The sequence below is a fragment of the Mus caroli genome, unplaced genomic scaffold (genome assembly GCF_978045245.1).
Source record: "Mus caroli unplaced genomic scaffold, Mus_caroli_1 scaffold_15, whole genome shotgun sequence".
Lineage (NCBI taxonomy): Eukaryota > Metazoa > Chordata > Mammalia > Rodentia > Muridae > Mus > Mus caroli.
In genome coordinates this window covers 7,919,576-7,991,664 of record NW_028227270.1, presented here as the reverse complement: position 1 = coordinate 7,991,664, position 72,089 = coordinate 7,919,576, and the positions used below count along the sequence as shown (strand labels likewise).

At 42.5% G+C, this 72,089-nt stretch overlaps 1 pseudogene; it reads right to left on the bottom strand.

Annotated features, from left to right (window-relative positions):
- Positions 1-65,001: 65,001 nt before the first annotated feature.
- Positions 65,002-68,787, bottom strand: LOC110307748 (non-histone chromosomal protein HMG-17 pseudogene; annotated as a pseudogene).
- Positions 68,788-72,089: the final 3,302 nt, after the last annotated feature.

The following is a 72,089-nucleotide window of genomic DNA, read 5'->3' as shown; positions in this document are numbered from 1 at the left end:
CTGCCTGGGACCCTTAGCAGGAAGACTGGCTCAGTGGTGTGCAAAAAGATGTAAGGGAAGAGAGCAACACTCCACTGCTTGCCCTTTTGTGATGCTCCACTGCAAAGGGAAGCTGGAAGAATTCACTGTGCAAACCTGCCTGGGTCTAGGCCTCTTACAACATCATCTAGCATGAAGTGATCTGAGGATGGCCCGGGGCACAGTATAGCATGTGGCATCACTCAGTGTGGGCAGGATGGAGGGGAGCTTCTGTGTGTTGGAAGTAAATGAAGCTTCCGTGAAAGGATATTCTTTGATACTAATTTTATTTATTATCCTATTAACTCAAATATTCATGCATATGCTGTATAATGGATTGTATGTATACATATATATATGTATATATATATATGTATGATTATATTTGTATGTTTATATATGTGCATATATGTATATATACATCCCTTTCCCCATTTTAATGAAGTATAGTAACATCATTTATTGACACCTTTTATTAAACTAACATCATAAGACTCCATGGATTCTTTGACACAATCTCTTTTTCAATCAGATTGGGTTAAAACACATTTTCTGATCTGTTCAAAGGCAATGTGGACACAGTGGTTAATGCCATTAAGTAAGCAGTTTCATTATTGGCTTCTCTACAACTCTCATCAGGACCTTCACTTACCCTATAGAATCACTGGAAATACGTATTGAACCACTGAGAAAAAACAGCCATCTTGGTCTCTCCTGATCTCAGCTCTTCAAGCTATAGTGCTGAAGGTCCCTCCAGATGTCCACAAGTCCTCAGCCTGTGGTGCTACTGGGTGGAACCTTTACTAGGCAGGGCCTAATAGAAGGAAGTCGGGTCACTGAGTGTGAGTTCTTGAAGGAGATACTAGAACCCCATTTCTGTCCCCAGCATATACAAGCTTAGTCCCCAGCTTGTAAAGCTATTTTGGGGAGGTCATGTAGCCATTAGGAGGTAGAACCCAGCTGGCAATGTAGTTCACTAGAGGTAGATTTATTTGAGGGTATAGCCTAGGCCTTGTTTGTATCTAGCTCTCTCTGTCTTCTGATCAGTCACCATGTTAACATGATGCTACTTCATGCTCCCACCACCAAAGATGAGCCTACCCACCCCATGACAGACTGTTGTAGGTGTATACTTTTTAAAACCTACTTTAATAAGGGTTCCTAACCTCCCTTCTAGCCCACCACCCACCAGAGGTAGTTGAAAAGAAAGATTGGTAAGAAACGGGTGAAGTAAACCTGTTTAGAAATAGTTCTTTGGGGGCTATTCTAGTCTTTGTTGTTAGCAGTCCAGTCCTCTAGCAAAATACCAACACAAGTCAGCAGCTGCAGTCCAGCCCACTTGGCAACCACCAGTCATGAATCAGCAAAGGCAGTTGGATCCAGAAGAAACCACAAGGCTCCACCAACCATCCTGAGTCCTTCGATGTGGCAAGAAGCTGCCAGAATATTCTGAGATGGTCTTTGGCGAGTTACTTTCGATGAGGTCATGATGAGAGAAACCAGCAATGCAATGCAAGCTGAGCCAATGCCAGAATCTCCTCCCACTGTCTGTGGGGTCATATTTATATTCTTTCTAAACATCACGTGTCCTCTCACATGTTTACTTCAGCAAAACAACTTTTTACCTGTCTGCTCCAGCAAAACATCCTATGACATATCTGAGGTTCCAAAGAAACCAGAAATTTCCACTTCAGACTATGCTGTGAAACCATGAGCCAAAATTAATCTTTCCTCAGGTTTGGGGCACAGTGATGCACAAGTGACCTATACAGACCACAGTGATATCTACAACGTCACAAGGTCTTCTACAGCATGCCCTTCCCCCTCCCTTATGAAGAAATGGTGACTAACTGTTCTTCCTTTGAACCTAGGTAAGGTTGTGGTATATTGTGAGAACAGAGTAGAACACTGGGGCCCTTCTCATAGAAGTCTGAAAGGGGGTGTGATCGTGTCTTGTCACAGGAGCAAGTGTGTGCTTGAAGACCTGAGTTGCCATGTCTAAGAAATAGGAAATGTCCCTTCAAAGCCATCAGCCATGCAGAATGATGTCATTCTAGCATGGCTGCTTCGGGGGTTGGGGACCTACACTCCTGCCAGTAACCTGTCTCCCACACTCTGTAAATTGTTGTCTCCTTAGTGGAAACAGGTGGAACTGAACTTTGTTTTATTACTGAGACCTTAGAAGCTGGTAGTTGCTGCCTCGACTCCTCTCAACGCAGGGAGAAAGCCCTCACAGCGTTTCTGTACAAACACTTTATTCCCTATTGCAGTAATTGCTCCTTACTAAAATCTGTCTTTGACACCTTAATCAAACAGTGGCTAGCTTTGTGTATCTTTGGCAGTGGCCCAGTCTTTAACTAAGTGAGAAACAGCCAACCCTTCTCGCTGACTGATTTTCGCACTGCATAGTCACTTGCTGTGAAATCTGGTTCCCTTCCACTGGAAGGCCCAACATTCTTAGGCCATTCACAAAGTCCCCTGGACTTCCTGGGCCTTGACACAATTTACTGCACTTCTGTGCTGAACACAATCTGCTGACTCACTGAAAACAGCGCTCGTTTATAAACAGGAAGCGGAGCATGTGGCTGCAGACATTGAGCAACAGATGGGGATTGCTGAATGTGGAGGAAAAAATAAATACAAGTTTGAATTAAAAAAAAAGAAAGAAAAAGAAAAAACTGTGCCCCTAAATAAGAACTCTGTAACTCATGGAAATACAATCCATCTATTGATCCTTTATTAACTATTTACATAAGAGGAATTTTAAATTGGTCAAGCCAAGTTGGTGAGTTGGGCAGGCTGTACGTATTTACTGTGTCCCTAGATAATGTGGCTTTTGCTTTTATTTTTTCTTTCTTCTCCAACCAGCACTTTCAAGGCCTTCACAGAAGAGATGTGGGGTTTTTTTTGGTTTTTTGTGGTTTTTGTTTTTTTGTTTTTTTCTTTATGCTCTGATACACTGCCTGCCCAGGCTGGAGCTCTAGACTTGAATATGGGTGATTACAGTCTCCACTAGGGAGATACCAGACCATGGCAGGCAGCCATACTGACCTGGTAAGCATCGATAAGAGGGAGACTAGCTTGAATCGGGCATGTGGGAACACAACAGAACAAGTTCCCATGGTGTTTCTCTGCTGGGACGGGTTTCTAGCAAACTGACTCAAGAAAGTAGAGTCAGTAGCCAATGAAAGACCCGGGTAATTATCTTAGGAAAGATTATATTGGGGGACTTGGCACCAGCCATGTATTGGAGCAGAGGCAGCTGAGTGATGTTTGGAGTCTTTCCCCTGTTCTTCCACCCCATCAGCCAATGGACAAGGGTAGCCTTGTGCCTGGGATAGTAGGTTCTTAGTAAGCAGTGGCCAATGCTTTGCATTGCACACAAACACTGTTTACCTTAGGAGGTAAATAGCGGCAACTCCATTGAGTAAACCAATACTCAGGTCTTTGTCAAACCGAATAAAGCAGAGCTGGAATTGCAGCTCACAGGTGCCTCACTGCACAGCACAGATGTGCCCGATTTATTGCTGAACTTCTAGAGTAAGATATGTCTCTTCACACGGACACTCTTGACAGTGGTGCTTCATAGTCGAATGCTATCTACAAGTTAGAAAACCTTATTTGACTTTCCTTTAGCTTCTTAAAGAGCAGAGGGCATTTGTTCTTCTATTATGTGCAAAGGAATGTGGTTATAGAAATGATAAACACCAATGATGTCCTATTGCACGCATGTAAACTGATTTTGCACAACCTTTATTGTATATTTCATAGTACAGAAATACTGAGAAGTCTAAATAGATCCAAAGCAACCCTTTTCTGTAGTATTTGGTGAGTGTTTCTGTGTGACAGATGCATGTGCACATGTGAGGGAATATAACCAAGCAGGCTTATAATATCCAGGGCTCTGAGTTGGCCCATCTACCTCATCTATGAACTGCTGGAGAGCATGAAGAGGCTGGTCCTGCAGAACCAAAGCTGCAGGATCTCCAAGACACAGAGAAACAACAGGACATCCAAGAGGAGTCTGATCCAGTATTGACGATGGAGCAGAGGCCAGAGGACTTGAACCAGACTCATGACCATGAATATTTACAAGTAAATTCTCAATACTTTATTTCCAACCTCTAGGTTCTAGTAGCCTGAGGAAGATCCTCAATGACAGTTATAACTTTGAACCTTGGGTAGAAAACCAGAGAAGCCGGAGGACCATCCAAAGCCCAGACAGGATTGGTCTTGATGGTTCATGTGGGGTGGAGCATCCCTGACAGGTGCTGCATTGAATTTCTCCCTATCAGGGCTCAGTTCTGCTGAGTCACAGGCAGCTTCATCCTGACCAACACAGAAATGTGTCTTCCCCTGAAAATAAACCCTAAAGCAAAGCTGTCAGAGACAGGATGGTGCTCCACAGTTGGGGATAGCCAACATGGAGCCTACTGAAGGCAGTTATCATCTGTCTACTTTTGTACAGCTGTTCAACTAAGAACTGCACACCATTTCTAAGGAGTTGAAAAGAAATCGGTGAAAACTGGCTCAGTTGTAGGGTGCTTTGCCTAGCATGTTCAAAGCCCCGGAAACAATTCCTATGACAGCAAAAAAGTAAAATAACGTAGTAAGGTGAAAGCAGTATAATTGGGGGATAGATGTAGGCTGATTATTAGAAATCCACATTTCAGGGTTGAGCTGTGGCTGAGCTGGGAGAGTGTTCATGGAGCATGCTTAAAGCCGTGGGTCCACTCCTCAGCATAGCATACCCTGGACATGGAAGCCCATACACGGGACACCCAAGAAGCAGAGGCTGAAGGATTTAGAAGAAGTCCAAGGTCATTCTTACCTACCTAGCAAATTTGAAGCCAACCTGAGACACATGACACATGGAACTCTGTCTCAAAGGAAATTCCTATTTTTCTATCTAGAACAGTGGGCCACAAATTGAAACATATTAGAACTCACCAATTCCTTATGGCTGTTATCACTCTAAATGACAGAATCGATTAGTTATGGCAAAGACCTGTAAGTCTACAAAATAGAAATCTGTTCTTATATAGTCCTTTGTCAAAAACAAACAAAAACAAGAACAAAAACAAAAAAACCCAGAACAACAACAACAACAAAATGGTTTCCCGCTCCTGTTCTTTAGTATTATGGAAGCTTTTACTTTCTCCTCTACCATCCTCAGGGTGGGTTTTCAGTCCAGACCAAATAATTCCTTACCGTCTTGCCAGGTCTCCATTCAAGTCCTGGCTAAAGAAAAGCAAAAGAGAAGAAATTGTTGTGTCCCCCCGCCCCTTAAAAATAAGTTCTGATAGGTTTCATCTGGCCAGAAGTTAGTCTCCATATCATGGCCACTATCCTTATCACACCTGAAAATCTTGATGCAAAAAATAAAAACTCAGAATTCCTCTGTTAAAGGAAGAACAGAACTGCGTGAAAGGACATTTTGGAGTCCCACCTTGTCTCCCAAGGGTATCAGGGCAAGGGCATGTGAGAAAATACTTCATAGCAGCAAAGCGCATGTGAATGCAAACTGTTCCTTTTACACTTTAAGGATCATGCTGCTCCCCTACGTCTCAGTCACTTCTTTGTTCTTTGGCACCAGCAGAGCAATTAGAAGAACACCCTACTTTCTTTCATTTTATTTGGCTCTTTAGTTCTATAAAAAGAAACAATTTGTCGAGCTGGAAGATTATCAAAGCATTATTAAGATTAGAGGAAAGGAGTGGCAACTTTCCCTGATCTAGACACTAACCTCCTGCCGACTATCTTAAATCCTCCTCATGGTCGTGGAATGGACAGTCCAGACTTCTCGTTCACATGACTGCCCATCTGCTACCACTGTGTCACTTCCTGTCCACATCCAAAGGTCAAGGCCCTTCCCTACTATGTGACTTGCCAGCACTCCTGCCTCATTGCTGGATTTCAGCTCCCAACATCTGCACATTATTCACTGTATTTCACAAACAAGACACTTCTGGGACACCTAATCCATGGGCATCTTTCATTCCTTCTGTTGAGATTCCAGGGCATACTAGGAGTGTGCTTTCTGGGTTCCTACAACCGTGGTTTTCAGTGGGGAGTATGTTTGCTCTCAGGTCACTCGACAGCACCTGGAGACACTTGTAAAGTGACATGCTTGAATCTAGTGGGTCAAGGGTAAGGATGCTGTTATACATCCTGTGAAGCTCCAGGGAGCTCCCTCAGGAATTATCTAGTCCAAAATGTCCATAGTTCTGAAGCTGGCACTGACCTGGATAAGTTCAAGAGAGTTTGTGTGATGTTTAACTAGTGTGTACTAACTGATTTAGTTGTGTGTTGAAATGACTTGAGCTTAGTCAGAAATAGAAAACAATGGATATAAATGATACATACTGTAGGTGCATGAAATAGAGAAGCAAATGTGCACAAGTTTCCAGCCCAGAACAATTCAGATTCAGAACTGTCCCTCGAAAGCAGCAGCTCCCAACCTTCCTAACACTGTGACACTTTAACACAGTTCCTCAGGCTGTGGTAACCCCAACCACACCATTATGTTGTTGCTACTTCATAACTGTAATTTTGCTACTGTTATGAATCCTAATAGAAATATCTAATATACAGGTTGAGAAGCACTGCTCTAAAGGTTCATTCATTAAAGACTCTGTGCGCTGATGATGGCCAAGTGGGAGGGAAGGCAGCAGGGAGATGGGTGATCAAATCCACCAAACTTATCGATAAATGAGCTGAGGATGTAACTCAGAGTTAGAGCACTTGCCTAGTGTGGTCCAGACCCTAACTTCAGTCCTTGACACCCAAAACAAAACCATAGTATTGGACAGAGATAATTTTTATGTCTAAGAGATCCTATAACAAAGTACCAGAAGTTGGGTGGTTTGAGTGAGGGAGACAGGCTGTCTCACAGTTCTGAGATTAAGTCAGCAGGTAGTCTCCATCTTTGGCGTGCCAAGGTGAAATTTGTTCTATGTGTTATATTAACCTTCTGATTTCTGATGGGTTGCTAGGCATAGGTACCTTCCCTTGCCAAGGCCTCATATAATTGTTTACTTCATCTCAACATGGTATTTCTCTTGCTCGTGTCTATGCTCAAATTTCATCTTTTTGTGTGTGTGAAGATGAGAGTCATGTTGAATTAATTTACCCTAGTGGCTTCATTTTAACTGGACTTCCTTGTTTCAATGCAGTACTCCATTCTGAGAAACTAGAGCTCAGGACTCAAGGTGATCTTTTTTGGAGGCATAATTCAATCCCAACATTTTTGGTTATGTTTAGTTTATATCCCATATAAAAAGTAAAGGAATGCTGATGTATTTGAAGTACATGTCAACAAGATTCCGTGATTAGGTTTTTAAAAAGTGGCTTTGGAAAAGGAGACTTACGGTAATAGTAATTAGCGGGGAGAACGGTCTATCAAAGATTCTGGCTTTCAGATCAAAATGCAAAAAGAAGTTTTATATGTGAAAACACAGCAGGATAGAGCCTACAGCTAAGGAGAAGTCAAAGTTTGAGAATGGTTTATAATGTGGCATGGTGTGTGTGTGTGTGTGTGTGTGTGTATCTTGGCTGAACCAAATGAAAAGTCCAGACCTTTCTGGTTATACAAGATTGGCTTTTCTGGGTACACACTTACTAAATATTAGTTTGCATGGAGAATATGGCCCATTGGGAGGAGGTCTGCATGTAAGGTAGCCTACAGTGCAGTATGAGAGAGGACAGTGGGACGGTGACAGTCCATGCGGTCACCACTGGCTGGTCCCCAGGCTGGTCAGTGGTGAGGAGATCTAGAATAAGACTGGCTTTAAGGGACTCTGACTTACTTACAAGATTTTTGGCATGACATCCAGGATCAGCTAATACTGAGTCCAAAGGATAGGCATTTATTTCCTTCATTTCTTCATGAAACCCAGAGCAAAGTACTCACTGCGAGGTCTGAGGGACTTGCTGCTCTCCACTGTGGACATCCACAGAAGACAGAACATGGGCAGGAAGAGGTACTTCTGCAGTGATCGTATTTCTCTGAAACAGGGAAGAGATGGGGCCTCATGTACTCCTGGGGAAGCTAACAGGCAAAGCTAAGATCTCTGTAAGAGAACTGTGTGCATTTGAGGAACTGCTGGAACTCCAGAAATAGCTGTGAGGCCGACAGGGGAACAGAAAACCTGGGGTTGTGCGGGATGATTTTAGGCAACCCAATCAGAAGATCCTTTGATCCTTTGTCTTCTATACACAAAAGGGTTGTGACCCATGGTTGAGACCCCTATTCTATGGTATAACTTCTAGAGCTTGGCCCATAATGGTGTCATTTTTCATGTGGCTTATTCACATCTTGGCTGATCAGGAAGCAGAGACCTTCAAGACTGGCCCACAGCAACCCACGTCTCCTAGCTACACTAAAGTCTTCACTGTTTCCTCTCCAAACAGTGCCATCCACTGCATAACAGGTATTTAAACACATGATGCTATAAACTATTCCACTCTTGGCTGCCATAAACTCATAGCCAGTGCACAATGGACAATGAACTCAGTCAACTTCAAGGTTCCCTATATTCTTAACGGTCATTTCAATATTATTCCTAACTCCAAAGTCTATAGTGAGGCAAATTTTTAGCTATGAGCCACTGTAAAAATAGATAAAAATAAACTATATACTTACACTATACATAGCACAAAGCAAACATCAGAAAGGGAAGAATGGAAACATAGAAAGAAAATATGAAAAGAAAAGAATACTAAAACCCTGAAGACCAAACACCAAACCTCATGGTCCTGTGTCCTGTATCCAGTGCTTGTGGTGGTGCCAGCTGATGTCCATCAGGCTTGGTTATCCCTCCCCAATCTGAAGCCAACTGGGTTTTCTCTTGAGCCAGCTTCGCTCTGGGCTTGAAGCTCTTCTCAGAAGACATCCTATAATTCTAGCATCTCTGATATCCAGTAGTCTCCTCGGCAATGTAGGCTTCCTCCTCATATCTTGGCAATTGACTCACTCAGAAGGTCCATACAGAGACTTGTCCAACCCTCCTACACATCACTGGACCTCATCAGTACTTTTCTGTAACCTTGGTGCAAGCTTCCATGATCTTTCAACTCTTGCATTCTGTGTAGATGCTGACAAGTTCTGCTGCCAGCTTTAGATGTAGCCTGGGCCCATTCTATCACAGCTTACAGTGCCCTTTGTGTGTCTGCATGGCTGAAGTTTGGAAAATATTTTTCTAGATGGCCCTGTTTGATCGGGGCATTACACTAGCAGCATGCTTTGTCCAGGTGTTCCTTTTTAATTGAAAGTCCCACAACTCTGTCTGCATTTTCATTACATGTTCAGTAAGTTGGACTGTGGCCCTCGAAGTGGTTTTCCTACAGTGGTATTAGGTGAGCTCCGTCAGGTTTGGTCATCCCTGACCTTGTCTAAAGCAAGCATGGATAGTGAAAATGTGTTCATTTTTTTTCCTTTGAATGCCCCTAATATTCCTTCCCCTTGCTTGTCTTCCAGCTCACAAGTTTAAATACATCTGAGCTTTTTTTTTCCTCAACAAGTTGCAAATGTTTTATATCTAATTCTGTTGTGCTTCCCCCCTAACCCCTGAACATTCATTCTAAAGCCAGCTAAGTACAATGAGCAATACCATACCTACCACTTGGGATGCTATTATGTTCTGCCACCTTGAAAGTTTCTTTGTCAAATAAATTATTCTATTACCTATAAATTCAGCTTCACTCAGATTTTAATAAGGTAGGTAGAACATAACATGAACAACCTCTAGTCCAGAAAAGTCTTTTCCTCACTCTGAGAACTCGTGAGCATGCTCCTTGCTGTTCACCTTTCTATGGCCATCCTGGTTATCTTAGCTTTCAGTAGAAATGGACCATTAAACTCTGCTTACAACATGCAAGAACTTCTCCAGCTTACATCCTCAAACTCTTCCACCTAATCCCTACAGACCAATTCCAAGGGCCTCAATCTACATGGCTAGGTTTATCACAGAGACTATCCAATGATGTCGTGTGTGTGAATACTTGGTTCCCAGTTGACAGTGAAGTTTTGGGAGGTGGTGGTAGCACAGGACCAAGATGGTAGAAGTGTAGGGCAATGGAGACATTGAGAATTATAGCCCAGATCTACTTCTGTCTTGTCTCTGCTTTCTGACTCATCAAAATGCAAATAAGCTGCACTACAATCTTCTGATGCCAAAGGCTGAACCATTCCTGTCACCACACCCTCCCCACCAAAAGGGATAGAATCTGAAACAATGAACCAAAATCTATCTTGAGTTGTCTCTGTCAGTGATAAGGAACAAAGTTAATAGAGAGTTATTCTGCTCTGGTCTACACAGCTTGCTCTCTGCCCTCCCCCATCTCTTCTGTCCTTTCTTCCAAGGAGTAATTAGTATGTGTACTAATCCACATAATGGGTTCTACCATCACTCTCCTGAGGAGGATGTCAAAGCAGGAGGCTGCTGCTATACCCAGCTAAGTAGGTTTCTTCCTTGGAATGCAGAAATTTCATTCCTTGGACTGGGGGTCCAAGTCCAGTCAGGATGTCAAAGCTATACTTGACATGAAGACAGTGTTCTGGGCGGTTGGAGCCTCCCATACTTGTGATGCTTAGTTTGCCCGAGACTTCACACTTATTAGAGAGTGAGAAGGAGAAAAGCAATGGTGTGCTGTGATTAACGTGGTCCTCATACTCTCTCGGGTTGTGGAGAATTCCCAGAGGGGAAGATGTACTTGGTTTTCTTAGAAATGAAGCACCTGAGGAGGCAAAGCAGCTGAAGAGCCAGGAAGACCACGAAGACCAAGGCTGCGAGGATGATGGACATTGTGGGTTTTTCCCATCATTAGCATTGTCTGCTCACTGGCAGACTCAGACTCACTCCCTTCTCCAGCTCTATTCTGATCAAGAGGAAACCCTGGAGTGCAGTTAAATTGGCCATGGCTCCAGGTCTCTGAGGCCGTCAAAGTCATACCAAGAAGAAACTTGAAACTTATCAGCTCTACTTTTTCCAATACTATGAGCCAGTGAGTTATAAATGTTCTTTGTGGTCTATGTTTCAGGATTATTCTCAATTAGTGGGAAATACATATTATAAGGGATCAGCAAGCATTTCTATTCACGTTGCAGGAGGTCTGACAGTAGTGCCATACTCAGGACAGCAGGTGATACTTACCCATCCAAATGTTCATCTACAAACTCAGCTCTGACCCTCAAGGTGTGGGCATCATAGGTGGAGAGACATGAGAAGTAACATCGAATACATCTAGGAATTGCCTGTAACTTTGGTACTGAGCTATGAAACGATTTGGGAAAAGCAAGTGGCTCCTACTGTAGACTTTTCTTGAGCTGAATTCTGGCATTTTTAGGAGGGCTGACACCTATAGGCAGCTTCATAGCCACTCCAGAGGGAGACAGGGGTGCCTGGATGGCAGCAACATAGGACACATGGCCGCGTCCCCCCCCCCCCCCCCCAGAGCACCAGCATGCCTAACTTTTGGTTTTGGTTTTGGTTTCCTTGAGATTAGGTCTCACTATGGGATGGAACTGGCTAAGTAGCTGAGGCTGGGCTTGAACTTGCGCTCCCCTTGCCCCTGCCTCTTAAGTGGTGTGGGTTACAGGTGTGTCCCACTACACCTGGCTCCAAATATTTTTCATGTTTTCAAATTCTATGATTGGGATACAATTTATTGCCTAGCTCTAAGTGAGTACAACATCAAACAGGAAAAAAAAAAAGACTGGATAAAGAAGACTGTACTGGTCAGCTTCTTATCAGATCATCTGCAGCTTTCTCTAAAACTTAGTTGTTACTTCTGTTTATGTTCTTGTCTCTGCCTTTCTTCTTTCCTTTCCTTCTTTCTTTCCTTTGTTCTTTCTCTCTCTCTCTCTCTCTCTCTCTCTCTCTCTCTCTCTCTCTCTCTCTCTCTCTCTCTCTCCCTCCCTCTCTCCCTCTCCCCCCTCTCTCTCTTTCTTTCTTTCTTTCTTTCTTTCTTTCTTTCTTTCTTTCTTTCTTTCTTTCTTTCTTTCTCTCTTTCTTCCCAAAGGGTGCTCATGTGTAGAGGTCTAAATTATTTCCCCAAAGGCTAGCTCTCTGAGTAGTGAAACAAGACTGCTCCTATATAAAGAAATATATTTTGTGAAACAAAACTAATTGGGTGTGTTTCAAAAAAATCTTCAAATGCATCCCAAACAGTGCATAGCACATAACCAATGAATACATGTCATCTAAAAGCACTTGAGGACTTTGTGAGGAAACGGGCTCACGCCATGACTATGAAAATGGAACTGTAATGGTGGGTCTGCTGTCACAACCTTCTCATGCCTGATAACAGGTGGATGCACTCTCTCCATCCAGCAAGTCCACCTCCAAGTCCCCAGTCCCAAAACAAGCTGACAACAGCCAGTTATGCAAGGAAATGTACCATCTGATTCCCAAAGCTTACAAAAATGTGTAAAACGATAGTATGTGCCACTTATCAAGACCATGATATGATATAATAAAGGGTCAAATGAACAGTCATGAAAAGAAGCTTGCTGGCTTTAGGGTAGTGAATGGCGTCTGGGATTGGGATGTGGTGTCTAGACTAACAGTGCCTGACTGTGAAAAGAAAAAATGAAGCAAATGTTGCCATGTGAGGTAGGTTGGTTCGTGAATCTCTGGTTTAGTGCTTGGCCTTGTATTCTAAACGTCATCATTGAACATTTCTTTTTTTTTTTAATTAGATGTTTTCTTTATTTACATTTCAAATGTTATCCCCTTCCCTAATTTCCCCTCCAAAGATCCCCTATCCCCTCCCCCTGCTCCCCAACCCACCCACTACCACTTCCTGGCCCTGGCATTCTCCTACACTGGGGCATAGAGCCTTCACAGGACCAAGGGCCTCTCTTCCCACTGATGTCTGACTAGGTCATCCTCTGCTGCATATGCAGCTAGAGCCATGAGTCCCACCATGTGTGCTCTTTGGTTGGTGGTTTAGTCCCTGGGAGCTCTGGGGGTACTGGTTAGTTCATACTGTTGTTCCTCTTATGGGGCTGCAAACCCCTTCTGCTCCTTGGGTACTTTCTCTAGCTCCTTCACTGGGGACCCTGTGCTCAGTCCAATGGATGGCTGTAAGCATCCACTTCTGTATTTGTCAGGCAGTGGCAGAGCCTCTCATGAGTCAGCTATATCAGGCTCCTGTCAGCAAGCACTTGTTGGCATCCACAATAGTGTCTGGGTTTGGTGATTGTATATGGGATGGATCTCCAGGTGGGGCAGTCTCTGGGTGGCCTTTCCTTCAGTCTCTGCTCCACATTTTGTCTCTGTATCTCATTCCATGGGTGTTTTGTTCCCCCTTCTAAGAAGGATTGAAGTATCCACACTTTGGTCTTCCTTCTTTGTGAGTTTCATGTGTTTTGTGAATTGTATCTTGGGTATTCTAAGTTTCTGGACTAATATCCACTTATCAGTGAGTGCATATCATGTTGTCCTTTTGTGATTGGGTTACGTCACTCAGGATGATATCCTCCAGATCCATCCATTTGCCTAAGAATTTCATGAATTCATTGTTTTTAATAGCTGAGTAGTACTCCATTGTGTAAATGTACCACATTTTCTGTATCCATTCCTCTGTTGAGGGACATCTGGGTTCTTTCCAGCTTCTGGCTATTATAAATAAGGCTGCTATGAACATAGTGGAGCATGTGTCCCTATTACAAGTTGGAGCATCTTCTGGATATATGCCCAGGAGAGGTATTGCTGGATCCTCCAGTGGTACTATGTCCAATTTTCTGAGGAACCGCCAGACTGATTTCCAGAGTGGTTGTACAAGCTTGCAATTCCACCAACAATGGAGGAGTGTTCCCCTTTCTCCACATCATTGCCAGCATCTGCTGTCACCTGAATTTTTGATCTTAGCCATTCTGACTGGTGTGAGGTGGAATCTCAGGGTTGTTTTGATTTGCATTTCCCTGATGATTAAGGATGTTGAACATTTTTAGGTGCTTCACAGCCATTCAGTATTCCTCAGTTGAGAATTTTTTGGTTAGCTCTATGTCCCATTTTTAAATAGGCCTATTTCGTTCTCTGGAGTCTAACTTCTTGAGTTCTTTGTATATATTGGATATTAGCCCTGTATCAGATGTAAGATTGGTGAAGATCTTTTCCCAATCTATTGGCTGCCTTTTTGTTTTATTGATCTATCTAAGTTGTTTTCCACGTGCAGATGCCTCATTTCAGTGGTGATTGTTTCTAAGTTACAGCTGCAGTTACTTAAAAGGCCACTGGGGGCAGTATAGGTAGGCGGCCTAGATGTTATACTGGAGACCACAGACCATAGGCTGCCAAGGAGGGCCCCTCTTCTTCCCAGTTCTTAACAAGACAGAAAGGCTGGAACAGGACCAACTACGCTTTCAGCATTCCCAAATTTGTCTCAGGCTTTGAAAGGAGTTTTCTACAAGGTTTGACTTCAGAGCAGGTTAAAAGGTGATGAGTGATATAGGTCTAGCCAGTGTGCTATAGACGAGCAGACTCCATGCCCAAATTGGTGTGTTGAAATAATCTCTGTCATTTTATAATTATGTTCTACCCCGACATCAGAACTAACAGGGCGCCTGCCAGCCAACCATATCATCCTAGCCACTTTGTTATGAGGGATGAAGTTCCCCAGTGGAAACAATCTTTGTTATCACAGGGACGAAACACAGGGCTTATTTAACCCAAGAAGTAGATCGTGGCTCTCACCGAGCCCAGAGAGTTAGAGAAACAAGCTATGCTGCCTTAAAGTCTGATCTCCACAGCCCCTGCTTGTACACTTCATTCCTGAATACCACCACACCCAGCCCCGAGTGTGGCAGCATCCTCCTCCAGACAGTTATCTGTCTCATCTGCCCAGGGTCAGGGAGGGGCCTTATATCTGGCCACCCACATAAATGTAGGTTGGAATCCTTCCCTCTCCAGCAGGAAGATGAGAATATGATTAGGGTATTTGTTGCTTCACACATATTTTTCAAACTGCTATTTATTTATGTATTTATGCATTTATTTATTTATTTATTTATTGAGAGTTATGTATGCATGAGGACAAAGCAAGATACTGGATATGGGGTGTCTTCCTCTCTCACTCTCCACTGACTGCCTCTAGACAGTGTCTCTCATGGAGCTGGAAGCTTGCTGGTTTGAGTAGACTGGCTGGCCAGCAAGCTCTCAGGATATACCGATTTCTGCCACCACACTTGCCCGCAGTGCCAGACAGGTGAAGCCACACCCAGAGTTTCTCAGCTGATTGCTGAGGGTTTGAACTCAGGTCATCATGCCTTCGGAGCTAACGCTCTGCTTCACAGGCAGCCTCCAGACCTCATGTCTCCTCCTTAGGATAACTATTACAGCTCCATGTGTGTTTCCATGTACCTTTATCTCCAGCCAGTTTACTCTGGCCAGAAGGTGTGAAGCGGAAAGATGAGCAAGCGAAATGGGTTTCCTGATCTACTGCTACTTGAAAATGTTTTAGCTTTGAAATCTCTCCCCGTCATAAGTAGGAGTGATGGGAGTGTGATCCAGATAACTCGAGAAGTGAAAAGACAGAGCATCCTGGAGACCATGCACTCTGGATGTCCAGACACTAACTGTTCTGGTTGGGTTCTGGTGTTGTGATAAACATTGTGCAGAGGAAGTATCAAGAGGAAAGGGTTTATTTCACCTTACACTTGCGTGGCTCAGTCCATCATTGAAGGATGTCAGTGCAGGAACCTGGTTATAGAACTAAAGCAGAGACCAGAGAGGGATGCTGCTTACCAGCTTGCTCTTTATAGCTTGCTTAGCTTGCTGTTTATACAACTCAGGACTGTCTGCGTAGGAATGGTGCTGCCCATAGTGGACTGCCTCGTACATGAATCATTATTCAAGAAAATGTCCACCCAGACTTGTCTAGAAGCCAGTCTTTTGGAGGCAATTCCTAAATAGAGGTTCCTCTTACCAAGTGACTCTATTTTGTAATAATAAGGAATTTCCTCATATTTCTCTGATGAGCTACATTCATAAGCTCTGTGTGCCTTTTTCATGCTTCTTCTTTATTCCAGGAAACCTTCTCTTTGAATTATAATTAATTATATTTTCTGTCAAGTTGACAAAAACTAGCTAGCACAGCATGTGATGATGGTCAAAAATGCCTCGCCATATGACAGCTACTTGAACAGCCACAGCTCAAGAGTTTAAAGCCAGCCCAACATACCATGCAGTGAGACCGCCGTGATACCCCCCCACCTTTGGTGGGTATTTGGATACAGTGACACCACTAACCATCAGACCACAGGCTGAGCATTGTAGAAAATCATCTCTGATTTTTTTTTTAAAGATGGTTAAATAAAAAAAAAAAAACCAATTGTTTACAGTGTTGATTCTTCTTTTGCTGTTTTTGATGTTTAGGATCCTTTGTAAACTGCTGTCTATATTTTCATGCCAGACAGGGAGTTTCAGACTTGCACACTTAACTCTGAGACATAATTACTAGAAATACCTGGGTAACTTCCCTAGGACCTTGGACATAACCTTATTATAATTCTTCTAATTTTTAAAAATAACTTATCTAATTTTTTCACACACATTAGTGCTTTGCTTGCATGTATGCTTGTGTGAAGGTGTCTGATCCCCTGAAACTGGCACAGTATAGCATGTTAGGCAGTATGAGCTGCCGTGTGAATATTGGGATTTGAACCAGATTCTCTGTAAGAATAGCCAGTGCCTCTTGAATCTCTCCAACCCCAACCTCTTAATTTTTCATTGGAATGGGCACATGCCTCTGGGGATGTCAGAGGACAACTAACGGAAGCACTCCTCTCTCTACTATAAGGGCTCCAGAAATCAAACTCAGGCATGGCTTGGCTGCAAGCGTTTTACCCACTGACTCATCTCACTAGCCCTATTATAACTCATATACATATATACACATATATATATATATATATACATACATACACACATATATGTATATATATACACACATATATGTATATATACATATGCACACACACACACACACACACACACATATATATATATATATATATATAAATAAAATAACTCTTATATAACTGATTTAGCTGTTTATACTTGCTTATATGTTTGTCCTATCCTTAGAGGCAGAGATTCATGTCTTTCCTGCTTAGTAATCTTTGAATGTAAAAGAGTACCGGGCCCATGGTGCTAATAAATCCTGTAATATTAGGACCATCCTAACCCTTACTCAGGTGAGGCATTTCAACCTTAGCACATCTGTAGGCTCCTACAGTTTGGATGCATTCTCTCCACTTAACAGATGAGAATGGCAGTAAGGCTAGGTAGCTGCTCAACTTTAATTCGATACCAGGTTCTGCACCTAATCATAATTTGAAGAAGGTTTGATTTTCTAAATATTAAGTTCTTTCATGAAGCAGATGGTGATTCTTAAAGATAACTTCCATTTTTAGGCATGTGAATTATGAATGTATTTCTAGGTAAGTTTCTAGAGGTGTTAATTTAGGAGTTACAGAACAAGGAGCCACGATCAGTGTATAAACTCTTAGCTCTAAAGGCAATCACTATTTCTATTTTAAATTTGTTTTCACTGTTCCAAACTTGTGAATCTCAGGTTGTTGCAAATGATATATATTTTTAAATCTCTGAGCTATTATTGAATTTACCACCTGCCGGTATCAAATAAATGATTTGATAACTATAATATCATTACCATTTCTAAAATTTTAGCCCAACATATTAGACTTGAGTATGGTAAGCAATACTCGATTTCTTTCCTCTCAATAACAATGCATACATTTTTCTTTTCAAAGATAGATTCCATTCAGAGATATTTTTCCATTTTTTTTTACACTTGATTCTTTCTATGGCATTTAAGGAGGTTGACAATGGCCCAGAATTAGGAAATCTATGTTCCTAAGTTTTTATTTGATAACTGCTTTGGAAGCAAGAGTAATACCAACATCTTTAATGAACTCCATGTTGTGGCTGCATGTTCTTTAGAATTAGTTAAACTTGCAGATAGCTGTTACCAGTCATCTCAGCTTGAACTTTATGCCTCTGATGAAGGACTTCCTTCCCAGGAAGCCCTGGTCAGGCCAGAGGGTGAGGGAGCCCAGCGGCAGGGATTGTCCGTGCGATCATCTGAACTGTGGCTTCGGAAGCCCCTTTGAGTAGGAAGGTTTGGAGTAGCTTGAGAAGATTCTTCTTCTTCCCCATCCCCCCTGACCCCCCCCCCAGTAAAAAAGAGAGTTTCTTCATCTTTCTGGTAACTGTCTGATAGTCCTGTGGCTGTGCTGTGTACAGTAGCTTTGGGCAGTTTGCTTCTTGTTTCTCAACACAGACTCTTATTGTGGGAACAAGAACAGGAGACAGGAAACAGGCTCACTTGAGAAGGAATTGCACCATCTGTCCTACCCTCTTTAGAGTCCCTTCTTACTCCCCAGCCACTTCCTATTTATCCCCTGGAACCACATGTGGATTGACCACTAATAACTCCTGGTGCTCACCCCCTTCTCATCTCAAAGTCTAAAGTCAGTTTGGACTCCCATCTCATCAGATGGTTGAGCTCTGTTATTATAACTGCCCTTTGGTCCTCGTTATAATATATAAATCAGGGATTGTAAAGTAGAAGTCAGAGAGACTCATTTGGTTTGGTAGCTAGATTATGAATAAACCAATTTATATTTTCTTTTCTGGTACCTTGGCACCCACTTTTCTGTGCTCAGGTTTTTTTGAGCACGCATGGCTTCTGTCGCAACTGTGCACTGGGATTGTTGAGGTTGCTCTCTCTACTGTATAACACTATCGTTAAGTGTTATTCTTATAATAAGTAAGCCTTCCCAAAATGTTTAAACCTTCTGCTTCAGGATCCAAAGAAGCCATGCTAATGGAATAATGGCAGGAAATTTCATATAGAGGATCTCAGGAGAGCTGTGGTGGAAGTAGGTCTGGTCAGAGAAAGCTCAAGTTTATCAATGGACTTGCACAGATGGCATCTTGGTATTGGTTCTGAGATTCGTTTAAGTTCTGTAGAATGTGGACAGAACATGAAGTAATATTTTAAATAAAATCATTACTGAACACCACTGATGATGGCTTTTCTAAGAACATTAGTATACAAAGAAAAGCAAGCAGGTAGGTGTGAGACTTGCCTGCCTAACACAGACAAAAACCAAATAAGCAAACATCCGCCAATATAGAAATAAAAGAGGTGGCCAGGGAAGGCCGGGGTCAGTGGTGGGATAATCTTTTTTTTTCTACAAAGGCTTTCCTAACATGTAAACAGGAAACACTTGCTTGTTTCTCCTTCTCTTCTCCTCCCCCTGACAGTCTGTTTCAAGCATTGGACATCTTCCATTTTAACTAGCATCACAAGCACTCTTAAAGGAAAAGAAACAGAAGCCAGGCAAATCCTTGCAGGTATCTAAATCAGTCCTGGCTTAGCAGGTCTAAAGACAGGCTCTTCATGCGACACATTCCTCATTTCCTCAGATGACTATCTCAGAAACACAAGTTCCAGCAGACAGGTGACCCAGCTGGACTTTGTGGCAAATGCCTCTGCAATGGCCAGGACTGAGGAGCACTGAACAAACAAACACTACATAATTCAGTTTTCTCAGCTTATAACGAAATTCTGATCGTTACAATCAGACAGCATGGAGTAACAGAATAGAGTAGGATATCATATTTCAGATAATGTCAATGAACCAGTTCCTATGGATGGGACTACGGAGTAGATCCTATCTTTTTGTTTGGGTTTGGGTTCTGCTTCATTAACACGGTAACAAAGAGATTAAAAAGAAAAGAAGAAATAACAACAAAAGTACAAGGGGTGACAGAAATTAGAGTTAAAATGTATATAGGAAAAGTGACGGTCTATGTCGTAAAATGTAACGGATCTGTGAGTCAGAGGACTGAACCCAAGTGGACGTTCCTACTTGCTTCCTGCCTGTGGATCTTACCAAATTGCTTAACCTTTCTAAGCCTTGGTTTCTTTAGCTGCAAAGGGAAATGATGAAGTTGAATTGCTGTAAAGATCTTACACCATTACAACTTTACAGCTTCAATTTCAGAGTCAAGCTCTTTTGCCATAGGAAGGTCAGAATGAATAGCAGACCTTGACACCTTGTATAGCTTCATTTCTCCATCTGCCTTTGAATGTCCTGTTTAGATCTCTGACCGGAGTGGTTACTTATTGTGGTGTTTTATAAAGAGGAAAAGAACCAAGAATATGCTTGATAGAAGTGTAGTATGGTGAGATGGGAGGGGGTGCCTCTGCGGCCCATGCTGAGCCATCCCTTCCCCCTGAGGATCCAGTCACACGACAGTTATAGTATAGAATAGAGTTTATTTAGGGCATGGGTAGGGGAGTTGAGAAGGGAGTAGAGATAGAGAAAGACAGAGAGAGAGGGAGAAGGAGGAGGGAAGGAAAACATGGGAAGGGGGAGGGGAGTGGGGCCAGAAGAGAAGGGGCAGGGAGAGAAGGGTCAGAGAGTAAGAGAGGAAGAGGAAGAGGAGGGGCAAACAGCCCCTTTTATAGTAAGCCAGACATACCTAGCTTTGCCAGGTAACTGTGGGTCAGAGCCTAGAAGAAATGCTAACACTTATTATGTTTTTAATAATTTTACACATTTAAATCATATTGTTCCTTCCTCCAACTCTTCTCTTACCCACCCAACTTCATATTCTTTCTCTTTCTTAAACAAAACAAAAATCCAAAAATGACATAAAGCAAAAAGAACACATACATACATACATGAGGTTTGATTTTTTGTTGTTGTTGTTGTTGTCCAACTACTCCTGAGTATAAGGCCTACCCTGGAATGGAGTTGGCAAACCCAGGGTCACTGCCATGACAAGTACAGATTCTTCCTCTTCCTGCAGTTATCAATTGTTAGCAGCTTCTAGGTTAGGGGCTAGACTTTGTACCCATTTCCCCTTCCCCATGTGGGATTTTGTCTGTCTTGATCCTGGTCAGGTCTTGTGTGTGTTGTAACAGACTCTGTGAGACAGTATGTTTATCAGTCCTGTTGTGTTTGGAAGAGGGTGTTTCCTTGTGGTCATCTGCCACCTCAGGCTCTTTCCACTTCCTCTAGACTTGAGAGGAAGGGCATGATAAAGACTTCCCATTTAGGGCTGACTGCTCCAAGGTATCTCACTCTGTACATTGTCTTCCTGTGAGTCTCTGTTAATGACCGGCTAACTCAAGAAGAAGATTCTCTGACAAGGGCTGAGCATGGAACTGGTCTATGAATGTAGCATCCTGTCATTAGGAGTCCATTTTTTTTTTTTTGCCATTTTCATTTAGCAAAAGAAGTAGGTTCTCCTCCAAGATCCCACAACCTTGGGGTTTTGGGCCACTTTAGTAGGTCTCAGATATGGGTTTCATATCATGGAGTGGGGCTTAAATCCAATTAAAAAGTAGTTAGTTACATTCACAACATAGCAACTGATTACTTGAGTGTTCATTCTGAACGTAGTTTCTTATTTGAAAGGGGAACTGTAAAGTGGGCAGTAAACATGATTTTTTTTTTTAGGCAGTCTTTGATTTAGTGAGCTCCCAGATGATTTGGGAGACTGCTGATACCAAGTCTGGTCTGTTGTGTTCTGCATTCATTTTAGAGCATCCTGCATCATCCTTGGGAAGAGGAGAGAGCCAGTTGATTTCCCTTTTAAAGAAAATTGTATCCCCAGTAGTACCAGACAACAGAGCCTTCAGTCAAGACTGCAACTGGCAAGTACCTTATGGTAGAGGACTCTCTACTTGTCTACTTTTATAAGCCAGTGGTTCAGGACAGTCAGTTCTTAAAGCAGTAGGAATGAGGTATAATTCAGGTAGAAGTTTTCTTTCTATATGCTAGTCTCTAACTGTTGAATAAGCTGATGAAGTTGTTTGATGGGAAGGAACAACCCATTTGAGAAACCTGTATGTAACTTTTAAGAAACTGATCTCTTTAAATTTCAACATCTCAGGTTTGTTGGCATCTGACTTTAAGGATAAGAGTTATTGAAAAACATTTGAAATTCATTTATGTGAAAGAAAAAAATTTGTCAAATCAGACCAAGAACCCTATTTGGAGCGACTGCTCTATGCCCAGGGATCAGCTTAGTGCAAAGACAAACTCCTGTCATGAGGGATGCATGTTCCCTGGACAGAAAGAGGCTCTGGTGAGGTGGGAGGAAAAATAAAACCCTTTTAATTGATTGACAGACAAGGGGAGACAGGGCTAAGCTAGGGAAGCTGTCATATGTGTGTGCCCTTAATTCCTTGCGTGGGCTTTAATTTCACTTCCTGCTAGAAGTCCTGTGGGCTTCTATACAATGGGCCCTGGAGTTAACAAAAGGACAGGTCATCTCAGTTCAGAGGGTGGTGGAACCCAATAGAGGATGTGGGAGGCAGTGCTGGCTCTCCTGATTCCTGTTTGATGGGAATCCTAAGGAGGACCAGCTGTCACCTTAGGGGCCCCGGTATTTAGAGTAAGATAGCTACATGGGTCAATGATGGGGGGGAACACACTGGGCGGACATGGCAGGCCCTGCAAAGCCAACAGACAAAACCATAGGGTCCTTATTGAACCGAGAACGAGTTTATTAGCAGGCAGCCCAGGACCCATGCTCGAAGGTCAAGGCCACCTGGGATCTTGAGGGAACCAGGTGCAGTTGAGACCCTATTACTCTAGACTCCATCTTGAAGAACAGAAAATGAGCATTAAGAACAATAATCCACCCCAGAGATCACCCGCAGATTCCAGCGTTAACAACAGTTTAGGGGTGTGGTGCCTTGGGGGACTCTTGTTCCATGCATCCCAGCTGCTGGGTGAGGGAGGTCTCATGCAAAGAGCCAGGTCCAAGAGACTTTCATCTCTGCACATCTGGATTATTCTATGAGTCAATGTAGGTCCATCATACAGTGTTTCCAAGGAACACCATCCACTCAACATGGGTTTGAGATAGTTCCCTGTGTCTGAGCACATACTGGAGAGTGTAGACTGAATGAAGAATGCAGTGTGGTGCAGTCATTGCCTTTAAGGCCATCAGAGTTTAGTGGGGAAGCCATCTCAGGTGACTTTTTTTCCAGGCTCCTTCTCCACCACTTGCATTGAGAGTTAGTACCTATTCATCGTCCGGGTCTCAGTTACACCAGGGGAATGCCCATCCCCAACTGTTCCATGTAATGGGCCTTCGAGTCCACAATAATTTTATATCTTGTCAAATAAGTATTTGACAAATTCTGTTCTAGACTCTAAGATATTAGGCTAAGCATGGTATGACTCTCCTCACACCTGCCTTCCTTCCTCTCTTCTCTTCCCCTCTTTCATCTCCTCCTTCCCTCTCTTTCTCTCTCTCTTTCTTCTATCTTCTTTCTCCCATCTCTCTCTCCCTCTCTTCCCCTCACTCTCCCTCTCCCCTTTTCTCCTTCTCTCCCTCTCTCTCTCTCCTTCTCTTCCTCTCTCCTTGCATCCTGGGCCCCACTATCTTGCTCACATTTTTATCTGCTGTACCTGTTCAGTAAATGCCTGCACACACACCTCTCACGGTGTCAAGGGCTGCCCCCATGGCACATGCTTCCAGCTCTGAAAGGCTGGCCATGTACATTATCTCGCTGATAAGCAAGCAGAAGGGGCCGAGAGATTCCGTCCTCAGGATGCAACCCCAGCTGCTTTAAATAGAATCTGCTGTCAGAGGACAATCGCTGAACCACCTTTGGGGGCCAAGTTTTAGTGCAGGATGTGAGCAATGGGATCTTGCGTGATGTTTCCTGTGAAGCAGGCCCATGTGGATTTTATACATCTAACACGCATGTAATGTATGTTAACACATAATGCATATATAGCACTTATGAGCTAAGGAGGAAACTGGAAAAGTACCAGTGAGGTCATACATTAGAAATTTGTCAGAGGGTCAGGAAATAATAAGCAGCTCAAGTAAGCTAATGGGGAGGGGTAATAGCCCTAAAAATGATAAAAATAAGGGCTAGGAAGAGAACAGGAAGGAACTTTTAAAAGGAAAATTGCCAAGAAAAAGTGCAAACTCCAGAATAGCAGTCATTTGGGAGGTTAAGAGAAGGAGGGGTGGGCAATGCCTTCCACAGGTCCCTTGCTCTGAACTGATTTGTGGGCGTATGTAGGCTCCTGGTGAAAACACAAAACGCATTCAGAGTATTCTCCAGCCGTATTTCATCTTGACACTTGTCATTATCATTAAGGAGGCAGGGATGTGGAAAGCCACTTAGGGAGGTAAAGACAGAGATTTTAAAGTGGAAGAGAATTAGGTCAGGCGCCCTGCCCCCTCGCCTGCCTTTTTAGGTCTCTGGAAACTGGTCTTCCACAATATTAACTCTTTCTTTACTCTTTGGTAGGGACTCTACCACTGCTTGGGAGAAAGAGAGAGGGAGATGGGGGAGGAGGGAATTTGGGGTAGCCACAAGTCTCCTGGCCACAGCCATTCATATTCTCACGAGGCTCTTCCTACACTTCCGCTCTTCCAAGCCTCAACTGACTCTCCTTCCACCACAATCGCTCTCTCATGACAAGGTGACATACTCTGAAGTCCCTTGTTGTATCAGTATTTTCTGTGTACAGTATAATCTGTGTGTGGACTGGGGCTACTGTGTGTATAACAGGTTCTAAGTATTCGAAGGCATGAACTCTCCCCTATGCAGATTTATCATGTTCATTTCTGACTCTCCAAGATGCTGTTTAGTGCTTTGTATAATATACAGCAGACTGTCGATACTTTTTATCCAAACTGTTAAGACCACATTATCTTAAACTACTTAGTGGCATATGTCTCCTGTATTTCCTTCCCTTTCAAACATGTCATAGGGATTAAAAATACTGCATAGCTCCATCCAGTATAAACTTCCAAGGATTTTATAGAACTTCAAAATGTGTGCTGTATCCAATTTATGAGCTCACCAACTTGGCATGCGTGGGGGAGATAAGGGAAAGGAAACGCACTGAAATAGAATGAAGCTTCCCCTGTCTGATTTTCATAAGAACTTTTCAAAATTCAAAATACATATAATATATGAAAATATATAAGCATATCAAAATGTGTTCACACAGTGTGTCTATGTCTTAAATTATTTATGGTAGAGCACAGTGGAGGTCAGAGGACAACTTGTAGCAGTTGGTTCTTTCACTCTACTATGTGGGTCCCAGGAATGGAGCTCAGGTTAGCAGGGTTAGCAGCAAGCCCCCTTATCCACCGATCCATCTTGCTAATGGGCATTTTATGTTTGCTTGCTCGCTTGCTTGCTTGCTTGCTTGCCTGCTTTCTTGAAGTATATTTGATTGGAAAAAAAAAATCTAAGCCCAGGGGCTGAAAAGATGGCTCAGTGGTTGAGAGCACTGGCTGCTCTTCCAGAGTTCCTGAGTTCAATCCCCAGCAACCATCTGGTGGCTCACAGCCATCTGTAATGAGATCTGGTGTCCTCTTTTGGTGCTCAAAAAAGACAGAGAGTTCACATACATAAAATAAATAAGAAGAAAGGAAAGAAAGAAAAATCATAGCCAATGGTACCCTTTAAAAACTGCTACATATCTGTGGAAGACTGATTCTTAGCAGTGTTGTTGACAATGGAGTTTGGAAAGGTATTTTCCTCCAGCTTTGGGATCTTGAAGCCATAGCTGTAAAGCTGACTGTCTGTTCTCAATGTATGTCCACCAGATAACTATTTCTTTTGATCCGACTAAGGCACACGTGTGTAATGCAGCGTCTACCTAGCCTTCTTGGATCCCTGTATCTGGGTTCAGAAAAGCATCTTAGGCATTAGACTGTCATGGATCAGTTGGAATCTCAACTCTCAGTGAGAAGACAGAGATGACTATAGTCTCTATCAAGGGTCACTTTGAAGAGCGCTTTCACTCCTCTGTCATTTAGCAAGTAAATGACTATTTACTTAGTGTACTATGTACACAGTAGTAGTGCAGCCTGTGGACATACAGTGGGAAGGCACATACCCTGGGTCTCCTTGGATGCCTAAAAGCTCAGCTCTAGAACCAGCCAGGGCTCCCTCCTTCCAGCCTCCAAAGTCATCCTGATAACAAATCCATTTTCCAGTTTTCAACCTTCTCCATTACTCCAGGATAGATGAAGTCATAATGGGAGGCAGGGTGTAGAGAATCATTTGAAAGCTTTATTAGGACGTAGGGATTTAACTCCTTGATAAAGTGCTTGTCTAGTAAGGAAAAAGCCTGGATTCACTCCCCTGGACTGAAGCAAGCAAGCAAGCAAGCAAGCAAGCAAGCAAGCAAGCAAGCAAGCAAGCAAACCAAAAACAACAACAAAACCAAGGGAGCTAATAGCTCTAGAATTATCAAAGTCAAAACAAAAGTCTCTGCTTTGACCTAGGAGCTTGCCATGATATGAGAAATTTTTAACTCTTGGAGTAAAGAAAAGAAAACCAAGGAGGCAAGATACTCTTTGTTTCCACAAAGAGAACGTCAAGATGCTGGGGCTCACCAAAGCCATTTCTTCTTCCACTTCCTGGAGTGAAAGTTTAGAAAGATTTGATAAGCTCTTCTGGCTGGACCAGCACCTGGACCAGCACCGGGGTAGCTAGAGCACAGGGTCGGCTGACACCCGCCAGCTACCCACGACCCCCGCCACAGGATTTTGAGACTGCTGGTGAGTGGAACACAGCTTCTGCTCCAGTCCAATCACACGGGACCTGAGACTGCTTTGGTTGGGGAGGCAGAAATCCGGCCTCAGTAGGGCCACAAGCCTCTCCGGTCAGAAAAGCGCCGGGGTAGCTAGGGCGCAGGGTCGGCTGACACTTGCCAGCTACCCACAACACCCACCACAGGATCTTAAGAATTCTGGTGAGTGGAACACAGCTTCTGCTCCAATCCAATTGCGCGAGCGGGACCTGAGACTGCATTAGTTAGGGAAGCAGAAAACCGGCCTGAGTAGGACCACAGGCCTCTTCCGGCCGGACCAGCACCAGGGTAGCTAGAGCACAGGGTCGGCTGACACCCGCCAGCTACCCACGACCCCCGCCACAGGATTTTGAGACTGCTGGTGAGTAGAACACAGCTTCTGCTCCAATCTTTAAACAGTGACAACGACAACAACTAACCCCAGAGATTACCAGATGGCGAAGGGTAAATGTAATAATCTTACTAACAGAAACCAAGACCACTCACCATCATCAGAACCCAGCACTCCCACTTCGCCCAGTCCAGGGCACCCCAACACACCGGAAAAGCTAGACACGGATCTAAAAGCATATCTCATGATGATGGTAGAGGACTTCAAGAAGGACTTTAATAACACACTTAAAGAAATACAAAGGAACACTGGTAAACAGGTAGAAGACAGTAAAGAGGAAGCACAAAAATCCCTTAAAGAATTGCAGGAGAACACTGCTAAAGAGTTACAAATCCTTAAAGAAAAACAGGATAACATAATCAAACAGGTAGAAGCCCTAACAGAAAAACAGGAAAACACATCCAAACAGATGATGGAATTGAACAAAACCATACTAGACCTAAAAAGGGAAGTAGACACAATAAAGAAAACCCAAAATGAGGCAACACTGGAGATAGAAACCCTAGGAAAGAAATCTGGAACCATAGATACGAGCATCAGCAACAGAATACAAGAGATGGAAGAGAGAATCTCAGGTGCAGAAGATTCCATAGAGAACATCGGCACAACAATCAAGGAAAATGTAAAATGCAAAAAGATCCTAACTCAAAACATCCAAGAAATACAGGACACAATGAGAAGACCAAACCTACGGATAATAGGAGTGGATGAGAATGAAGATTTTCAACTCAAAGGACCAGCAAACATCTTCAACAAAATTATAGAAGAAAACTTCCCAAATCTAAAGAAAGAGATGCTCATGAACATACAAGAAGCCTACAGAACTCCAAATAGACTGGACCAGAAAAGAAATACCTCCCGACACATAATAATCAGAACAACAAATGCTCTAAATAAAGACAGAATACTAAAAGCAGTAAGAGAAAAAGGCCAAGTAACATATAAAGGCAAGCCTATCAGAATTACACCAGATTTCTCACCAGAGACTATGAAAGCCAGAAGATCCTGGACGGATGTTATACAGACACTAAAAGAACACAAACTCCAGCCCAGGCTACTATACCCAGCCAAACTCTCAATTAACATAGATGGAGAAACCAAAGTATTCCACGACAAAACCAAATTCACACATTATCTCTCCACGAATCCAGCCCTTCAAAGGATAATAACAGAAAAAAACCAATACAAGGACAGGAACCACGCCCTAGAAACAACAAGAAGGTAATCCCTCAACAAACCTAAAAGAAGACAGCCACAAGAACAGAATGCCAACTTTAACAACAAAAATAACAGGAAACAACAATTACTTTTCCTTAATATCTCTTAATATCAATGGACTCAACTCCCCGATAAAAAGACATAGACTAACAAACTGGCTACACAAACAAGACCCAACATTTTGCTGCTTATAGGAAACTCATCTCAGAGAAAAAGATAGACACTACCTCAGAATGAAAGGCTGGAAAACAATTTTCCAAGCAAATGGTATGAAGAAACAAGCTGGAGTAGCCATTCTAATATCTGATAAGATTGACTTCCAACCCAAAGTCATTAAAAAAGACAGGGAGGGACACTTCATACTCATCAAAGGTAAAATCCTCCAAGAGGAACTATCAATCCTGAATATCTATGCTCCAAATACAAAGGCAGCCACATTCATTAAAGAAACTTTAGTAAATCTCAAAGCACACATTGCACCTCATACAATAATAGTGGGAGACTTCAACACACCACTTTCACCAATGGACAGATCATGGAAATAGAAACAAAACAGGGACACAGTGAAACTAAGAGAAATTATGAATCAAATGGATCTGGCAGATATCTACAGAACATTCTATCCTAAAACAAAAGGATATACCTTCTTTTCAGCACCTCATGGTACCTTCTCCAAAATTGACCACATAATTGGTCACAAAACAGGCCTCAACAGATACAAAAATATTGAAATTGTCCCATGCATCCTATCAGATCACCATGGACTAAGGCTGATCTTCAATAACAAAATAAATAATAGAAAGCCAACATTCACGTGGAAACTGAACAACACTCTTCTCAATGATACCTTGGTCAAGGAAGGAATAAAGAAAGAAATTAAGGACTTTTTAGAGTTCAATGACAATGAAGCCACAACATACCCAAACTTATGGGACGCAATGAAAGCATTTCTAAGAGGAAAACTCATAGCTCTGAGTGCCTCCAAAAGGAAACTAGAGAGAGCACACATTAGCAGCTTGACAACACACCTAAAAGCACTAGAACAAAAGGAAGCAAATTCACCCAAGAGGAGTAGACAGCAGGAAATAATCAAACTCAGGGGCGAAATCAACCAAGTGGAAACAAGAAGAACTATTCAAAGAATCAACCAATCAAGGAGCTGGTTCTTTGAGAAAATCAACAAGATAGATAAACCCTTAGCCAGACTCACTAGAGGGCACAGGGAAAGCATCCTAATTAACAAAATCAGAAATGAAAAAGGAGACATAACAACAGATCATGAAGACATCCAAAACACCATCAGATCCTTCTACCAAAGGCTATACTCAACAAAACTGGAGAACCTGGATGAAATGGAGAAGTTCCTAGACAGATACCAGGTACCAAAGTTGAATCAAGATCAGGTTAATGATCTAAACAGCCCTATATCCCCCAAAGAAATAGAAGCATTCATTAATAGTCTCCCAACCAAAAAAAGCCCAGGAACAGATGGGTTTAGTGCAGAGTTCTATCAGACCTTCAAAGAAGATCTAATCCCAGTTCTCCACAAACTATTCCACAAAATAGAAACAGAAGGTACTCTACCCAACTCATTCTATGAAGCCACAATTACTCTGATACCTAAACCACAAAAAGACCCAACAAAGATAGAAAACTTCAGACCAATATCCCTTATGAATATTGATGCAAAAATCCTCAATAAAGTTCTTGCTAACCGAATCCAAGAACACATCAAAACAATCATCCATCCTGACCAAGTAGGTTTCATCCCAGGGATGCAGGGATGGTTCAATATACGGAAATCCATCAACGTAATCCAGTATATAAACAAACTCAAAGACAAAAACCACATGGTCATCTCGTTAGATGCGGAAAAAGCATTTGACAAGATCCAACACCCATTCATGATAAAAGTCTTGGAAAGATCAGGAATTCAAGGCCCATACCTAAACATGATAAAAGCAATCTACAGCAAACCAGTAGCCAACATCAAAGTAAATGGTGAGAAGCTTGAAGCAATCCCTCTAAAATCAGGGACTAGACAAGGCTGTCCACTTTCTCCATACCTATTCAACATTGTACTTGAAGTCCTAGCCAGAGCAATTCGACAACAAAAGGAGATCAAAGGGATACAAATTGGAAAAGATGAAGTCAAAATATCACTTTTTGCAGATGATATGATAGTATATATAAGTGACCCTAAAAATTCCACCAGAGAACTCCTAAGCCTGATAAACAGCTTCGGTGAAGTAGCTGGATATAAAATTAACTCAAACAAATCAATGGCCTTTCTCTACACAAAGAATAAACAGGCTGAGAAAGAAATTAGGGAAACAACACCCTTCTCAATAGTCACAAATAATATAAAATATCTTGGCGTGACTCTAACTAAGGAAGTGAAAGATCTGTATAATAAAAACTTCAAGTCTCTGAAGAAAGAAATTATAGAAGATCTCAGAAGATGGAAAGATCTCCCATGCTCATGGATTGGCAGGATCAACATTGTAAAAATGGCTATCATGCCAAAAGCAATCTACAGATTCAATGCAATCCCCATCAAAATTCCAAATCAATTCTTCAACGAATTAGAAAGTGCAATCTGCAAATTCATCTGGAATAACAAAAAACCTAGGATAGCAAAAACTCTTCTCAAGGATAAAAGAACCTCTGGTGGAATCACCATGCCGGACCTAAAGCTCTACTACAGAGCAATTGTGATAAAAACTGCATGGTACTGGTATAGTGACAGACAAATAGACCAATGGAATAGAATTGAAGACCCAGAAATGAACCCACACACCTACGGTCACTTGATCTTCGACAAGGGAGCTAAAAACATCCAGTGGAAGAAAGACAGCATTTTCAAGAAATGGTGCTGGCACAACTGGTTGTTAACATGTAGAAGAATGCGAATCGATCCATTCCTATCTCCTTGTACTAAGGTCAAGTCTAAGTGGATCAAGGAACTTCACATAAAACCAGAGACACTGAAACTTATAGAGGAGAAAGTGGGGAAAAGCCTTGAAGATATGGGCACAGGGGAAAAATTCTTGAATAGAACAGCAATGGCTTGTGCTGTAAGATCGAGAATTGACAAGTGGGACCTCATGAAACTGCAAAGCTTCTGCAAGGCTAAAGACACCATCAATAAGACAAAAAAACCACCAACAGATTGGGAAAGGATCTTCACCTATCCTAAATCAGATAAGGGACTAATATCCAATATATATAAAGAACTCAAGAAGGTGGACTCCAGAAAGTCAAATAACCCCATTAAAAAATGGGGCTCAGAACTGAACAAAGAATTCTCACCTGAGGAATACCGAATGGCAGAGAAGCACCTGAAAAAATGTTCAACATCCTTAATCATCAGGGAAATGCAAATCAAAACAACTGTGAGATTCCACCTCACACCAGTCAGAATGGCTAAGATCAAAAATTCAGGTGACAGCAGATGCTGGCGAGGATGTGGAGAAAGAGAAACACTCCTCCATTGTTGGTGGGATTGCAAGCTTGTACAACCACTCTGGAAATCAGTCTGACGGTTCCTCAGAAAATTGGACATAGCACTACCGGAGGATCCAGCAATACCTCTCCTGGGCATATATCCAGAAGATGTCCCAACCGGTAAAAAGGACACATGCTCCACTATGTTCATAGCAGCCTTATTTATAATAGCCAGAAGCTGGAAAGAACCCAGATGTCCCTCAACAGAGGAATGGATACAGAAAATGTGGTACATTTACACAATGGAGTACTACTCAGCTATTAAAAAGAATGAATTTATGAAATTCCTAGCCAAATGGATGGACCTGGAGGGCATCATCTTGAGTGAAGTAACACAATCACAAAAGAACTCACACAATATGTATTCACTGATAAGTGGATATTAGCCCAAAACTTAGGATACCCAAGATATAAGATACAATTTACTAAACGCATGAAACTCAAGAAGAATGAAGACCAAAGTGTGGACACTATGCCCCTTCTTATAATTGGGAACAAAACACCCAGGGAAGGAGTTACAGAGACAAAGTTCGTAGCTGTGATGAAAGGATGGACCATTTAGAGACTGCCGTATCCAGGGATCCATCCCATAATCAGCTTCTAAACGCTGACACCATTGCATACACTAGCAAGATTTTGCTGAAAGGACCCAAATATAGCTGTCTCTTGTGAGACGATGCCGGGGCCTAGCAAACACAGGAGTGGATGTTCACAGTCAGCTATTGGATGTATCACAGGGCTCCCAATGGAGAAGCTAGAGAAAGTACCCAAGGAGCTAAAGGGATCTGCAACCCTATTGTTGGAACAACATGATGTACTAACCAGAACCCCGGAGCTCTTGTCTCTAGCTGCATATGTATCGAAAGATGGCCTAGTCGGCCATCATTGGAAAGAGAGGCCCATTGGACTTGCAAACTTTATATGCCCCAATATAGGGGAATGCCAGGGCCAAAAGAATGGGAATGGGTGGGTAGGGAAGTGGGGGGCGCTATGGGGGACTTTTGGGATAGCATTGGAAATGTAACTGAGGAAAATATGTAATAAAAATATTAAAAATTAAAAAAAAAGAAAGATTTGATAAGACAGAAAGAAATCAGCCACGGTGACTGGGTGTGCTACTCTGTCCTTCAACACTTGGTGTGTGGTGAACCCTCTATCCTGCCTTATGCACACAAGCCATACAGACAGCCAGTCTGTCATGGCCAGTCTGGCTGTACATCAAGCTTTTTGCCTGGATCTTGACAAAGGAAGACTTTGGACCCCAGAAAGACACTTTACCCTTCTTGGTCTTGAGGTTCACATTTGGAGAAAGGGTCTGAGCCTGGACAATGACCAACATTTTCTAGCTTTCTTTCCTGTCTGTCTCCTGGGACCTCTAAACTCAAGAGCATAAACTCTCAGGGAAAAGGAAGTCTGAGGGGCCCATAAGGAGTTCGGACACCGTTCCAGAGCCTGTAGGCGGCCAGGACTGGGATTCCTAAGGATGGAGGGTCAAGGAATGGCCTGCACTGAGGAAATGCCAAACAAGCATCTTACACCGAGGTTCTTCCTCTAGGCTGCCCTAGGAAGGAAGGGAGCCTCCTCCTGCCCCTCACCCTAGTGCATTGCTCTGACTCTCACTGTCTATCAGCCCATTGTCTTCATTTCTCTACCATCGGCCAATTCAAGCTTAGAAGGCAACTAACGGGGCAGTCTGACAGTAGATGGGAAGGGGAGGGCCACGCTAGATGCAAGTGGAGCCTAGGCTGGCTGCAGAGCTAGCTTCTCCTCTCTTGAAACCACTATTCCCAAAGGACTTCCCAACTCATCCAGTTCATGCAGAAGGTGCCCCTGAGGGCACTGGGAGATCCTGACATCTCAGTCTATATAGAATTCTTCATGCTTTTGAAAAGTGTTTTGGCCCCTTGTACATCATCAGAAAGAGACCATGATCTGCAAATCTAAAGTTCCTAAACTGTCTTGTGAAGCTTATGGACTCCTTTGCATATAATATGTAAAAATGCATATTGTACTCAAAATTCATATAATATGCAAAAATATGCATAGCAAGTGAAAAAAAAATCCAAGTAAGTGCATAGAGATAAACAGATACTGGTTACATTAAAATTTAATTTTCATTTTAATAAAGTGATGTACATTCTTTATTCTAATCTGTATTCTAATCAAAGTAGTGATACATACATAAGATACTTTGATTCTTTTTCCAACATCTTCAATGTAGAAAGGGACCTTTGATCTCTAGAGTGACAAATTCACAGTGACAGATACTGCCACTGTGTTTGTTATCTATGCCCTGACAACTTAGCGACTGATGGAATCAAGCAATGCTACAGTTTCTATGGTCTGGGACTCCAAGGTAGCTTAGCCCTGAGTCACCTATCAGATAGCAGTCCAGCTGTGGGCCAGGACCATTGTCATCGAAAGGGTAGTGGAAAGGCTTCCAAGCTATTCTTGTGCCTGTTGGCAGGACTCAGTCCCTCACTAGCTGTTGGCCAGATGTCCAAGTTCCTTGTCACCTGTTAGACACGGCCACTGGCTTCCCTATGTGAGAGATGGGAAAATAAAATAAAAGTTGGGACAGAAGCCACAGTCTCTCACATCTGAATCTCAGGAGTAATGAGCACCACTCCTTGAGCATCCTATTGGTCACATAGGACCACTGTGAAGCGAGAGTTCACAGGAGTGTGAGCCACCGGGACCCTGACTACCATGTCTGCATTCCTACTAGAAAGACACTTACATTTCAGCAAAACTTGATGAAAATGAAAATAGGATTTCTCCTCCGAGTCACAGACTCCAACTTAACAGTGCTAGATAGGAGAGCATTCATGTTCTTGGACCATTTCTAGCCTACTTCTTCTCTGATGCAAATTTTCAGCTTTATCAAAGTCTAAGCAAAAAATTCATACATTAATATGGTATATATATATTGATATTTAATATGTCCATTCATGATGAAATGACCACCACAAGCAAGATGATTAGCATATCCTCACTAGAGACCCTGAAATTGTTATTCTGAAACTTTACGCTCTTTGATCAGCATCTCACTCCCTTCTCCCTGGCCTCTGACAACCTCCATTGTATTGTCTACGACTTTGGCTATTTTAGATTATATATATGAATGAGATCATACAGCACTTTTCGATTTTTCTGTCTCTGTCTTATTTCACTTAGCACAGCTGGACTAACCCAGATCATCCTGGATAGTCTCTTATCTTGAGACCTCAAACCTCCAGGTGAGGTTGTATGTATGTCCAAGGCATTTGCACAGCAAACAGGTCTCTCTCTTCCTGCAGAAAAGGGCGGGCTTATTTGCTGCATAGTGGACTGCTCCATTCTGGAACAAAGGTCAGAAAGGCTGCCTCTCTATTATAAAAAATTAGAGTTCCCCCAAGTTTTGGGTTCCTTTCCTGTAATAACTTCCCACACAGGCACACGTCACCAGGGCCTCCTTATGTCGTGCTGTGGTATTGATGCCCAGAAAAATGACTATACATGCTTATGCTCTGACGTCTCCTGCTGCTGCTTTGAGCAACATAATTCTTTGCCTCTTCCCCTTGAGTCCTGGCTCCTGCAAGCAGCCATGCAATGGCAATGGAGCAGTCTAATTTATTAATCCTCTTTCATTCTCTGAGAAACATCTTCAGTTATTCAATCCATGAAGCAAGCAGGAGACACCATAGACGTGGGATATTACAGAAGAAATGTTAAGTTGGAGAGATTAAGATGCTGATGCACAAATGGAAAAGTCATTAAAAATGCCAGCAAATCACTGGAGAAAGCAATGAAGAAACAGTAAAATCAGAGACTCCATCTAGACGATCCAAAATCTAAGTAAAGGAAGCTCTAGAACCAGAACATTAAAAAAAGAAAAAAGAAAGAAATTAACAAGCAGAACAAGCAGATTTGAAACACTAAACTCCAAATTGAGAGGCCCACTGGGGAAAGCCTGTTGGGCAAGAGTAGGCCCCAAAGCATGGGATAGCAGCAGTACATTTCAAGCACTGGAGAGAGAGGAGACTAAATTTCACTAGCAAGCTTCCAAAGAATGTAACAGCTCCTATGTAAAGGCTCAGTTATGGGAATTGCTTTAGATCCCTAAACATCTTCAGAGGATGCTGAAACAATAGCAAATTGTCCTTGAAGTCGTGAGATATCTTTTATCCGGCTAAACTGTCAAATGAACAGGAGGCTACAATAAAAACACTTTTAAGCAATCAAGGCCAGAAAGAGAAGCATAAGAAGGACTTGGAATTATGATGAAAACAGAGTCTCGAGATGGCATTTATACACAGAGACAGCAAGCATGCAGGCTCACGCTGAAGATCAGAACACTGGACTTGAGCAAGATATCTTAAGTTGCTACTGACAGAGGACTCAATATGTTGACAATGTTAACAGAGTATTGGAGCACTGGAGGCATATTTAACTTGTGAGGGAGCCTCCAACACTTCTGAGTCCATCCATTTCCAGATCTTCAATGGACAAGGAAGGAGATGTAAGCCCCTAATGCTGTTCCATGATGTGTGTCTTCATGGTCAAGTAAACACTCGATGAAATAGTATGGGAAAGTTATGTGGAGATAATGAGGGGGTAGGAAGCTCATGTGTAAGAGAGATGATCCTATGAAAATAAGAGAGGTCTTGAGACTTTGGGTTTGGGCAACCATGAGAAAAGAAGCCAAAATTTAAATGCAGAACTCAGAAACATGAAAGTAGCAGGAGCTGACGTAGTCAAATGTAGTTGACTCCGAGAGCTGTGTATACAGACTTACTCTTGGCTTTGGAAATCAGTTAAGTCTGTGTATAAGTAATATTATGTGCAGATGCAGTTTCCATAAAACAAGTGCAAAAGTTATCAGACAAACGCAGCAGGCTGCCTTGAGATGTTTCTTCCCCTTCCTCCTGTGGCAGTGGTGGGCAGATGCTTAACTGCCTGGGGACCAAGGGAGATCAGCTGCAGGGAGTCTGGTGGGTCCAATGACAGTTTCCCTAACAGCCTCAGGCAGCATCAGTAGCCAAACAAATTCCTCTTTCCTTAGAGAAGACTCCTCAAAGAGGAGCCATGGCCATGAATACAGCTTTCAGGACATTCACCTTCCAACAAGTTCCCCAAGAAAGGACAGGGCAGAGCACAGAGACTGGCTTTGACTGGGTCAAGAACAGTTCAGTGGCGTAAGTTGCCCTGTGATTGACATCTGGGTGTCTTAGGTCCTGAGATCCTGGGAAAGAAAAGAAAAAATCATGCCTTATTGTTGTTTGCTGTTGTTTTCTCCTTTAATAATTCAAACTCAGGATATTTAAAACCAGGGCAAGGTTGTCTGGGTATAATTATCAGTGCCACAGGGAATATGGAGATGAATTATCAGAAAGCAAGTTTGCTTGTGGTTTATGCTATATAAGTGCCCCTCATAGCACACACTACAAGGCTTGACCTCAGAGGCTCATGCTAAGGTGGACGGAGAGGCCAATGAGAGGTTCCCATGGGCAAAAATGGTATGGAAGAACATTCTAGGTCGAGAGAGATCCTGAACAAAGAGAAAAGAATTTTAAACAACAAAATTCAACTAAGGGGACAGCTGTGTGCTTGTATCAACCACAGCCTCACATTTCCTGATGGCCAAGATGTCCCCTTCATAAAGTCCCCAGGGTCACAGATTACTCTATAACAGGACCAAGATTTAGACCCCATCTCAACTAAATGCAAAATCTGTGTTTTCCTTCAGTCTCTCATGCGGACATAACAAAGTCCAAGGTTACTGAGAAACTAATTTTGGCTTCCATTCCAAGCCACACAGAGCACTAGTAATTTATTTTGATGTTAATTCCTGCAAACTTTGGAAAAGGAAGGGGAAAGCAGGGAGGGGGAAATTCCTTACTGAGCAGTGTGACAATAGATAGCTGGAACTTCTGCAGGGGAATTCTGGGATCCAGTGTAGGACCTGAATCTCAGAGTTGTCCATCCCAAGCGATGAGGAAGCTGGAATATTTAACAGTTTGTGGCTGTTGATTGAAATGATATTGGCAGAGGAGAAACACATTCCTAACCCTTTAACCAAGCTGAGAAAACACCCAGGCAAAGAAATGCTAGTGATAGAAGCTGATTAGACCCTGGGTTTATGTGGGAAGGTGGAAGAAATGTGGCTGTTCAAACAGTGAAAGATCCCCAAAGGCAAAGACACTGCTCTATCTATCCCTGGTTCTCCACCATGACAGACATACTTAGTAAATGTTTAAGGATGAAATGAGCAGGAAAAGGCAGGAGTGAGGAATGGAGGGAGTCAGGGTGGGGTCACGGTACCCCATATCTCAAGGACAGGAAAGATAATGGAAGGAAGTGTCTTATTGAGTCTGCCACTGAGAGTTTTGGAAGGTTTCAAAGCTGGAAATGATGAGATAAGATCAGAAGCATAGGAAGAACATCAACTTGCTGAGGACAGAGCTAAGAGTGGAAGATTCCCATAGGTAAAGGCCATGTCTGAGTTATCTCAGTTGCTCATGACCCTTGGGTACAGCTGAGAGAGAGTTGTTTCTGCCCGGGCACACCCTCAGTGGCCAGGGGTCATCCTACACAGAACTCGGGACGTGCCTGGTAGAGGATCAGATGCTAGATTTGCCATTGTGTCTAGCCATGTGATCCATAAGAGTCACTTAACCTCTAAGCATTACTTTCCCCAGATGTAAGACAGTATAATAACGCTTGTATGAGTATAGAGCTAAATGAGATTGTGTGGTTTCTAAAACAGTACCTTGCATCAAGTGCTTGCAGCATGTCTTCATCCAGCCAGGCAAGAACAAGACCACAATTTTTGAGCCAACTTGGAAGCAAGTTTTATCAGATACTGGCCAGATACATCCATACCCAGGATGCCCAGAATCAGGGGTATAAAGGCAAACCCCACAAGTACTTCCCACCTCTGTCCAATCAGGAGCAAGCAGACATCCTGAGCTACTTCCGGCTTGTGTGCTTCCCACCTATGAGTGATCAAGTATGCTTGTGCCTGTTGCTGGGGCAACCAAGCTTTTTTTATAGAGGCGAAAACGTGGGACATGGAAGCCGAGACCTAAGAGTCTGGGTTAGTTGAGACTGCTGGTCTCCCTATGGGGTCACCCTCCTCCAGGATCTCTCAGACACTGAGCCACCAACCAGACAGCATTCACTAACTGGTTGGAGGACCCTGGCCCATATACAGCAGAGGACTGCCTGGTCTGGCCTCAGTGAGAGAACATGTGCCTAACCCTTGAGAGACTTGAGGCCCCAGGGAGTGGGGAAACCTGGCAGGGTTTGGAGTAGAGGTGGGAGCATCCTCTTGGAGACAGGGGGCAGAAGAATGGGATGAGAAACTGTGGGAGGGTGGACCAGGAAGGGGTAACAACTGGTCTGTAAAAAAATTAAAAGTAATAAAGGAGAAGAAGAAAGAGGAAGAAGAGGAGGAGGAGAAGAAAGAGGAAGAGGAGGAGGAGAAGAAGAAAGAGGAAGAGGAGGAGGAGAAGAAAGAGGAGGAGAGGGAGAGGGGGAGGGGGAGGGGGAGGGAGACGGAGAGGGAGAGGGAGAGGGAGAGGGAGAGGGAGAGGGAGAGGGAGAGGGAGAGGGAGAGGGAGAGGGAGAGGGAGAGGGAGAAGAAGAAGAAGAAGAAGAAGAAGAAGAAGAAGAAGAAGAAGAAGAAGAAGAAGAAGAAGAAGAAGAAGAAGAAGAAGAAGAAGAAGAAGAAGACATACTGAGTAAATGATTAAGGATGAAATAAACGGGGAAAGGCAGGAGAGAGAAAACCACATACTGTGGTTTTTCTCATAATTCTCAGTTTTACTTTTCTGAATACTGAACTGAGATATTTGGAAGTGGAAGATGTCTCTGTTGCTGCCCTCTGATTCCCCCATACATTTATGGGAATAAGCCCAGCACTGAGCATTTTCTCCAATATTTCATCTCACACATGAACCAAGGTTCTGCCAAAGTCCTCACCTATATTACATGTATTTAGTAATGTGCAGGTCTCTTTTCAGTTGAAAAGCAGCGATTTTCAGGAGCATGTGCCATTCCCTAGTGCTGCAGTACACTATACCTGTACTGTACTGCAGTTCATAAGCCTTGCCAGTAAATGTGTCAGTGAATGTGGCTGGAAGAGTTGCTATTGTTTGAAGTAATTCAGCTGGATCCTCCAACTTGTAGAGACTATTCCACAATTATTTGTGCAAAAATAACACATTTTAAAACTAGAATTATGTCATAAAATATCCCATTATGTTTCATCACTTCCTATCCTGCTGACCCCAATTATTTTCATGGTTCGCAACCACACCTGGATTACTTACCATCCCAGTGTTCACAAATGGAGATTTATTTGGGCAGAGAACCGTGGCTGAGCTTGTCAGATGCAGTTTTAAAGGCATATAGTTTTGCTGCTGCTGCTTTTGTTGTTGTTGTTGTTGTTGTTTAGGATTCATTTCCTGACAAAATGCCACCGGTAAGCAAAAAGGGAACTCTGTAAAGTGTTCACTTAATAGAATAAAGTATTTTCAAATAAATAGAAAAAATAAGATCCATCTCTCGCCCAAGTCAAATATAAATCATTACATCCACAAGAAGCATGTAGGCAGTGTCTAGTGTAGAAGGCTCTAATGCTGAGCGCTTTGGGGACCTCTTAAGAATGGCATGGCGTGATCTGCATCCTCCACCTCCTCTGTCCCTTTGAGGAAATAACCATGCCCAAAGAGGGCTCAGTGACACTGTCCAAAGCTGAGGGCTGGTTGAGAGGTTTGAAGAGTGACTACAGCCGACATTCCAAGCCGGAGGAGATCACTCTCAGTGCAGACAGGTGGGGAAGCTGTCAGAGTGGCATAGCTGTGGTCAGAGCTAATAATAACTCTATTATAAACCACAGCATAGCAAGGGAGACAGAGCAGTTTATAAGAATAAGATCGTGTTGGCTTAAATTGACCTCAGAGATATAAATCGGGCACTTCAATAGTTTTATATTCCAATTATGTCATGCAGGTCCATTTGTGGGTGACTAGTTCTTGAAATAGAGAGCTTGCCTCTTGCGTGGGTGGGAGTAACCTTGAATGGAGAGCTGTAAATCCAATGTCCTTTTGAAAGTTCTTCCACATTAGTTGTGTTTGACACTTTTAGAACAGGAAAATGACCCCATACTGGGCAGATTCTCTTCCATTGTTATCAGCAAGCGGCTTTTCTCGTGTAATTACTGTGTGTTGGCTCTAATTACAAGGGGGTGTGAACTGTCTCCCGCTCACTGAAAATGATCACCTCCTGCATCAAGACGCTTGGCTTTTCTGGTTTCCATGATCTCACCCTCAAAGATGGCATTAAAGCTGACCCTCTTTCTGGTAAAAATGTAAGGGCTTAAAAATGTAATGTCACTGCTGATGAAAGCATATCTACAGCTTTACAAAAAGAGAGAGAGAGAGAGAAAGAAAATGTGGGTATTATATGCTGATGGTTATACATTATTATACATTATAAATGTAACACAAAATCTTATGTCTATGTGGTTTTATATTCTAAATGGGAATTCAGATTCATCATTATTGAGAGTCTACAAGTTATTTTTAAGTTCTTAGACCCAAATGGAGTTAACATGGAGCTGACTCTATTTGACCTTGACTTACATAGAAATGGTAGCCACAGTGATGGACAATTCAGACCTCCCTTCAAGAAGGAAAGGCCCATGCCTGTAGGGAAGGCACAACTGGTTGTCTTGGAATATTGACCTTTGTAAGAATTGACTCAGCTGAAGAGAAATCCCTGACTAAGATCTTATACACTTCCTGGATGACTGGTATCCAATGGTCAGTCAATACTGATTATAAAATCCTCATTTCTTATCTTCTTGGGACAGCTCTGAAAATTACATGCTCCTACTCTTTAGGAGGCTACCTGACTGGAGGGATTATGCTCAGGAGTCCCATGAAAATGTGATAGGCTGTGACTGAGGGTTGGGCTCAGTTTCCAGGAATAGGCAGGCCAAGAGATTTGCTGCTTTATCAAGTGATTGATCCCGGTTGCTGTGCAATGAATGTGACTCAGAGGAGATATATGACATCTATGTGATTCAGTCGGGTCCCTTGTGGACCAAAGTTGTCTTTTCATGATGTTGATAAAGAATGAATGAATGGAGAAAGAAAAGAAAAAAGAAAGGGAAGGGAAGAGGAGGGGAGGGGAGGGGAGAAGAGAAGAGAAGAGAAGAGAAGAGAAGAGAAGAGAAGAGAAGAGAAGAGAAGAGAAGAGAAGAGAAGAGAAGAGAAAAAGGAAAGGAGCCGGGCGTGGTGGCGCACGCCTTTAATCCCAGCACTCGGGAGGCAGAGGCAGGCGGATTTCTGAGTTCGAGGCCAGCCTGGTCTACAAAGTGAGTGCCAAGACAGCCAGGGCTACACAGAGAAACCCTGTCTCGAAAAACCAAAAAAAAAAAAAAAAGAAAAAGGAAAGGAAAGGAAAGGAAAGGAAAGGAAAGGAAAGGAAAGGAAAGGAAAAAGAAGAGAACAGAAAAGAAGAGAAAAGAAGAGAAGAGAAGAGAAGAGAAGAGAAGAGAAGAGAAGAGAAGAGAAGAGAAGAGAAGAGAAGAGAAAAAGGAAAGGAAAGGAAAGGAAAGGAAAGGAAAGGAAAGGAAAGGAAAGGAAAGGAAAGGAAAGGAAAGGAAAGGAAAGGAAAGGAAAAAGAAGAGAACAGAAAAGAAGAGAAAAGAAGAGAAGAGAAGAGAAGAGAAGAGAAGAGAAGAGAAGAGAAGAGAAGAGAAAAAGGAAAGGAAAGGAAAGGAAAGGAAAGGAAAGGAAAGGAAAGGAAAGGAAAGGAAAGGAAAGGAAAGGAAAGGAAAAAAGAAGAGAACAGAAAAGAAGAGAAAAGAAAAGAAGAGAAAAGAAAAGAAAAGAAAAGAAAAGAAAAGAAAAGAAAAGAAGAGAAAAGAAATTACTAGTTGGGCCCTAAGGATAGCTGAACTTGTTGGGCCCTTTTCATCTCATTCACTTTCCTTTCCTATGGTTCATGTAGGGAGAGTGACCACTAGAACCCGGGAGCCATTGTCCCAAGAAACTGTTCAAAGCAATGGATCTGAAACTGCAATTAATGGACTATGATGGAGCTGGGTGTGGTCAGCCTGGATCCTCCTTTGGGGATGATACACTTATTCCCCCAACTGCTGAGATAGCCTAAGCTATCAGCCACGGTGCTCTCTGATGAGAGCGCCCATACAAGTGACTAATAAACATGAGTATAACATCTCCTATAACAGTGGTTCTCAACCTTCCTAATGCTGCAACCCTTTAATATAGTTCTTCATGTTGTGGTAATCCATAAGCATACAATTATTTTATTGCTACTTCAAAACTGTAATTCTGCTACTGTTATGGATCACATATATACATCTGATATGCAGGATATCTGCTATGCAGCTCCGAAAGGGGTTTCCATCCAGAGGATGAAAACCACTGTTCTACTCAGTTGCCTGGGTCTTTCACTGGGATATCCAGCCACACAGACAGGACAGCTTCTTACTGTGTTAGATATGTCCTCCTCCTCCTCCTCCTCCTCCTCCTCCTCCTCCTCCCCCCCTCCTCTTCCTCTCCTCCTCCTCCTCTTCCTCTCCTCCTCCTTCTCTTCCTACACCACCACCACCTCCTCCTCCTCCTCCTCCTCCTCCTCCTCCTCCTCCTCCTCTTCCTCCTCCTCCTCCTCCTTCTTTAGAATCTTATCCAAGGGGTGAGGAACTTCTTTGTTCTGTCTTCTAATCTCATCAACCTTTCAGGAGATTTCTTAAGGCTTACTTTTCAGGAAGCATCAGAAATACTTCTCAATAATCTAATTGTCTAGTTTTGCTCATGCTCAACAGGGACTTCATGTCACCCAGAGCACCAGAGACAATATACCTTAGGAGGGGAAAGTCAGTGATTCCCCTTTACTCTCACAGCTGAATACACTCAACCGATGTTCTAAATACAAACATTCATATTGAAACCCCATTCAGAACCAAGCTTGCTTCTAACGTTTCTCTTACCAAATGCAGGTGATTCTAATTACAGGAGACTCTACAACTTGTAGAATTGTAGGGCTACCTCTAAAGTAGCTATATAGGTCACAGAGTGCTGGGAGTCCTATAGAGAGTTCTGGATCTGGCAAGCCTGGATTCTATTGCTCTCATTACACAGGTGCTTGAAACTGTATTAATTTCATTTCATAACATATGATTAAGTTGCTTTAAATCAAATCACAGACTAAGACTCTGTTACTGTAGGGCTGATCATAGCAAAGTTCAATTCTCGCTCTCTGGTCCTACCAGCCCCTTCAACTGCTGAAAGTAGATTCTGATGAGATTAACCTACGTTCAAAGATAGGCACCCACCTATATCATCTTGAGGTTAATATACTCAAAAGGACACAAGCTGTGGCAGCCATTTTAATACTTGGTGCCTGTTCTCTCTAGGTCAATCTAAATGTAATATTTTTTGACATTGGGTTCTTGGTTAGTATTGAAAATATCTTTTATTTTTATAACAAACAATAAATCCTGGAACATCTATTTTTAACAAGAAAAATAGCCATGTAAAGTGAAATCTGGGTTTCTTTTCAGTTTTAGAATTCAAAGTAGAAAAGGGTTTGGAGTTTAAGAGACTAGGGTCTGTTAATAAAGGTCTGATGAAGCTACAGGGATTGTCATGTGTCAAGAAAGCACAGGGGGTTAGGGTCATGAGCAGCCTGATGGATTTTCTAGCAGTTAGATGTTTTGGATGTTCTACAGTAAGATGAGAGTAAAGGGAGAAGAGAGAACTAACCTGGGGGAGGACATTCAGGCTCCTCAGTGCTATATTAGATAAGATTCTGAAAGGCCCTTTGCACACTGGTGATTAGGAATGCAGAGTTCTATGGAAAGAGCCTTGCCCCACAGGTAGAAATAAGCACATCACTGTAATTCATATGTGTGAGGGTAGGGGTGGGAGATCAGGGAGAGTTTTGAAAGATCAAAATGCTTCTATGTGACAGACTTGAGGCAACACTAATTAATATATAAAGTTCTGGCCATGTCGGCAGAGTGTTAGTGTGTATAAGTCCTTCACTAAGAGGATTCTCTCTCTCTCCTTTCTACCAGCATAGTCTTCTCAGTGGGACCTGTTCCTTCCCTAGCAGCAGAGCTGAGAGTGCCGCCCTGCTGTGCCTGTGCCTGGTCACGCCAGCAAATACTCACATGCAGAAGGGAGGGATGTGAGGTTGAGAGCAAACCTCAGAGCTGAAGAGAAGTGCCTTTGTCTCTTTCATCTGGAAGTTGGTTTCTAGTCCTGAAGGAAAATGAGAGCAATGGAACTGGTGGGGAGACAGTAATTTCTCCAGGCCTGAAAGCCTTTGTCTGGGAGATGCTCTGACTCAGGTTTGGTGGTGCTTGTACTCACATTCACTTGGGACATAACAGACCTGAGCTGATAGATGGAACTGGTTTCTGTTTTGGCTTTGCCTTGAAAGGCCAAACACTCCTTTTTCCTTGACAAATGAAGGCCAAGAAGACTTAATGTCTGGAGACACTTACAAATTACCTGGACTCCTTAACTAGTGACATGACACAGCACTTGGTTACCTGAATCCTTTTTAGAAATAATCTAGGGACCCTGGGGGCTTAAATATTTGCTGCCCATAAGACTTCAAAGAATAAGCATAGAGCTGGCCTGCCTTGGACACGGACAGATATTTGATTTCATGTTGGAGGCAAGATTTAAAAAAAAGAACAAGAGATGCTAAATTAGCAGGACAGGAGAGAACACTGCACATGGTAGACAAAGGTGAGGGTTAGATAAGGGAGCACCTGGTGACCTGGCCTACCAAGAAGGCCGTGCAAGAGAAGTGTGAGGCAGCTAGCTCCTCCACACAAAGTTCTGGTTGTGTTAGCCCTCAGGCAGTGACAAAATGTTCAAGAAAGATGATGGACAAGGAGCAAAGGGTTATTTCTGGGTCATTTCAGGGGATTCAGCCCATAGACTCTTGGTTCTGTGGTTTGGGGGCTTGCACTAAGATGGTGTGAGAACCCTGATGGAGTTTTCCCCCATGTGTCCAGGAAGTAAGCAAAGAGATAGCCAGGGACCCTGTATTGTCTTTAGGGGGATACCCCGAGACTGCGCTTCTTTCAAATAAACCCCCCTTCTTAAAGGGCTCATCCCTTCTCACTAGCACTGCATACTAGAGAAACTTAGAAATAATAAAAGCAAATCCTTAAAGAAATGAGTTAATTTACAGATGGTGATGACTTGTCCAAGTTAAAGCAAGAGGAGATAAACATTAAAAAAAAATCAATAACCACAAGCAGGGAAAATGAAACAGTAATTAGAAGCATCCCAACAAAAATTAAATCCAAGTCCAGATGGGTTTGCTGGCGAGTTTTACTAGATCATCGAAGAAGAACTAATACCAGTGCCTCTCACATTGCTCCATGAGAAAGAAAAGAAGGGATACCTACCTTACCGCTCCTATGTGGCTAATATTACCTTGATACCAGCACAGCAAAGAAAGGAAACTACAGATCAATTTACCCAATGAACTTGTGTGCAAAAATTCTCCAAGAAATACCTGCCAACAAAATTCAAGAACACATCAAAAAGATCGTTCACCATGATCCAGTTGTCTTTGCCCCAGAGATGCAGAGGTAGTTCAATATACATAAATCAATAAATGTCATGCATTACACAAATGAACTCAAGGACAGACATCACATGGTCTCTCTCCACAGAGACAGCTTTTGACAAAATCCAATATCATTTCATGTTAAAAGTCCTGGGGAAACTTGATATAGAAAAGACCCACATATCTCAATATTATAAAGTTATTATGTGACAAACCTAGAGCCAAACATTATATTAAGTGGGAGGAAAGCTCAAAGCATCTCCACTAAAATCAGGGACAAGACAAGGATGTCTGCTTTCTCCACTCTCGTTCAGTACAGCACAGCGCAACTCAGGGAGAGCAGGAAGAGAAGGGTTACAAGCAGGAAGGAACCAAACTATCTCATCTGCAAGACGGGATGATGTAATAAGTAATAGATCCCAAGGACTCCATCAGAAAACATTCAACCCAGTTAACCACATTCAGCAAAGTGGCAGGATACAAAAATAACACAAAAGGTCACTAGCCTTCCTATACACCAGAAGTAAACAACAAACTGAGAAACAATTCCATTCACAATAGTTATATATATATGCCTTGGGATAAACCTAACCAAGAATGTCAAAGATCCCCATGATGAAAAATTTTAAATTCCCAAGACAGAAATTGAGGAAGACACTTGAAGGTGGAAAGACCTCCAGAGGTCTGGACAAAACAATATTGCAAAAAGGGCTATCTCACTGAAGGCAATTTATTTATTAAACGCAATCTCAGTGAAATTGATTTGATGTTTGTCACAGAAATAGAAAAAAAAATCTTAAGATTCACATGGAAGAACAAGAGACTCCACATAGAAGAGTAGGAGAAGGGGGGAGGGGGAAGAAAAGAAAGCCAACACATACTGGCCAGCACGTGAGGAAGGGGGATGCCTATTCACTATTGGTAGAAGTGTCATTGGTGGACCACTGTACTGCTCCTAGACATACATACAAAGACTATTCTCCTCAGAAAAACCTGCACTTCCATGTTTGTGGCTGCTCTAGTCACAATGGCTGGGAAGTAGACTCTGCCTACACTACGCCAAGAAACATCAGCATTTATAGACACTCCCCCTGTATTCCTCTAACATTTATGCCTTTCCTACTTTTGCTTAGAAGATATTTAACATAGTTTTAAAAGAACATGTCTCCCTACATGCTCAGAATGTAGAGTCAAATATCCAGGGATTAAACTCTTCTCACCAAGGAGTTACAGTAAACCATCGCTTGTGAAGCCTCCTGCTTCATCAGTGAAGCAGGCTGATGGCAATATCTAACATCTTGAAAATCCTTCCTCAGCCTCAAATGCAAAATCCCACTTATTTGATAAACTTCAGACAAAGCCTCTCAGAGAATAACTTTGCGAGAGCCATGACGTGCTATGTCAGTCAAACACATCTGTGTTTTTCTGCAATGTCAAAAATATATAAATAACAATAAATTCACAAGGTGTGATGGTTTCCTTGGAAATGATTTGTCAAGTATTCCCCTTTTCCTTCATAGCCTTGACCAAACTCTTTATTTGGGCTTAATTATCAATACTAACTTTTAAGTCATACAAACACATCACACACTAAATGTATCTCTATAACTATATCATATCTCTTTTACAGAATTGCTATAAAGGCTCCAGAAGGCTTCAAGGGATTTCTAAATGGTTTGAGGAACAGAGAAACTGAAAAGATATGGGCATCAAATCACTAACTCTGCTGAAAGTCCAACTGGAGGGTCAGAGTTGAATGTGTAAACGTAAGGTTCAGTGGAGGCTGAAGAGGCAAGGACCAGGACCAGGTCCAAGTGGATGAATGGGATGATGAATAGACAATAGATCTAGACAAACAAATGGACAGACAGATGGTGGTAATCAATCAGGCTAATCAACACTTGGGCCATGGCCAAACTGAAGCCCCTGGGAAAATCAGGAGCTCTCTCCTTGTTTGTCCCTTGACACATGCACACAGAGTAGCCGAGGGACAAGTCAATAGCATTGGACGTCCTCCTCTTTATGGGGTCCATACTTTTATTATAAGGTCTGCCGTATCCAAAAGGTTTGGGCCTGGTGTTCCTAATATGGTTTTAATATGTCCATGTGCTCCTATTATCCCAATTGGCTCTGAAAACTTCATCAATTGGCGCCCTCTCTACTTTTAGGAACAAGTGATTTACTGGCCTGAGCCTTGAGAGTACTGCAGAACAGATGTTGTTTACAGTGTCTATCCAGGTGTGGAGTCATCATCCACCCTTAAAATTCAGATGCTGCTCATAGAGTGGAGCCTCAGAGCAAGACACAGCCTGAAAACCCACTGTTTTGTACACAATGTGTAGGAACTTAGGGCCAGGCACAGCCAGATCTCAATATTTGATCTATTGTTTATATATTTCTCATGTTCACCATCTCCACATATTTGTATGCATATAATCCTGTAGATGATATATAGTATCATCCCTTGTCTTACAACGTAAGATTCTGGGATTTAAAAGCTCAAACAACTGCCAACAATCACCCAGCTAGGAACCCACACTGCCTGAAACAGATCCTCCGATCCTTGCAGACAGAAACCACGAAGCTCTGTCTAGAGTTCCCATGGAAAGCTGCCTTTGTCCTCCTCCCGCTGCCTGGGAAGATGCACAGAAATTGTTCAGCATCACCCCGCCGCTTAGATTTGCTATGCCATCCGCATCCTACTTTCAGAAGCCTTCCTCATGACATCATTTTGGGCTGTGGGCGAGTAGATTTATCTCTGCACCTGTGGGCTCCCTCCTGCATGGAAAACTCTGTCTGATGAATGGTGCCTTTGGTCCTTCCGTGCCTGGGGCCAAAGGAGCCCCTTCTGTGGATTAGACAGGAATGATGAGTTGCTTGGCTTCTTCCCCAGCTGGCAGGCACCCACAACCATTTCTTATACCTAATTGGAGCCTGGAGCAACACAGCCCAGACACTCCAAGGCCACACAGAGTCATGTTTTGCCAAGTGATGAGGGTCCCGCTAACCTGCTTCCTCATTGTTTTCAAATTAAGGGGTACTTTGGGGACAGCTGAAATTCCCCCAAGTGCGTGTGTGTAAGTGATGCTGGCAGCTTCTCCCAAAGTGCTCTGGCTCCTAGGACAACCACCTGACCTCAGACTTTCCATCCAGGAGGCCCCGTCCTTTTCTGAGCTCATGGTGTAAGTGCTGTGCCAGCCTCTTGTCTGTTAGGGGAATGCTTCCTACCCCCAGAAGAGCCGCTGCCTCTGCCCCAGGTTGACCTGTGAGGAAGGAGAAGAAGGTCAAAGGTCCTGATGTCTGATCTGAGAACCCTGCCCTGATGTCCCAGCTGGGCAACAAGCACTGGGAATGAAGCTGATCAAAGGCCTGCATGGAGGCCAGTCTGCCAGAGAGGACCTGTGCTGACCAAGAGATGCATAACATCTTTAGGGTCTTCCTCGTCTTCAAGGATCATATTCATGCACTGAAAGGACCAGTAAGGAACACACAATGTAACACCAAGCAAGGCCTATGAACCCTGGGTGGACAGCCCGGGGTTCAACAATGAATCACAGAAGAGTAGAGACTGACCCTGGCTCTGAGGTTGCCCAGGTTGTGACTCTGTCTTCCAAGGCTGACTCTATAGCAAGATCATTGTGTGTATGGATTCTGCCCTTGTCCTCATTGCAAAGCAGTGCTGGTAGACTATCGTTTGAGAAGGTCACGGGAGGCTCCTGAACCATGTGCATTTGCTGTAAAGACAGAGCTGAAGAAGGCTAATCTACTATTCTATTTCCACTTTGAAGCAACCATAGCAGGCATGAGGACATGGTGCAGTTGAGCTGCTTGCCTGGCATGCTCATGCCGGCACCACAGAAAACAGGGTATGGTGGTGCATAGCTGTGATCCCAGCACAGGGAGTTCGAACAGGAGGACTGAGAAGTCAAGATCATCCTCAACTGCACGTTGTTTGAAACAGGCAAAAATGAAATACAATAACTATAATTACCTATCATTATCCAGGTCCTTTCCCTGGGATCACAGTCAGGAGGGACTGAGTCGACCTTCTCTATTCCTTCTCAACCATCAATTTTATTATCTTTCCTTTACTGGCCAATATTTCTCTTCTTTCTTTACTTTTATGGCTCCATCCAAGTTTACTGAACTTGATCTCCTCTCCAAGCTGTAACCTTGGCTAACCCTCCTTGCCTTGACTTTTTCTCTTCCAAGCTCCCATTAATTTTATTGGTTGGGCATGTCTCGTGCGGGACTATTTTCTCCTTGAACTCGATCCTCCTTCAGCTTTAGGGTCACATACATTCTCCTCATTTGCCTCCTGCTGCTCTGACCAGCCACTTCCCTGGGAGCGCTGATTAAAATGGCAGCTCTTCTGTGATCCCCCCTCTCTTCCTCTGGTAGCTTCTCAGAGGATAATCAGCTCAGTGGTTTCTACAGCTACCTCTGCAAACCTGACCAAGTAGCTAGGCTGTGAGGGTTTCCTTGTAGGCTTTCAAGGCCTCTTTGAGTTTCCTTATTTCCTATGTGTGATAAATTATTTTCTCCTGTCCTGTGTTATAGAATCTACATTGAGCTGGTCATTATGTGCTTTGTACCGGCTCACATGGATAGGGTGATATTTTTACCATTGGGCCAAATGTAGCCAATATATTACTTTCTGTTTGTATTCACACACATCCATGAAGGTTTATCTGCTTGTCTGTCTTGTTCTGTGCCAATCTTCCTTTCCTTCTAATTCCTCGTGGATCTCGGAGGCATCATCAAGAAACCAGGACGAAGAGAGAAAAAAGGAGACCAACTATGAAACATCAAAGTCAAAACTGTCATGCCAAATCACACGGAGTTGAAATGTCCATCAAACCACAACAGTCAAAAGCTTGACAGTCTGAAGGAAGCTCTGAGTCATGTGTCACCAGTGAGCTGGGATGGGGGTCATAGGGCAAACAAAAGACGCCAGTCACTGAAGTGAAACCCCAGAGGCCAGGCCTCCATTCCCACCAGATATGTGTGTCTGAGTGACTCTGAGAGCTCCAACCCAACTAGTACCTCATTCTCACCCTCAGCCATCTTCCCCCGACCCCCCACATTCTTCAAACATCAGCCACTTCCAAGCCTTTCAAGTCAGAAATCTCGTAGGTGACCTTTGACTCCACCCACCCATTACTCATAGTGAATGCATCATTTCATTAAGTCAATGGTAAAGATGTCTCTGCTCCATCTTCAGTACTCTGCTTGATTCAAGACCGTCACGCCATTCTCACTATGCTACTGCCGCTTCTTGACCAGGAGTATGGTGATGTCCTTGTCCACATAGGACACCTGCACATTGTCACTAGAGGGGTTTCTAGCTCTTATTTTCATGAAATACTTCAAGCAGCAATGAAGTAAACAGAATAACACTATACTCACATACATGCCATATAGACTGCCTCAGAAAAAATAAGGACCTTATATGGTGCAACAAAATGCCAAGAAACAAAGAATGCACCCTTGAAGCCTCCTATGACTTGGCCAGATTACATTCTCCTCCCTACAGAGGCTCCTTTATCCTGAATTTGATGTTTATCTTTCCCAAGAAATCTGTTTGTCATGATCCCAAGGATCCTTTGACAACATTGACGTCTTCATGAGATTTATATCTAAAAATATAAAACGTATGGAGCACAATTTCTCTTGATTGTCACTGCTGTAGAAGCTCCCACAGTGGGAATATACCATGGCTTACTTCAATATTCTTCATTTAAGTCAAGCCCAATTTTTCAGTTTTAAGTGTGAGCTGTTTTACAAATCCATCCTTTGATGTGTGTGAGAATCTCCAAGGGATAAATTGGATAAAATTGACAAGTTTGAAAGTAGGCATATCTTTATATGCTGCTGAAGTTTTCTCCAACAAATGTTTTCTACAAAATTAACCAACATCATCTCCACTCCCCAGAGTAACCAATGAAAGAGTCTAAAAGTCCCAAGAATTAGAGATATGGTAACCCAGGATCTCACAGTTATTTTAATTTGCATTACTCTTTCTTATTTATTTCACATTCTTGTTTTCTTCTGAGTCTGTTTCTGGTTTACAATCCTTTGCCAATTTTCCTATATTAGCTTTGTGCCCTGTTGATTTTTAAGGGCTTTGTTAACATAACATCTCTATTTACTATTTGAGAATTTCACACAGTACCTTTTGACCATATCCACCCTCCCTCCAGCTTCTCCCAGAGCCACCTCTCATCATCCTGTCTCCTCCAGACCACACCCACCTTCAACAACAAATGAAGTCCAATGTGTACTGCCCATGTACTCATGGCTGTGGTACCATTAACCTACCAGAGACCACAGCCCTAAAGGAAACTGAGTCTGCCTCTCCCCAGGAAGCTCTCAGCAGTTAGTGAATCCTCAGTTAGGGGTGGAGGAGGCTTGTGAGTCCCTCCACAGTCCAAGCTAGAAGGTTAGCCGGCTCAATCTTGGGCAGACAACAGCAGCTTTTGTGAGTTTGTGAGTTTATCAGTTAGTCCTGCCATGGCCAGAAGATATGCGTCACTCTGCTCCTCCCCCATCTCTGCTCTTTCCATCTTTCCATCCTTTCTCATGAAATGGCTTCAGAGCCTGGTGAGAAGTATCATCTAGATGTCCCGTTTATGCCTGGACATCCCATAGATCCTCTGTCTCTGCACTTTGACCGGCTGCTACTTTGTAAGGCTGTTATTACTAATGTGCTGGATAGATTTTCCTTTGCAGTGTGAATGTAAGTTATCTTTTCCCAGCCAGTGGCTTGTATTTTCATATTGACTACATTAAAATTTAAAGACGTACTTGCAGTAATAACAACAAAGCTTTATAAGTAATCATTTCCTTTGCAGTTGTTTCTTCCATGACTTACTGAATCTTTATTTGTGTTGCGATAGCAAATATATTCTTATACCTTTGGTTACACTGATTAAGGTTGTGAAACTGAACATAGCAGGTGTAACAGCTGGAGGGAGTCAGCAAACACCCCATTCAGTGAAATTAACAAACCATTCAACTCTGCAGAGAAATCACCAGCTTTTTCCACCAAATTATCTGTCCTTGAGAAAGTCAGCAGACTGCTCCTTAGCACACACAATGTCCCTGTGGTCCTCAGGAGTTGAGTGAGAAATCCCAGATAAATGTTAATAGTGTTGTTACTCTCTCCATTTGTGCCATTGTCTAACCTCCATTTGTAAAACTTCCAGCTATGGTTAAACTGCCTCTTCCATCCCTGGACTATAGTGCATTGTGCTGGCAGAGTCAGCTGCAACATAGGAAAATCGCTTAGAACTTTGAATCTGTGCTGGCTTCTTTTGTTTGTAAGAGTGGGGTCTGCAGAGCCCCTGCCAGGGAGATAGCTCAGGAGAAGGGAGGTACACATGGGTCCACCATGAAGCTCTGGAATCCTTAGAGGGAGGAAGGGAAAGGAGGCATGTGTATCCCCTTGTCTCTCCACTGCATTCCGGACATTCAGAGCTCCCCTGGAGTCCAAGGGGCCCAGACTCAGCACATTGGAAATGAAAAATGAAGTATGTTTTGAACCAAATTTCAGCTTTGGGTTTCCTTCTGTGGACTTTTTCTTTCTCCCGTGCCACCAGTCTCTCCTTATTCAGCCTACCAAAGCCTATACTCCTCAGAGCATCTGACATTTAGGTCACAAATGTGGCCATATTAACAAAGAGTATAAAAGTGCTATTAGGCTGGCTAGTTTTATGTCAACTTGACACAAACTAGAGTCATTTGGGACTCTAGAGAAAACTGAGAAAATGCCCCTACCAAACTAGCCTTTGGGCAAACCTATAGTGAATTTTGTAAAAAAAAAAGGTTTCTTTATTTAATATATCTGAGCACATTGTAGCTGTCTTCAGACACACCAGAAGAGGGCATCGATTCCATTATAGATGGTTGTGAGCCACCATGTGGTTGCTGGGAATTAAACTCAGGACCTCTGGAAGAGCAGTCAGTGTTCTTAAACCCCGAGCCATCTCTCCAGCCCCGAATGCATTTTTTTTAGTGAATGATTGATGTGGGAGACCCCAGCACATTGAGAGTGGTGTCACCTGTGGGCAGGTGGTCCTGAGGTGTGGAAGAAAGCAGTAAGCAGTGACCCTCCAGGGCCTCTATTCTGTTCTTGTGTCCAGGTTCCTGCCCTGACTTCCCTTGGTGATTAACTATTATTGGAAGTGCAAGCTGAAACAAACTTTTTTACTCTTCAAGCTGCTTTTGGTCAGGGTGCTCTACCCCAGCAATAGAAACCCTAGCCAAGACAGATAACCATATGCTGTATGCTTTACATGTAGAAAGATTTCAAAGATGAAGAACTGAAGAGAAAAGAGAGCCATGTTCACGGGGATCCTCACTACAGTAGATTCCTCTCAAGGTAGAGCTCACACCTAAATGACACTGATTTTGTATGCTGTGTTCCACATTGAGAGAAACTGGCATGCCCAAGGGGAAAGTTGTGCATGCAGAGGCCTCACCCCCAACCTGGAAGTAGCTACTCTCCTTACCACACAGCTCTCTCTCTCTCTCTCTCTCTCTCTCTCTCTCTCTCTCTCTCTCTCTCTCTCTGTGTGTGTGTGTGTGTGTGTGTGTGTGTGTGTGTGTGCTCCTCTTTCTAACGTCATCAGAGTTGAAATATAGCTTACTGTTTAATATGAATAATAATATGGACACCCATTTAATATTTTAAAGTTTGAAAATAGTCAAGGAAGCTTCCGGATCCCAGCATAGCAGGGAGGGTTTAGGAGTCACTGCCCCATATCCACACAATAAATAATAAGTAATAAGGATAATAAGTAATAAGGATAATAAGTAATAAGTAATAAGGATAGCAAAGAGAAAACCCAGAGGCTCCCCTCAGATCTTTTTCAAAGAAGTGGAACATTGCAGTGGACCCAGATTTTCTTCTTCCCTGTGGACCCTCCCAGGCCCTCTTCTCATTCCTTTGGGTCAGCAGCTGAAACCTAGGAACACTTTATCTGGGACCCCCAGCAGCCACCCTGCTCTGCAGCAGACTGCTCACAGGGACCTCTCCTCCCACTCCTACCTCCATTCCCTAGGGGTTTTGCCAAGCCTTGTGTGAACCCAGCTTCCTTCTTTCCTGAACCTTTCAGCCCTTCCTCAAAAGAAGAGAAGTTACAAGACAAACCCCTGGCTCACCAAAGTAGAGACAGCCAGGCAGAGACAGAAAATCTGAACTTGACTATGGCAGAAAACCATAAGCAGAAGCTTTCGTATGTTGGGTAGGTCAACAGGAGCTATAATTGGTGAATTATTATAGATTAGGTGTGGATAAAATGAAAGTTAAAAACCTAAGAAGGACATGGTAGCAGCTACATTTTTGTGAATTTTACCTCCAGGATTTCTACCAGGTTCTCATCTAAGAAATCAAAAAAGAAATGTCGTTGGGCTTCTGGCCAGGAGAGATGTGAGAAGGGAAGTGTGACTATCAGAACATTATGTTCTCCTATACAAAGCCTGCTCCAAGGAGAAACTATTTTAGTGGGGCCTAACCAACTGGATCGTATCAGAGCCTGTCCTACCAGTGAGAAAGAAAATATTCAACTCTACCTAACTTTAGTATTCAACATGGGGGAAGAGAAAGAAAAATGCCAGCCTTCCATATCCCAAGAAACACCCATTACAGTCCTCTCCAGTCTTTCACTTGAAGGAAGGGAATTGCCCATCTTCAGTCTACTCTAGCCTTCTTACACTAATAAAGGAAAACAATAATAGCAAACATTGATACATTGGTGAAGCCTGCAGGGCAGAGACATAGGCTCACCCTAAGTCAATAGTCCAAGAAGGTATACATGGATAGATAGATAGATAGATAGATAGATAGATAGATAGATAGATAGATAGATAGAGATAGATAGATATGGATATGGATATAGATATAGATAGGTAGACACACACACACACACACACACACACACATTGGCTTCTCAAGACAGGGTTTCTCTGTGTAGCAGAGCCCTGGCTGCCCTGAATTTGCATTGTAGACCAGGCTGGCCTCAAATTCACAGAGATCAGCCTGTCTTCATTGTGCTGAGACTAAATGCCCAACAACAATTCTTAATATGAATGCAACTGGCAACCAAGGGTCAGTGTGTATATATATATATATGTACTTGGAGACTTCTGCAGGGATGGAGAGAATCAGTAACCCCAAATCAGGAAGTACCATAAATCAAGTGGACTTAACTGAGGCAGAATATACTTTCTTCTCAAACCCATATGAGACACTCACAAGACGAGCCACATTCTGAGCCACAAAGCACACCTTACTGATATGGCATGAAAACATATAATGTCTATAATGGAAGTAGAATAAAAGCCAATATAAAACAGTAGAAGATTGCCAGAATTTCTGGTGAGTAAACAACACATCTGTAATAAATGGACAACGGTGAGAATTCTAAGAGAAATTAAAAAATAATTTGAACTAAATGAAAATGAAATGCACATTTTCAAAACTAGTGGGATGTAGCAAAAATAGGGCTTAGTTGGGTTCACAGAATTGGACACGGACATCAATCATCTACACTTTAGGACAAGAGAAAAGCAAGAGTGAATAAAATACAAACTCATTGGAACAGAGTCGATAAGAGAGCAGAAATCACAGATCAACAGAGAAAAGCCAATAAAACCAAAATCTGGTTCTCTGAAAAACAAAATCAATAAGCCTTTATATAGGCTAAGAAAATAAATTGCTAACATCAGAAATGGAGGAGGGGATAACACTCCATGTCTTTAGATGGGAAAGGATGCAGAGGGAAGACTATGAATGCTGTGTCTACAGACTTCATAACCAGATGAAATAGACCAAATCATGAAAGAGGCAACCTGCCAAAAGTCAGACAAGAAGAAATAGACAATCAGAGCAAGCCTCTATCTGCTAGAGAAGTTGAATCAACAATGAATGAATGACCTTCCCAAACAGAAAACACCAGTCCCTCACGGGTCCAAACACTAAGAAAAAATATATACTAAATTGTCTCCAACCTCTTGCAGAAGACAAAAGCAGAGGGAGTATTTCTTAATTTTTTCCTATGAACTGAAGCATTGTCCTAATGCCAAAATGGGAAAACAAAATTATAGACCAATAGTTCTCATGAATGCAAATATATATAAAACATGTAAAATGATTTTATTAAAAAGCATTTCAATTCCAACAACATATAAAAAGATTAGACTCCATGACCAAGTGGGTTTTATCCTGAGTATGAAAGGTAATTTGACATTCAAAAATCAATGTAATTTATCACACTGACAAAGAAGGAAAACACATGATCATATCAATATATGCAAATAAAGCACTTGACACGATTCAATACAGACTCATATCAAAAACCTTAGCAAGCTATGGATAGAGGAGAGCTTTCATATTTGGTAAATAATATCTGCAAGAACCCTAAAGCTAATATCATATTTAATGCTGAGAAAATAGAAGCATCGGCAAAGACCAGGAGCAAGGTAAGAGTGTCCCTGCCATTCCTGCTTCTCAACATTTGTACCAGAAATCCTAGAAAAGGAAGTAAATTAGGAAATTAAATGAAGGAAGGATAAAACTGGCATTATTCATACAGCACATGATCACCTATGTAGAAAGTTCAGACTCATCAACAGAGAGTAGAACTAATGACCAATTACGTCAAGACTGCAAAATACAGAACTCAATCTTTTTCCCACCCACTGGCCTTGAGCAAATAGAATCTGAATAAAAACACACTGCCTTTCACATGTCCATTCTCCCACAGAAACAGATATAAATCTAGCAAAAATATGTTCAAGATCTGTATGAGCAGAGCTATAAAATGTGGATGAGATAACTTAAGAAATAGAGATGTAGTTCATGCTTCTGGGTAGGAATTCTCAATATTGTTATGATGTCAGTTCTTCCCAACTTACATGGGGATTCAACATGTCCAGAACAGCCTACTTAACACTGAAGGAAAAGTTACAGAACCAATCTGCCCGGGCTGCGTGACACACTGTAAAGCAACAGTGATAAGATAATGTGTTAGACAGAGCTTCACAAGACAGAATGGGGAGCCCAGATATAGACCCACGGAAACACGACCAACTGATATTGAAAAAGCAAAGCAAAAAGAAAAGCAGGAGTAACAAATAATACATTGTGATAAATAGTTCTGGGACAACTGGATATTCAGATTAAAATACTGTAAGATGGAGCAACTGTGATAAAAGCTGCATGGTACTGGTACAGCGACAGACAGGTAGATCAATGGAATAAAATTGAAGACCCAGAAATGAACCCACACACCTATGGTTACTTGATCATTGACAAGGGAGCTAAAACCATCCAGTGGAAAAAAGACAGCATTTTCAACAAATGGTGCTGGCACAACTGTCAGTAAAGATGTAGAAGAATGCAAATTGATCCATTCTTATCTCCTTGTACTAAGGTCAAGTCTAAGTGGATCAAAGAACTCCACATAAAACCAGAGACACTGAAATTTATAGAGGAGAAAGAGGGGAAAAGCCTTGAAGATATGGGCACAGGGGAAAAAATCCTAAACATAACAGCAATGGTCTGTGCTGTAAGATCAAGAATTGACAAACCAAAAATTAAAAAAGAATCAACAAATATGCTTGACAGTGATGGCACACACCTTTAATCCCAGCACTTGGGAGGCAGAGGCAGGCGGATTTCTGAGTTCGAGGCCAGCCTGGTCTACAGAGTGAGTTCCAGGACAGCCAGGGCTACACTGAGAAACCCTGTCTTGAAAAAAAAAAAAAAAAAAGAATTGACAAATGGGACCTCATAAAATTACAAAGCTTCTGTAGGGCAAAAGATACTATCAATAAGACAAAAAGGCCACTAACAGATTGGGAAAGAATTTTTACCAATCCTACATCTGATAGGGGACTAATATCCAATATATACAAAGAGCTCAAGAAGCTGAACTCCAGAAATTCAAATAACCCCATTAAAAAATGGGGTACAGAGCAAAACAAAGAATTCTCAACTGAGGAATACTGAAGGGCTGAGAAGCACCTGAAAAAATGTTCAACATCCTTAATCATCAGGGAAATGCAAATCAAAACAACCCTGAGATTCCACCTCACACCAGTCAGAATGGCTAGGATCAAAAAGCACCTTCTTAGAATTGGGAACAAAACACCCAGGGAAGGAGTTACAGAGACAAAGTTCATAGCTGTGATGAAAGGATGGACCATTTAGAGACTGCCGTATCCAGGGATCCATCCCATAATCAGCTTCTAAATGCTGACACCATTGCATACACTAGCAAGATTTTGCTGAAAGGACCCAAATATAGCTGTCTCTTGTGAGACGATGCCGGGGCCTAGCAAACACAGGAGTGGATGTTCACAGTCAGCTATTGGATGTATCACAGGGCTCCCTATGGAGAAGCTAGAGAAAGTACCCAAGGAGCTAAAGGGATCTGCAACCCTATTGTTGGAACAACATGATGTACTAACCAGAACCCCGGAGCTCTTGTCTCTAGCTGCATATGTATCGAAAGATGGCCTAGTCGGCCATCACTGGAAAGAGAGGCCCAATGGACTTGCAAACTTTATATGCCCCAATATAGGGGAATGCCAGGGCCAATAGAATGGGAATGGGTGGGTAGGGAAGTGGGGGGCGCTATGGGGGACTTTTGGGATAGCATTGGAAATGTAATTGAGGAAAATATGTAATAAAAATATTAAAAATTAAAAAAAAGAAGTGGGTATAAAAAAAAATTCAGGTGACAGCAGATGCTGGCGAGGATGTGGAGAAAGAGGAACACTCTTCCATTGTTGGTGGGATTGCAAGCTTGTACAACCACTCTGGAAATCAGTCTGGCGGTTCCTCTGAAAACTGGACATAGTACTACTGGAAGATCCAGCAGTTCCTCTCCTGGGCATACACCCAGATGTTCCAACTGGTAATAAGGACACATGCTTCACTATGCTCCTAGTAGCCTTATTTATAATAGCCAGAAACTGGAAAGAACCAAGATGTCCCTCAACAGAAGAATGGATACAGAAAATGTGGTACATTTACACAATGGAGTACTCAGCCATTAAAAACAATGAATTTATGAAATTCTTAGGCAAAGGGATATATCTGAAAAATATTGTCCTGATTGTAACCCAATCACAAAAGTACTCACATGATATGCACTCACTGATAAGTGGATATTAGCCCAGAAACCTAGAATACTCAAGATACAATTTGCAAAACACAAGAAAATCAAGAAAAAGCCAGGCGTGGTGGCGCACGCCTTTAATCCCAGAACTCAGGAGGCAGAGGTAGACGGATTTTCGAGTTCGAGGCCAGCCTGGTCTACAGAGTGAGTTCCAGGACAGCCAGGGCTACACAGAGAAACCCTGTCTCAAAAAACAAAAAAACAAACAAACAAACAAAAAAAAGACCAACACATGGATATGTTATTCTTCCTTAGAATTGGGAACAAAACACCCATGGAAGGAGTTACAGAGACAAAGTTTGGAGCTGAGACAAAAGGATGGACCATCCAGAGACTGCCCCACCTGGGGATCCATTCCATAGTCACCCACCAAACGCTGACACCATTGCACACACTAGCAAGATTTTGCTGAAAGGACCCTGATAATAGTTGTCTCTTGTGAGGCTATTCTTGGGCCTAGCAAACACAGAAGTGGATGCTCACAGTCAGCTATTGGATGGATCACAGGGCCCCCAATGGAGAAGCTAGAGAAAGTACCCAAGTAGCTAAAGGGGTCTGCAACCCTATAGGAGGAACAACAATGTGAACTAACCAGTACCCCGGAGCTCTTGTCTCTAGCTGCATATGTAGCAGAAGATGGCCTAGTCGGCCATCAGTGGGAAGAGAGGACCCTTGGTCTTGCAAACTTTATATGCCCCAGTACAGGGGAAGGCCAGGGCCAAGAAGTGGGAGTGGGTGGGTAGGGGAGCAGAGCAGGTGGGGGAGGGTAGCGGTGGACTTTTTGGGATAGCATTTGAAATGTAAATGAAGAAAATATCTAATAAAATTTTTTTTAAAAAAGAGAATCAACTAGAGTTTAAGGAAAACAAACAGACAGCAATGTTTTAAAGACCCCCCCCTCCCACCAAAAATACATTGGTAAAAACACACACACAAAAAAACTGTAAGATGTATGAATAAATAAATAAATAAATAAATAATAAAACCAAACAGTAAGGTAAGTCTAGGCAAAGATCATATATTCTTCAAAATAAAAAAGAACTCAAAATGGATCCTAGACCCACATACAAAACACAAAATTATTACAGTCCCAAAAGATAACACAGCAGAAAGTCTAGATGGTGTTGGACATGGCAGCATCTTTATAGATGTCACATGCAACGGCCACAAGTCATGAAAGAAATAAATTGATAAGATGGAGTTCAACCTAGTATAAGCTTCTATACTGCAAAAGATAGTATAAAGAGCATGAAGCCAAACCAGGGAGTGAGCAAGATGTTTGCAAAAAGCACACCTGATAAAAGATTGTTATCCAAAAGCTGAAGGGACACTGAAACGTCACTAAGAAAATGAACAAGCTACTTAAAAACAGACAGAAGACATGATCAGACATTCCAGCCAAGGAGAGGCACAATAAATAGCATGCAAAATGTTGTTCAAGGCTGGGCTTTAGCTCAGAGGTAGAGCATTTGCCTAGCATGCAGGAAACTTTGGGTTCAATGCCCAATGCTATGCAATAAATAAATAAATAATAAGTTCAACACCTCATGTCATTAGGGAGTTGCAAATTAAAACAACGATAAGGAAAACTATACATGTTGTGATACACAAACACAATTCCTAGCACTCGAGAGGTGGAAACAGGAAGATTGGAAGTTTGAGGTCATCCTTAGCTATTTGAGTTTGAGGCTAGCCTGGGATACGTGGTACCCTATCTCAAAACAAAACAATAATGAGATATGATACACACGTATTAAGAATGGACCAAACCTAAAATGCCAACACTACTGGTGTCATTAAGTATGAAGAAACCTAGGAAGTTTCAATCCTTGCTAGTGGGTGGGGCTGCAAGCAGTAAAGATAATACTGAAGATGCTTTGCAGTTATTTGTCAAAATTAAGCACGGTTTGACCCTTTCAGCAATCATGACTGTTTTCACCTAGAGAAGCTGAAAATTTATGTCTGTCCAGAAGCCAATGAGTAGATATAAAGAGTTTTTCTCTCTTATTATATTGTCATAAGCTGCATGGCTTTGGACTTGTCCTGATCGGGATGATGAGGGAATCAGGAAAAGACAGACCCATGTACAGATAATCTCAGGGTGTGTGGTGAGGTCTGATAGAGACCACTAGTAGCCTGAACAGTCAGGGGTATTTTATGGGACTGAGCACGTAGGCAGGTTTGTTGTGCACAGTTGGACAGGGAGGAGGTGGGTTAGCTATCTCTATAGGTGGGGCTCTATATAGAAGAGCAGTTTCAAATTGCAGTTATCTGGGAGAAGACGTTGTGGTTGACAGCTTCTGTGTACACTGGATTTAGTTAAAGGTCCATCATTGGTAACTTCTGTACTTGGTCTATGCAATTCCTGAGCCTGACCTGGACAAAGCCTTGTCATTCCCACCTGTCCCATCTGAAGCACTGGGGTACTTGAAACGACCATACCATTGTCAACAATCCACATTTACTCAGAACTTTATCCACTCCACACAGTGGGTGAATGGAAACTGCTTTATTCAGATAATGGAATCCACACTAATGGTATGACTGGAATGTCAACTTTTGAAGTAATTTATCTTTAAGTGTGTGGATTGGGGAGCTTCATGGGTAGATCCTGGCTCATTTTCTCTATCCTGTCCTCCAACATATCTCTCTATAGTGTTAATAATCGAAGCAGTTCTATAGCCTGTTAGTGCTTAGGACGATTGCCTTAGACAGGGTCCTTGGGCCAGCACTTTCCTTTTCTCTTTGCCAAATGAAGCTTTTGTCATGTGCCCCTGAGAACAATTAGGGTTTCCACTCATTTCAAGCTCTGATGCTCCCCGATTATAAAATGATTTACAGGAATTTCTTGATTGTTCAAAAATTGGAAGAAGCTATTACATAGTGGAAATCATCTTTTTAAAAAGGGCTGAGCTCTGTTGGCGGAGTGCTTGCCTAATGTGCATCAAACCCTGGTTCAGTCCCCCACAGCACATAAATCCAGGTTCCATGGCACATTCTTGTAACCCCAGCATTCTGAGGCAGAAGCAGGAAACTTAGAAGTTCAGAGTCATCCTTGGCTACATAGTGAATTCCAGGACAGCCTAGACTACAGGAGTCACTGCTTCAACAAATCATTGATGATAAAGAGATAAAGAGATAGTTGATAGATAGATAGATAGATAGATAGATAGATAGATAGATAGATAGATAGATAGATAGATAGATAGATAGAAACTTACACTCTGTCTTCCTTCAAAAAACATTTAAACAAGAAATTAAAACCATAGGGAGACCAATGTGGGTCAGATACAGTTTGAGACAATGTGTTTGGTGCCAAACCATTGAATTCTTCAAAAACCTAACGAATCTACATTTTGAGCCACTTACTAGGGGAAAAAAATCATAAAAGTGGAGGAATAAGATGTAATTAATGCAAATGAAAAAGAAATGAATTGGCAAATAAGAAAAATACAATGGTTTAGATTAATGTTGTCCTGAACTATTCCTCTCTACTAAATACAGATGAAACCAAGAAAGAGTTGTGTGTGTCATTTTAAAAAAAAAAAATTAAAATCATTTAGAGAAAAATATTTTCTCCAAGCAGCGAACATATGAGGCATTGGCAGAGCAAAAGTATTTCTTTGTTTTCCAAGTCTAACTGTAACCAGCCTTATTAAAGATACTTTTCATAAACGATCATGGTATTTCAGGCAGGACATGGTCAGACGATCAACAATGTACAAGAACTTCCAAATCCCCTTCTTGTATAGACTAACCAAATCAGAAAGCCACTAAAAAACCCAATGAAGTTTTCATTCAATGCTTTGAAAGGGGGAAGTAACTTAGAGTGAGGGTGGACATCTCACATTAAGGATGTTGTTTAGCAACTTTTCACAAGCTGACCCTGACTTTCAGGAAACGAACATGGCAGAAGTATCCATCTGAAGATCCACAATCTTTTATAAAAGGAACCAGTGCTCTTCTGAGAACACTGGATGAAGTCACTGCAAAGTCCACATCGCCCAATAGACTGGTAAACCAATTTTGGAGACCAGGTTTCAACAGGTCTCTGGTTTTAAGGGAATTAAGTATTATGTTGATGGTACAGGGGGGAGAGGATATAAAAATGAATTTAGAGTTTTCCCAGACCACAAGGCATTTTGTGCCTTGGTGGCCACCTATGTCAAGGCCAGGATTGCTCTCCAACGGGAGCCTTCCAAAATTATCAGGGAAAGATGTTTTCCATCCTCAATCCAGCTTGGGAGAGATTTTGTTACTGACACATGATCCCCCCCCCCACCCCCAGTAATGAGGTGTTCTGTGTGCTAACAATAGAGCTTAAAAAAGAAAAAAAAGTAAAACAAAATTCTGCATTTTTATAAAACTTGATAAAATAGTATTTCAAACTGTAAAGTTACCAGAAGTACACAGTTACCAAAAATGCACACACATCACTTGGCATCTCCAGCACCTTCAGTTTTCTGAGCCTGGTCTGTTTTGGCATCTCCATTTTCTGCAGGATTATTTGGATCCTTACTGGCGTTGACTTTCCCCTTCCTCCCCTTGGGTACCTTCTCTCCCTTCTTCACGGGGGCCTTTTTAGGTCTGGGCTCTGGCTTTGGAGGAGCAGGTGTAGGAGACAACCTTGCAGATCTTCTCCGTGACTCCTCCTTCACCTTGACTTTGTCTCCTTTAGCATCCCCCTTCAGCCTTTCGTTTGGGTGTGGTGGTAGCAGAGGACCTCGGCGCTGAACACAGGTATACAGCAGGGCGCGGGTTTGGTTCGTCTGGGAGTTGTCCTTGTTGCTTCTTCACACTGCTCTGCAAAAATATTTCTTAAATGATAGCCTCAGAAGGAAGACAGTAGGCCGGAAGCAGATGACCCTACCAAAGAGGGCTGCTCCCTCATTCTTATTGATGGTCACACACGTCTCACCATCCTCTTCAGGCAGATTGTGCGGCCAACCAGTCCATGTCAAGGTGATCAGAAGTATGTTGATCCTAGCATTATTTCTGTACTTGGAATCCAGAAACCCTCAAACTGTTAGGTACAGCACTCCCCCTCCTCCTCCTCTTCCTCCTCCTCCTCCTCCTCCTCCTCCTTTTTCTTCTTTTTCCTCTTCCCCCTCCTCTTCATCCTCCTCCTCCTCTTCCTCCCCCTCCTCTTCATCATCCTGCTGTTCCTCTTCTTCTTCACTCTGAGACTAAAACCTAGGTAAGCACTCTACCGTGGAGCTAAATCCTCATCCCCACAGCAATTCATCTTTGAAACTGAAAATAAATTTTGTACTAAGGTTGTTGTAATGGGCACTAGGGCTTTTGGGCAATATCTTCAATTCTCCTTGAAGATGCTAATAAGAACTCTCCACTTTGTTCCTGGTATGCTAGAGGCATGCAATTTGCTCAGACTAATTACATGTAAGTTGAAGCTACACGTCTTCCAGGTAGATGTCTTCAAGAACTAGTCACTGTCAAAGTCAACCAAATATAGACAAGTTTTCAGAAAAATAATTTTTATTTGAGAACAAACAAGAATCAGACTGGAGTCCAAGATAGATCGATGTGCCCTCTGGGATGTCTGGAGGACAAAGCAAAGGTAGGAAGTTTCATTAAGACAGAGAAATGTATGATAATTTTGAAAGAAAAATCACTTTTGGTGGAGATGGAAAACTCTGGATAACAAGTGGTAGCCATTGTAATATAAAGTTACTCTTAAGACAGACAATTCTGCCACTAAATTTTCTGTTTGGTTGGTTGGTTAGTTGGTTCATTGCTTTTTCGAGACAGGGCTTCTTTGTGTAGTCCTAGCTGTCCTAGAACTTACTCTGTAAATCAGAGTGACCTCAAACGCTTAGAGATTCACTTGCTTCCACGTCCTGAGTGTTGGGATCAAAGGTATGCACCACTACTGCCTGGTTCTGTCATCAGTTTTTATGTATAGCTAATCCAAGCTAATCCTAAGGGCAGAGCTGGCTACTGCTTTACAGCGGTTCAGAGACTTTTTGGAGCAACATTCACACCTTAAATATCCCGCCCTTTGTCTATGGGTTTTCTGGCTCTACTTTGGTCGGATGTGACAGGTACGATTCTGTTTTTACATTAATTTTCATCCCAGCGATGCCACCATGGTCCTTTCCCCATGTCACTGTGATCGGCCATGTTCAAGTGGGTGAAGTCCACCTGCCAAATTTCCTGTGTGCACATGAGGTTCAGAGTCTGCTGCCAGGCTGCTGAGGAGTGATGGACAGACAGACAGGCTGGGAGAGTAATGAACTGTTGATTTAAGTCTGTACTACTGTATAATCGAGCCTATGTTCCCTAGAATATCAAAGCAGCAGTTACTACAGATAATAGATAGTCCAACCAATTTATTTCTTTTTAGGGAAACTTTTTTAATGACCTGTTTTTTTATGTTTATTTTATATACACTGGTGTTTTGCCTGCATTCATGTTTGTGTCAAAGTGTCAAATCACTTGGAACTGGATTACAGACTGTTGTCAGCTGCCATGTGGGTACCGGGAATTGAACCAGTGTCCTCTGGTAGAGCAGCCAGTGCTCTTCACTGCTAAGCCATACAGAAACTTTCTAAATATAAGAATTGAATATTTTCCTTTTTCCTAAGGATCCTAAAAAGCCTGTCAACCATTGTTGAAATGTACCTGACCAACCAAATGTGTTACACAAATAAATGTTTGTGGCACTGGCTAGATTTGGGTAATGTCACTAATAGTTAAAAATCACATGAAATTTATTTAAAAATTTATATATCCTAAATTTTATCTTCACTGCAAAATAGTTCTATTTTTGAAATGACCCCTGAAATCCTGGAATTCGTATTAGATCTACCTGAATATAAGAGTAACTACTCCCATTTTAATATGTAAATGTGAAAATATGTGGCTCAGGATTCATGTAAAAAGATTTAACCTGAGATGACCTAAATAGCACTAGTAAGATCACTGATGGTTTATGAGACTTCACCTGAACCAGTGCTACTCACGTGAAATACCAGGTTTGTTTGCTTGGGTTCCGCTTAGAATTATGTTTCTTCAGAGCTGTTTCCAATATTTAGTCAAGAACATGTTTGAAAATTGACTTTGTTCTATCAGAGTAGCTTTATTTGGGGTAAATATTAAGGAGACAAGTATCTGACCTTAAAGGGCTGTTTTAATTGTTGTGTGGTTTGGAGAGATTATTTGTAGCTTGAAACGCACATCATCAAGTTTCCAAATGTATTCAGGTCCACTGTTGTCAAAGATCCCAAAACGTACTTTAAAATGCAACTTAAATTGCATGTAGCAAATGCTGCCTTCTGTTCATCTAGCATCCAGTGCAGAAAACCAACACAGCACGGTTTAAAATAAATACAGATAGGCATGGAGAGTGCACATCAAATGCCTTTTGCTCCTCTGAGGTTTTCCTGTTTTAAAGAGCAATGGTTAGGTCAGGCATCTCAGCTTTTGTGCTAGACAAGATGTAACTAGCCTTGTATTTCTGGGCACTTTCGTGGAAGGAACAGAGCCAGTTGACAAAACTGTCTCTTGAAGCTGGGCTGACTCAGAACATCTCCATATGGATGTCCCAAGACAACTTATTCTCATGTGTCCCAAAATGAACTTGCTCCCCCCCACCCCACAATTCCAAGCTGTGCTCCACAATCCCATTCATCTCTCACAGGCAACTCTCCTCTGATTCCATGGTTCACCACTTGCCTCTGGTCTCCCCTGGGGGTCCCACAGTCCCAGGCTTTACCTCCTTACTGGTCCTCCTGCCTCCAGTAGCACCATGCACCCAGCTGTTTCCACCAAATTAAGCTCTATAGAGCCCATGTGAGGAATTCCTGCCCCCATCTCAGTAAGTTCTCTGGAGCCCAAGATCCTATTGCTGCTCTTCACTGCCACAAAGCTCCTCTGCCCTAGTCTCCTGCTCTGTGTCCCTCCAGAACACCAGCTACCAGTCCAATTTTAATGATGTGGAGCCTTAGAGAAAAGAGGGGAAGCCTAGGTATCCATTTCTCTGCTTCCTTCCCACACCAGTCAAGAGATCTGCTTCTCCAACCGGTGGTATCGCCCTATCCCGAAGCCTTCTGAGTGCCCCTAATTTCAAAGCCTCCTATGCTGTGTTTCACTTTTCAATACAGGAGGATGAATTCAGAGCCTTGCACAACTAGGAGAGTGCTCACTCTTGAGCTATACTCCTGGTCCTCTTTTTCACTTTTCATGTTGAGACAGGCCATCATGGAGTTGCCTGTACTGGCCTCAAACTCACTCTGTGACCCCGTGGTCCTTGAACTTATGATCTCCTGCTTCAGCCTCCAAAGCAGTTAGGATTAGAGACTCACAGCATCAAAGCAGCTTCTAGAATATACTTTACATCCCTCCTTTTGACTTTCCTTTTTTCTTCTTTTCAGACTGAAAGTATCTTCTTTCTTTCTGCAGAAATCGTTCTTGTTTAATTCCAGGTTGTCCCTACCCTGGCTTTACTCAGCAGGAAGCTAGCAGAAATGGAGTATGTAAGGGGCCAAGAACCTTGGCTCTGCTTAGAGAGAAGAACCACACAGACCAGGAAGACCAGTTAGGGCCTTCACATGAGTAAGGAATGACATCTCCAAACAAGCCACTGAAATGACATTATCTGCTTCAACTGCTAGTATTATCTCCACTAACTTTATAAAACAAACATTCTTTAAAAACAAACATAAAAGCCCTGTTTCTGAGTGAGGGTCTCAAGTGGGTCAATAAGGCAAGTTGTGATGTCAAGGCTCCTGAAGGAATTTAGCAAGAATGTGCTTTCTATTGGGGTCATTGACCCATGGTAGAGATGAAAAGCTGGTGGCCCTGGCATTTCTGGACTTGTCCAGGCCATTGGTCAAAACGTTCACAATATCCCTCATTTGTCAAAGAAGAAAAATTAGGAGATAGAAATAAGATGAAGTGAAGTATTTACAGATGGGCTGAATGTACTCACAAAGGATCCCCATGCTCTGGGGCTGCCATCAGTTAATTCCAGGGACAAGCAAAGCAGCTGACACACGTGGAACATCTTTTGCATGTGGTTGTTGTTGCCACTAGCAAGACAGAAACCGAGGACAAGTAAAGTCTCCTCCTAGAAACCAGAGTTGAGAAATGAATGTAAGAATCTAGAAACAGAACATCCCACAGCCATGATGGCATTGTGCCTCTATCTCCCTCCTGCCCTGCCCTGTCCTCCCCCTGGGCACAGGCTGAAGTTGGTCCTTTCAAGAAGTGATCTTCTAGTCAAAAGAGACTGGTCTTGTCTCCTGTTCCCTGTGAAGGAGTTTGAACTAACAACAACAACAACAAATGTTGCCAGTCAGCTGTCATGTTTAATTCTTATCGCTGTTGATAAATGTCACAGTTTAGATTAATTCAATACACATGCACACACACACATACCTCATAGAAGAGCTGTAAAATAATTACAATGGGAGGCAAGCCAAGCAAGATGGAATTAGGTGGGAGTGGGAACAGAGGTATTTAAAAAAAAAAACACATACACACACACCACACCACACCACACCAGAAAAGAGATCCACATTTTTAGGGGACTTGAGATCTTAGGAGCATGGAGGCAGAGGTGGTGTCGACATACCCACATCCAAATTTAATAATTGCTGGGGGCAACTAGAATTCAGACAGAATGAGTCCACTGTGAGAAAGAAGAATAGTAGCTTTCAAGTCTTTGTCTACATGGGTCAATATGGAGACATTCTGGTTGAATGAGTGCCTTCACACACCTCTGGGAAAGCCTGACACTATTTGGACAGAGCTTGAAAACTGCTATGATAAATGAGTCCCAGTGAGTATTGTTCAGTAGAGGGCAGCTTCTACAAATCTGATGCCGTACAGTGTTCTCGGGTTTCTCCTGGTGCAATCTCTAGCCAATCTCAAAGATATCTGGCTCTGCCAGTCTTCCCTCCATTTTCATGGACAGTCCTCCTCATCTTATCATTACCCATAATCCCTCACTTGTCTCCCTACTGCTGTCACTTCCAGTATGTGCTGAACACAGAAAGCAGACTAGCTGTTCTCCTAACGCACTTTGCTAACACTCCCTTGCTTAAGAGTCCACAGAAGTGCCCGATTACCACTGCTTTATTCATGCTTCCCCTTGCCACACCCATCCTTCTACAATCTCTGTTGCAACACACATGACCTCTCTCACCTTCCGGCTTACACAGATTGTCCATTGTCTTGACCACTCTGAATATACTGCCCTCCCAACTCTTGTCAGCTGATGACTCCTACTGCTTCTCCATATACATCACTTCCTTGAACAGTAGCTGGATCCACACCTCCATCTTGCCAAGCTTATTTCACTCCATGGCTTCTCTATCAAAGGAAATATAGTGATCATCATTTTAAGGGCTTTCTTATTATCTCAGTCTCTTCCTAATATAAACAAGGGTGGTTTATCCACAGAACTTACCCTTATATTCCCAAATCATGTATTGTTACAGTATAATTTATTTAATGGGTGAATGAACTCAACACAAATATTTACTGAATGAATGAATGAATACATGGATTCATTCATTGATAGAATAATGGACAAGTAGTGTAGTGTAAGAGTATATGTTTCTTTGTGGCATCCCTTTAGGAGCTCTTTCCCATGAATGGGGGCCACAAGTAAATGTTTCTCTCATCTCTCCCTAAATGGGATACCCAAGTCAGGAATCATGAACTTTTTGGATATGAGGTACTATCTGTATGAAGGGAGGTGTTGCAATTCTATATTGAAGAAAGGATTTAGGTAACAATTTCCCACATAGCTGTTAGTGGTAGGGAACAAAACCCTGAGAGCAGGAAAATGGCTATCTCCCTCTTGTAGTCAACAGTGTGGATGTGTAGGTGGTGGCAAACCTTAGCTTTTTCTTGCTATTTTAAATCCACTATTCTGTTGAGCAAGGACTTGCCAAGAGTCTCAGAAATAGCACAGTCATGCCTGAAACCTAGTTCTTGCTGCTACCGACCATAGTTCCTTGCTGTTCTCAGAAAGCCCGTTGTTAACTCAACACAATGCAGGCAGAGCTTCCTTTCCAGCTCACGTGGTGGCCTTTGATGGAGGTGCTGAGAAAGCAAGAGGCCAAAGCCAGAGCACTTCCCCCTAACTTAAATTTCCAGCTCAGCAAAGCCCCGTGTGCAGTGGGTGGGGTGTGAGTGAGGCGAGGGTCAGAATAGGCAAATCCAGGGCAAACAAGAAATTCATCCCTGTGCCTGGCAAGTCCTTTTTCTCCTGGGACTTCAGAGAACAGCTTCACTTGATTTATTTATTCTTTTCAATCTTTTGGGACTCTCAAGGGAGAACAGTGCCTTAGATGGCTGCAAGAATACAAGTACTCAACAAAAGCAGGATGAGCATCTGAGGTCCAGCCTCCACCACAGTCTGATTGTAAAGAATAGAAGGTCTTCATCTGTCCAAACTACTTGTACTTCCTCATCCCTGTGATCTCACTATGGACGTGGAAATGTGGAAGGATGGCTGTGATTGCAAGGCCAGAAAGGGAACAGGTCGCCA